The 72,089-nt window shown below is 37.4% G+C and overlaps 3 protein-coding genes across 3 annotated transcripts; all 3 read right to left on the bottom strand.

Annotated features, from left to right (window-relative positions):
• Positions 1 to 9,548: 9,548 nt before the first annotated feature.
• Positions 9,549 to 10,496, bottom strand: LOC129620543 (olfactory receptor 4F3/4F16/4F29). The gene has a single exon (XM_055536358.1). It carries the CDS (start codon positions 10,485 to 10,487, stop codon positions 9,549 to 9,551), a length of 939 nt encoding a protein of 312 aa, XP_055392333.1. The 5' UTR covers positions 10,488 to 10,496.
• A 12,761-nt stretch (positions 10,497 to 23,257) lies between these two features.
• LOC129620544 (olfactory receptor 4F3/4F16/4F29-like) lies at positions 23,258 to 24,202 on the bottom strand. Its single transcript, XM_055536359.1, has one exon. The coding sequence runs from the start codon at positions 24,191 to 24,193 to the stop codon at positions 23,258 to 23,260; it is 936 nt and encodes a 311-aa protein (XP_055392334.1). The 5' UTR covers positions 24,194 to 24,202.
• Positions 24,203 to 53,016: 28,814 nt separating this feature from the next.
• Positions 53,017 to 54,768, bottom strand: LOC129620546 (olfactory receptor 4F3/4F16/4F29-like). Its single transcript, XM_055536360.1, has one exon. It carries the CDS (start codon positions 54,509 to 54,511, stop codon positions 53,576 to 53,578), a length of 936 nt encoding a protein of 311 aa, XP_055392335.1. The 5' UTR covers positions 54,512 to 54,768; the 3' UTR covers positions 53,017 to 53,575.
• Positions 54,769 to 72,089: the final 17,321 nt, after the last annotated feature.

Raw genomic sequence — 72,089 nt, forward strand, 5'->3', positions numbered from 1 at the left:
TTCTAAAGTAATTAGCCTCTAATTAAAATAAATAAATTTAAAATTAAAAAAAAAATGACTACAACCAAACACATCTTGAAAACATAGGTTCCTGAGAAAATTATCTAAATGCCCAGGACACAAACTCCTGCCACATTACTTTCTCTCTGTACCCACACCTAAAACTTTACAGAGAGTTTTCTCTGAAGCAGCTGATAGAGAAAGAAAACATAAATGGGACTTTTTTTGTGGAGAGTTTATCATAATTAGTAAGTACTTTGGCATTAACTGCACAAAGACTTCTTGTTTCATTGAACTGTCCATTTTATACACCATCAAAATATCTAACATCTCTAGGTCTCAGTAAAAATACCAGTATTATTTGTTGGTTGTCATTCTTACAACTTCACATCTTCACAACTGAAAACAAATTTAAGAAATATTATATCCTATTACTGCTAAGTCGCTTCAGTTGTGTCCGACTCTGTGCAACCCCATAGACAGCAGCCCACCAGGCTCCCCCGTCCCTGGGATTCTCCAGGCAAGAGCACTGGAATGGGTTGCCATTTCCTTCTCCAATGCATGAAAGCAAAAAGTGAAAGTGAAGTCGCTCAGTCGTGTCCGACTCTTAGAGACCCCTTGGACTGCAGCCTACCAGGCTCCTCCATCCATGGGATTTTCCAGGCAAGCTAATAAAATAATATTAGCTCTTTCACTAACCATAATTGTTAGTGTCCCACTAACTTTTTTTTTTTTCCATCAGGCAAAGTCTAATAGAGGTTATGTACTCTCATCACAAAGCATTCTTTACATACAACTGAAAGACACTCCCACTGGCATTATCCTATAAGATTCCAGTCCTAGCCAGTACTCTTGCCTGGCAAATCCCATGGAGGGAGGAGCCTGGTAGGCTGCAGTCCATGTGGTCGCTAGGAGTTGGACATGACTGAGCGACTTCACTTTCACTTTTCACTTTCATGTATTGGAGAAGGAAATGGCAACACACTCCAATGTTCTTGCCTGGAGAATACCAGGGACGGGGGAGCCTGATGGGCTGCTGTCTGTGGGGTCGCACAGAGTCAGACACAACTGAAGCAACTTAGCAGCAGCAGCAGGGTCATCACTTCATGGGAAATAGATGGGGAAACAGTGAAAACAGTGTCAGACTTTATTTTTCTGGGCTCCAAAATCACTGCAGATGGTGACTGCAGCCACGAAATTAAAAGACGCTTACTCCTTGGAAGAAAAGTTATGACCAACCTAGATATCATATTCAAAAGCAAAGACATTACTTTGCCAACAAACGTCCGTCTAGTCAAGGCTTGGTTTTTCCAGTGGTCATGTATGGATGTGAGAGATGGACTGTGAAGAAAGCTGAGCGCAGAAGAATTGATGCTTTTGAACTGTGGTACTGGAGAAGACTCTTGAGAGTCCCTTGGACTGCAAGGAGATCCAACCAGTCCATTCTGAAAGAGATCAGCCCTGGGATTTCTTTGGAAGGAATGATGCTAAAGCTGAAGCTCCAGTACTTTAGGCACCTCATGCAAAGAGTTGATTCATTGGAAAAGACTCTGATGCTGGGAGGGATTGGGGGCAGGAGGAGAAGGGGACGACAGAGGATGAGATGGCTGGATGGCATCACCGACTGGATGGACGTGAGTCTGAGTGAACTCCAGGAGTTGGTGATGGACAGGGAGGCCTGGCGATCTGCGATTCATGGGGTCGCAAAGAGTCAGACAGGACTGAGTGACTGAACTGAACTGAGGGTCACTGGGGGATTCCCTGGTACCTCAGCTGGTAAGGAATCTGCCTGCAATGTGGGAGACCCCGGTTCATTTCCTGGGTCAGGAAGATCCACAGGAGAAGGGATAGGCAACCTACTCCAGTATTCTTGGGCTTCTCTGGTGGCTCAGCTGGTAAAGAATCTGCCCATAATGAGGGAGACCTGGGTTTGATCCGTGGTTTGGGAAGATCCCCTTGGGAAGGGAAAAAGGCTGCCCACTCCAGTATTCTGGTCTGGAGAGTTCCATGGACTGTATAGTCACAAAGAGTCGGACACAACTGAGCGATTTTCACTTAATGGTCATTGGAAGGACTGATGCTGATACTGAAGCTGAAGCTGAAGCTCCACTACCCTGGGTACCTAATGTGAAGAGGCGACTCATTAGAAAAGACCCTAATGCTGGGAAAGATGCTGGGAAAGAAGGTGGGAGGAGAAGGGGACGACAGAGAACAAGATGGTTGGATGGCATCACTGACTCAATGCACATGAGTTTGAACAAGCTCTGGAAGATGGTGAAGGACAAGGAAGCCTGGCGTGCTGCAGGCCATGGGGTTGCAAAGACTCAGACATGACTGAGAGACTGAACAACAAATGCTTATAAGCGTCCATGCTCAGTAGCTTAGTCACGGTTGCCTCTTTCTCTGGTGGCTCAGTGGTAAAGAACCCGCCTGCCAATGCAGAAGATGTGAGCTCAATGCTTTGGTCAGGATGATCCCCTGGAGAAGGAAATGGCAACTCACTCCAATATTCCTGCCTGGGAAATTCCATGAAAAGAAGAGTCTGGCAGGCTACAGTTCATGGGGTCACAAAGAGTAGGAAATGACTAAACTACTGAGCAATGGTAACAAGCAAATACATATATATATTTAAATACTCTCTCCAAATAAATATTACTTCTGGTGAAATATGGCTAAATTCTGGACCATCTTATTTTGAAACCTAACCAGAAAGTTCTTTTCACTGGCTACCTGTAGAACAAGAACAACACAAGACCCAGTTTAGGTCATGCTTGAACTGCCTCTTTGTGTCTGTTCAAACATCTAGTGATACTTCCCAAGAACACTGGAGTGGGTAGCCTATCCCTTCTCCAGTGGATCTCCCTGACCCTGGAATTGAACCGGGGTCTCCCACATTGCAGGCAGATTCCTTACCAGCTGAGGGACCAGGGAATTCCCCAATGACCCTCAGTTCAGTTCAGTTCAGTTCAGTTCATTCGCTCAGTCGTGTCCGACTCTTTGCGACCATGAACTTGAGCATTGTTTACCAACTGAGTTACTGGTTTCTATTTTTTTAATTAATAGACTTTTTTTTTTACAACATTTTTAGATCACAGCAAAAATGGGCAGAGCATACAGTTTCCACATAACTCCTAAATACACACACATACACTCACACACACACAAACTTCCCAAGCATTCACATCTTTGTGCTATGTTTTGTTGCACTCAATGAAGAACAGTGACACCATTATGAACCAAAGTGCATAGTTTATATTTAGGTTTACTCCTGGGGTTGTACATTCTATGGGCTTTAACATGTATTAATATAATGGTGTGTATAAATCTTTATAGTATCATACAGAATAGTTTCACTGCCTTAAAAACCCCCTGTACCTATACCTAACTTGTTGGGAGTTTTTATCAAGAAAGGATATTACATTATGTCAAATGTTTTTTGTTTCTAACATGAGAATATTGTTTTTATCCTTCATTCTGTTATTGTAATATATCACATTTTTTAACTGTGTTTTGAATCACCCATCCATTAACACCCAGTAACACTGCCTTCATAAAATAATTCTGGGAGTGATTACCCATCTTCAATTTTTTGGAAAAGTTTAAGAAGGGTTGATATTAATCCTTCTTTATTATTTTTAATTGTTAATGCTTCTAGCTACTAGTATTTCTAATTCTCCCACATCTTTCTTTATAATCATCTACTTATGATGCTCTTCCTTTCTTTTTTCATATTAATCCTTTATTAAATGTTTAGTATAATTGAATGGCTCAGGAAGTTTTCAATCCTGGGTGTTTCTTTATTCAAAAATTTTTAATTGTTGATTTAATCTTCTGACTCATTAATCTGTTCAGATTTTTATCTCTTCATGATTCATTCTTGATAGGTCATATGTTTCTAGGAATTTATCCATTTTTTGTAGGTTATGCAATTCGTTGGCATATATTTTATCATAGTAATAATTAAGATCCTTTGTATTTCTGTGGTATCATTTGTAATGTCTAATTTTCATTTATAATTTTATTTGTTTGAGCCCCCTCTCTTTTTCTTGGTAATTCTAGCTAAAGCCTTGTCAATTTTGCTAATCTTTTTTGAAAAAGAACTAGCTCTTAATTTGTTTGATTTTTTTCTATTATTTTTCTGTTCTCTAATTCACTTATTTCCACTCATCTTTGTTATTTCCTTCTTTGTGCTAACTTTACACTTAGTTTGTTCTTTTTTTATAATTCCTCAAGGCATAAAGTTAAATTGTGATTTGAGATCTTTCTTTTTTCAAGGTAGGCCTTTATCATATAAATTCCTTCTTAGAACTGCTTATGTTGCAATTTATAAGTTTTGGCATGTTGAATGTCTTTTTTCCTTTTTCTTTGGTCTCAGCTTATGACTTTATTTCCCTTTTGATTATTTCTTTGACCTATTGGTTGTTTAGGATGGTGTTGTTTAATTGCCATATATTTGTGGGAATTTTCCTTCTTTTATTGAAAGTTTCATACTATTTTTGTCAGAAAGCATACTTGAAGCAAATTCAATACTATTAAAATTTCTAAAAATTGTTTTGAAGGCTAATATATGATCTGTCCTGGAGAATGTCCTGTTTGCACTTAAGAAGAATGTATACTCTGCTATTGTTGAATGAAATTCTCTGTATATGTCTGTTAAGTCCATTTGTTCTATGGTATTGTGCAACTCCATTATTTCCTTATTGATTTATATCTGAATGATCCATCCATTGTTGAGAGTGGGATATTGAAGATCCATACTATTATTCTATTGCTATTTTCCCCTTCAGATCTTTCTATATATGCCATATACTTCTAGGTTTTCTGATGTAGGATACATATAGAACTATATTTATTATATCCTCTTAATGAACTGACTCCTTAATTATAATATAACAGCTTTATTTATTGTGAGTTTTTTAAAATTTTAAGTCTATTGTGTCTGATATAATATTAGCCCCCTCCTGTGATGTTTTGGTTATACTTTTAAGGACTATGTTTTTCCACTCCTCACTTTCAACCTATGTTGTGTCCTCAAAGCTCAAATGAGTCACCTATAACAGCACAGAGTTGTATCTTGTTTTATATCCATTCAGTCACTCTATATCTTTTAATTGAAGCATTTAATCCATTTACATATAAAGTAGTTGTAGCTAAGTGAGGATTTATTAGGGCTTCCCTGGTGGCTCAGTAGTAAAGAATCTGCCTGCAATGCAGGAGATACAGGAGACTCGGGTTCAATCTATGGGTCGGGAAGATCTCCTGGAGGGAAAAATGGCAGCCCACTCCAGAATTCTTGCCTGGAGAATCCCATAGACAGAGGAGACTGGTGGGCTATGGTTCATAGGGTTGCAAAGAGTCAGACATGACTGAAGTGAATAAACACGCGTGAACAAGGAGTTATTATTGCCTTTTTTTTTTTTTTTTCTGGCTGTTTTGTAGTTTCTCTGCTTCCTCTTCTCCTACTATGCTCTTTTGTGATTTGATCTCTTTTGTAGCAGTGTGCTTTGATTCTTTTCTCTTCATACTTTGTGTATCCACTACAGTTTTGTTTTTTTTTTTTAATCTCTGTTTACTATGAGGCTTTGGAGAAGGAAATGGCAACCCACTCCGATAATCTTGTCTGGAAAATCCCATGGACAGAGGAGCCTAGCAGGCTATAGTCCATGGGGTCACAAAGTGTCAGACACAACTGAACAACTTCACTTTCACATGGACATGTGGACATGACTGAGCCACTAAACCACCACTATGAGGCTTTCAAAATACATCTTACAGTTGTAACAGTCTATTTTAAGTTGATGACAACTTTGATTACATACAAAAGTTCTTCATTTTTACTTCCACCTTCCATCTGACACACTTTATGTTATCAGTTTCACGAATCTTTTTATATTAAGAGTACCCATTAAGTTACTATAGTTAGTTATATTTATTGCTTTTACCTTTTAATTTTTATGATAGAGTTGAAAATTATTTATGCATCACCATTACAGTATTAGGGCTTCCCTGGTGGTTCAGAGGTTAAAGCGTCTGCCTGCAATGCAGGAGACCTGGGTTCGATCCCTGGGTCAGGAAGATCCCCGGGAGAAGAAATGGCAACCCACTCCAGTATTCTTGCCTGGAGAATCCCCTGGACGGAGGAGCCTGGTGCGCTACAGTCCATGGGGTCACAAAGAGTCAGACACAACTGAACAACTTCACTTTCACTTTCATTACAGTATTAGCATATTCTGTACTTGACTATATATTTACTTTTACCAGTGAGTTTTACACTTTCACTTTTTTCATCTTGCTAAATAATTCCTTTGTTTCACCTTAAGGAACTCTCTTTAGCATTTCTTGTAAGGCAAATCTAGTGATGATGAACTCTCTACTTTGTTTTATCTGAGATAGTCTATCTCTTCATTTTTGAAGGACAGCTTTATCAAGTGTAGTATTTTCATTTGGCAGTTTTAATTTTTAGAGCCTGGAATATACTCATCCATTTTCTCCTGGCCTGCAAATGTTCTACTGAAAAATCCATCGACAGTCCTATGGAGGCTTCCTTGATTGAAATAAGCCATGCTCCGAATTCTGCTTTCAAAGTTCTCTTTTTGTCCTTGACATTTAACAAGATGCTTCTAATGTAAACCTTAGTGTAAATCTTTTTACTTTTAACCTATTTGTATCCCTTTGGGTCCCATGATTCTGGATGTCCATTTTCTTCCATGCATTTGGCAAGTTTTCAGCCATTATTTATTTAAATATGCTTTCTGTCCCTTCTTCTTTCTACTCCTGCTGGGTATCTCACAATGTTATATAGCTTCTTCTGATGTAGTCTCATAGTCTCATTTGGCCTTCTTCACTCTTTTTATCTTTTAATTTTTGTTTCTCTGTCAGAATAAGTTCAAATGATCTATTTTCAAATTTATTCTTTTCTCCGCTTGATCAAATCTGAGTTTGAACCTCTCTAGGAATTTTTCCATTTAGTTACTGTATTCTTTAGCACCAGTATTTCTGTTTGGTCCTTTTCTCTATTACATCTATCTCTGTTGATATTCTATTTAAGTATTGCTTTCTCAATTTCATTGGTTGTCTACCATGTTATCTTGGAGTTCACTGAGTTTATTTAGGATGATTATTTTGAATTATTTGTCAGCAATTCACAAATATCCATTTCTTTTAAATGAGTTAGAAGTTTGTTTTCTTCCTTGAATCATGATTCTTTATGTTTCCTTGTAGATTCACTTTGTTATTTAATCATTTGAAGAAGCAGCTTTCTCTCCCAGGCTTTATGGGCTTGTTTCAACTAGCCCATAGAGTCAGAAGCACTCAATATGAAGATAGAGACCAATTCCTTGGAGTGTGTGCTTTAATGTTTTTGAGGACAACGTTCCCATTATTTCCTGCCTAGTTCCCTGGAGGAAAAGCCACAGCTTTCTGTTTTTTTCCCAATTTCACAGAACAATGCCAGCTGTTGGAGGACATTCACCCCTTTTCTTTCTTATTAGCTGGTCCACAAGACTGAGCTCTTCCAATATCTTAGCACTTAGCATGAGCAAAATAGATAATTCAGTTCAGTTCAGTACACTCAGTCGTGTACAACTCTTTGTGACCCCATGGACTGCAGCATGCCAGGCCTTCCTGTCCATCACCAACTCCTGGAGTTTACTCAATGTCCATTGAGTTGGCGATGCCATCCAACCATCTCATCCTCTGTTGTTCGCTTCACCCAGAAGACACTCTGAATTTCTAAGAATTAGGCTCCCTTTGCTTCCTTTCCTCCTTCCTGGAGTAAAAAGTTCAGTTCTGTGTTTATCCCCAGTCTCACAGGGCAGCACTAGCTGTAACTGAATGTCCTCCCCTTTCTTAGGTTCTGAGCTGTCCCAGTAGACCAGGCTCTGTAGGTTGTTCAGCACTCAATATGAGGAAAGATAGGAACCTGCTGTCTTATGCACCATAAGACAAGTCTCCACAAATTTAAAAATATTCAAATCCTGCAAACTAGGTTACTGATTAAAAGGCAAATAAATTAAACTCAATAATGGAATGATATCTGGAAATTTTCCATGGAAATTATAACTAATGTGTTTCAAATTAAAAATTAGGGTTACTGGATGCTTGGGGCTGGTACACTGGGATGACCCAGAGGGATGGTATGGGGAGGGAGAAGGGAGGAGGGTTCAGGATGGGGAACACATGTATACCTGGGGTGTATTCATTTCAATATTTGGCAAAACCAATACAATATTGTAAAGTTTAAAAATAAAATTTAAAAAAATGCAAAAATAAAAATTAGAAAGTATTCTGAACTGAATGACAGGAAACAAGATATGTAAAAAAAAATTATGTGAAACAGTTAAAGCAGTGGCTTAGAGGGAAATTAAGATAATTAAAATCTTGTATTAGAAAAGAAGAAAGGTCTCATTATGAATGACTATGGTTTCCCTCTAAATTAGAAAAATAAAGGAGAATATAAACAATAAAAATAAAAATTAATAAAAGGGAAAACAAAACAATAGAGAAAAATCAATGAAAATAAAATGGGAGAACATCAAGAAAGCTGAATAACTTCTAGCCATGCTGATAAGATAAAAAAGAGGAAACACAATTTAGAAAACATTTTTTTTAAAAAAGAATAGATACAAGCTACCAATATATACAGTAAGAGAGAAAAACATTGCAAATCTTATAGATATATTAATTAGATAGTAAGGAAATATTACAAAGAACTTATTTCAAAAAAATCTGAAAACACAGATGAATGTAAAAGTTTCTTAGAAGACAAAAACTACCAAAAATCAAATTTCTAGTTGAAAACATTTTGCAAAGAAAACTCCTAGCCCAAATGACTTCATTGGGTAAATTCTATAAAATATTTTTAAGAAAAAATCATATCAACAGGGCATCTAAAAACCTACAACTGGCATCATCTTTAATTGATGAAAGACTTAATGCTTTTTTCAAAAGAGTAAGAACAAGTTATTGATGTCCAATGCAACCACTTCTATTTAACACTGTACCATTTGACTTTGCTAAGTGAATGAATAAGGCAACAAAAATGAATAAATTAAATCCACACCAGAATAAAAGATGAAAAATGTCTTTATTTGCCAATGAAATTCTCATGTATGAAGAAAATCCTGCTTAATCTGTAAAAAAGTAGTAGAAGTAATGTTTTGTAAATGTGCAGGACATAATGTTAATAAACAAAAGTCTGTTGTGTTTCTATATATTAACAACAAACAATTCTACATTAAACCCCAACAGTACAATTTATAACCATATCAAAAATATGGAAATTTTAGGATGAATCTCAAAATAAGATATGCAAGTCTTATTCACCAAAAACTGAAAACACTGCTGAAAGTAATTAAATTGGACTTACATAGATACAGAGGTACAGTGTTTAATGGCTCACAGGAATAAATATATTTATCATTTAGAAATAAGTTACAGATCTGACAGCACTCAAAGCAAAATCTGATGCTTCAAATTCCTGATCACAAATACCAAAGACAGAAGCATAAAGCTACCTTATGGTTGGTGAGAAGACTTCATCACATCATTTATGAAATCGTCCCATAAATCACTAGCTGTTTGCATACTCTCTTCATTGCTGCTTTCATCTCTTTATTCCTGAATGTGTAAATAACTGGATTCAAGAAAGGAGTGAGAACCGTATCAAAAAGAGCAAGAAACTTGTCCATTTGGGAATTGGGGTGCGGCCATGTATAGACAAACATGGTTGGACCAAAGAACAAAATAACCACAGTGATGTGAGCTGACAAAGTGGAGAGGGCCTTGGATGAACCACCTGAGGAGTGTTTCCAAACAGTTAACAGGATGAACATATAGGAGATGAGGAGTATAAAGAAAGAACTAACACAGATAAACCCACTGTTGACAGTGACCATGAACTGAAGTCTGTAAGTATCTGTACAGGCCAGTCTGAGGAGCCGAGGAAGATCACAGTAAAAGCTGTCCAATACATTCGGACCACAGAAGGGCAAATTAACAATAAATGCTAGCTGGAACAGTGAGTGGCTGACACCAAGGGCCCAGGCAGCAGCCAGAAACAAAATGCACATCCTCGGGCTCATGATGCTCAGATAGTGGAGAGGCTTACATATGGCAACATATCTGTCAAAGGCCATGGCTATGAGCAGCACCATCTCCACCCCACCAATGACATGGATGAAGAAGATCTGAGCAATGCAGCCTCCAAAAGAAATGACTTTACATTTTCTGAAAAGGTCATAGATCATCTTGGGAGAAGTGACAGAGCAGGCTCCCAAGTCAATGAAGGAGAGGCTGGCCAGTAGGAAGTACATGGGGGAATGTAAGTGAGGATCAGTAGTCACAGAAAACACAATGAGGATGTTCCCAGCCATGCTTGCCACATAGAGCACAGAGGAGAACACCAGGAGGAGCAGCTGGAACTCCCATGAATAAGTGAGTCCCAGAAACACAAACTCAGACACCACCGAGTGATTCCCTCCATCCATCAATCTAGCCAACAGGGCTGCCACTGAAATACTGATAACTATGAAAATGAGGAGGAAAGTGTGATTATGGAGAAGATAATTTCTGATTTTTCAACATCCTCATAATGAATGAAAAGTATGTAATTATCCACTTCATCAAATATACAAAAAAAAATAATAATTAACATTATATCATCACAAAGTGTGGGCTGCAACATACTTCAAACATCATCAATACTCACACTTCAATGCTCTGCTCTCAAATTAACACATTAGGCAAGAACAAAAGTGTCCATGACTTCATCAGCTATTTAAATCTCTTCTGATACTGATTATTCCACATTTCCAAAATATCCCATCATGCTTTTATGTATATCTCATAATCCACTTTTCTCACAATTTACAAAAAGTAGTGATGAGAGGAAAACATTGACTGGTCAATTGTCACCTGGAGTGAATGGGACATAAGACATGAATAGATACTGAATTAGGATAGACTGTAGATTAGAATAGACTGTAGATTAAGAAAATACTAGGATATGTAAAACTGGAGGCCCTGCAAGTACAACAGGACAGGAGAAGTATGCAGATTCTAGTAAATAAAACAAACACAGTTTTCCATCACATTTCATCATATTCATGGCTATTCTGGGTGCCTCTAGTTTCCACATAATTTTTCATGGCTACAAATAACTAAACTGGACTCAATACTCAGTAAGGCTTTCATAATGGAGCCTACAGCAGCTAAGTGTGAAAGGCTTTCTCCAGGCCTAATAAATGTGTATTTGAGGGATTTCTGCAGTTTCTGCTAAGGTATATTCCTAAAGTCACAGATGAAGTAAAGTATCTGAAAACATTTGCTTTCTGTCCATACATGTGAAGGTACTGAGGTCAGCACTCGAAATAGTTGAGATATTAATTTGTAATTCATCAGTGCCTCAGTTTGTTGTTACCTTTAAGTCCATTGAGATCCCTCTGTCCTTAAAAGTACTCAGTACTGCCTCTTCTAATGGTTGATATTATCCTGCTTACTTGGCTTGGAAATCTGTTCAGATATTTAATCTTAAAGGCAATTTGTATCTCATACTTTCGATTTACAATTATAAAATAGGAATATCAAATATACAACTCCAGACCTTCTCATTCAAAGGGCCATCTGACTGATGCTCTCATTCATCCCAGTCTGCAAACCTGACAGAAGCTCTCACTATGTTCGGACCCCAATTCTGGGTCACCACCACTGGCATGAATGTCTTTCTACTCTCATCTACATGAACTGACTATGCTATCACATCCCAGTCCAATAGTCCACAGTCTCAAGGCGCACAGTGTTACCATAAACCTGAGGCTTGGAGTAGTGGACAGGGAATAACCACTATCTCCTGTTCATCAGGGCAGAGAGAATCAGCAGGGGAGAGGACTGATGGGATGGATGTACATGGGAAACTAATGGAGGCATGGTGGGGGCAGGATGGGGGCAAGAAGCTTAGTAACTGTTGAAAAACCTTCAAAGCTTTGGTGAGGAAAAGAATATGTGCTCAGCATGGATGGAAATTTTTCATGGAATTATTTATGGGCCATTTTGTCCAAGGTGATTATCAATCACATGAAAAACATGAGACCCCCAACCAGGTTCACCCAACTAGAAGAATTGGGGACCAGAACCTAGAGCTCTTGACTCTTATTCCAAGAAAGATAGACTCTGGAGAAAATAATCAAGCAAAATAAAAATCCACAAAACACTATTTCCATACAATGTCCATTATTAACACTAAATTATATAATTAGTGTAATAATAAATAAAGTATATAAAGTGAGTGCCTAGTTAAAGATTATTTGACTAGTAAAATAGAAAATTATATTTGGGAAAGTGGTTATTCACTGCTAATATATTTCTATACTGATGTGTCTTTTTTGCTGGTTATGCAACTGGTCATTACAACTGTAAAACACTTAAGTTGTTGTCTCTAAAGAGACCTTTCTTTTGGTCTTCCTAAATTTTATTATCCTTAAAGAAGGTCAATTAAACTCACTAGCTATAATGTAAACATACTAGCTATTATTGACAATTTTGTTCATAAGAACTTTTTTTTTTTTACAAATTCCTATAAATCAAAGAGCTGGGAAAACAGTTGAAAACACATAAATTGAACACATAACAAATACTGTCTAATGTGGATATAACACATGTCAAGTGAATAGCAAGATAAATATTTGGAATGTGATTTAGACATTCAATAATAGAAGATTACTAGTGTCAGCAACAGCAGGGGGGAAGGCTGCTCCCAGGGTATAGATATTTATTTGACTCTATAAGAATTAGTGAAAGCTAAATAGAAAGAGAAAGAAATACCTTGAATTAATTAATATCAAGGTGCCTTTTAATATTACCTACCATTATTCATGTGTATATAGCTCATATTATATACCCAGATACATACAGAAGTCAACAATTAGTTCTCAACTGTGAGGTTATATTAACAACAACAGCCTTATTAAAGCCATGACTACAGGTCAATGATCTTTATTATTCTTTTTGTTTATTCTTGATTCTCTCCACCACTTTTTCAATAGTTTCAACATCCTTAAGGGAAAGTTTCTCATTTAAAAACATATAGGAGTCATGACAAGTAGTCTCCCAGTGAGAAGGCACCTAAGGCTTCACAACATATTTCTCATTGGGATTAGCTAACATGTCATCTCCATACCTACAGTCAGCACTCGACTTATTTTCAGGAAGTATATAGAATAATCTGAGATATATAGAAAAGTAAAATAGAGAGAAAGGAGAACAAATAAATTTAAAATATTTAAAATATCTTAAAGACTGGATAGAGGAGAAATTAGAAAAGATGTGCAAAATGACAAAATAGAAGCAAGAGGAGAAAAGAGAAAGAGCACATCAGAGTTCAGAGAGTACAAAATACCATAGCCTGTATTTCTGAGAACCCAGGTCAGTTAAGGAGAACATCACCCTCTCACCTTTAATTCACTGATTCAGGGCTGCTCCTGACTTTGCAACATTGGATTGCATTCAAGGAAGGCAGATGCTTCTATCACCTGCCCTGTCAGGCTCACAAAGTTTCTATGAAAATCACACTTGGTAATGAATGGACATGTTGCCTTTTATGCTGCACAATGATATACACATGTAATTCACAGTAGAAATTCAACTCTTATTATGACTTGAGGAGTCTAGCATATACTAAGCAGAAAAAGGTATATAGGACAATACACAGCAGACATATGAAATTCTCCCCATGTACATTTTCTGTATATTCTACTATCCCGGGAGGGCTCTCTGCCCTGTCAGCTTCTACTATTGCAGGTTAGAGTACAGTTATTTTCAACATGTGGTTCTTCTATATCGTAGTTTTTTCACATGGATATATGCTCATATCAAAAGTCCAGAAATAATTTCCAAATTTTCATCTCTATCTTCAGTCCTACAATTACAAAATGTCACATATTTCCTTTCATGCCTTACAGTAAAAGAGTTAATAGCTTGGGCTCTGATGTCAACCAGGAATTTTTTTTTCTTTCATTGAGGCTCAGTTGCTCACTTGCTGTGACACGTTGTGAGAATGACAAAGTTATCTGACCTCTCTGAGCTTCAGTTTTGTCATTATTAGCAAAGAGATAAGAATACCTCCCTTGCAGGGTGTTGTGGGAAATAAATGATATATGTATGTAACCATACCTGCCTCAGTACCTAGCACATAGTATGACACAATAAATAGTACTTATTATATAGTAAGGACTATTTACATCGTAGCTTTCAAAGATTGACAATATTCCCAAATATCTGAATCATTCATTATTCTAATGTATTGGACCTAGATCTTGTTTTATAAATTTTTATGTCTACACTTGTACCCAATGACTTAAGTGTATTTCCCAAATAAGTGTACTCTTCAGGAGAGATATTAACCAAAGACTGCCTGGGGGATGTAGGAAGAAGCTTAGTGCTCTGCTTAGGCTGTGACCCTTTCAACTACTGCAATCCCTATAATCCAAAGTCATAAATTTGAATTCCTCACATTTAAAAAGTTAAGTTTTTCTTGACCACTTCAGACAATACTGGATATTTCTTTAATGTTTAAGGATAAAAGTGAGTCAAGAAGGAAGAAAGGAGAAGTGCAGGTGTTTTGAGGGGTTTCTAAAGGCTGTGTCCATCCAGGAGCAGATATGTATTGAGCTGAGGCAAGGAAGCCAAACTATACAGTACCAGTTGTTCAGGAAAATACAATATTCTCCAAACTGCTTTTTTCAATTCAGTTCAGTTCAGTCGCTCAGCCGTGTCTGACTCTTTGCGACCCCATGAATTGCAGCACACCACGCCTCCCTATCCATCACCGACTCTCGGAGTTAGACATATTGAATTCTTTAGTTTTGACCTCCAATTTAACTACGCAATTTGAGAAAACAGAGGTCATTTAGGTGCGTTATAAAGTCAGATGTTTACTTAAGACCAAAGTCGTCTTATCATTCTTAATTTCTCATTTATTTGCTAATTTAAAATAGATTTGCTTTCTATGTGCCAGGTCTCAAGAAAGGCCAATGTTGTACAAGTTCGATCCTTATCTAACATGTATATAAATATACATCATTGTGTGATGAGGTCACAGACATGGAACAGATTCTCTAATATATGAGAAGAGTAGGGAAAGTAACTACAGTGACGAGAAAAGGCAGCACAGCAAATGTGACATTTGTGTATAGCTTTAGAGATGGTAAATATCATAATACACAAACATAGAAACTAAAATTTCATTTAAAGAAGATGGTCCCTTGGAATGCAAGATCAAACCAGTCAGTCCTAAAGGAAATCAACCCTGAATGTTCACTGGAAGGACTGATGCTGAAGTTGAAGCTCCAATACTTTGATCACCTGATTCGAAGAGGTGACTCACTGAAAAAGACTTTAATGCTGAAAGATTCAAATCAGAAGGAGAAGAGGGTGGCAGACAATGAGATGGTTAGATAGCATCACCAACTCAATGGACATGGATTTGAGCAAACTCCAGGAGATAGTAAAGGACAGGGAAGCTTGGTGTGCTGCAGTACGTAGGGTGGCAAGAGTCAAACACAACTTAGCAACTGAACAACAACAACAAAACATTAAAAGTAGTTAAGTTTGGTATTCATTGAGTTAACAGTGAAGCATGCAGTTTGTCTACAGCACAAATGTTGCTTTGGAGAAGAGGAGAAAACTGGTAAAGATTAGTTTCTGCCTGACACTGAGAACTAATCTATTTAAGAATTATTAAATAAAAAAAAGAATTATTAAATAAGTGTAGAGGGACAATGAAGGATTGGGAGCAAGGAACTGATGATTAGGTCAGTCATTAGGGAAAATACTCCAACCATAACTGGAACAGGTCAATCAAAGGTTAAAAAAAAAATGGAGGTAAGGAATCCCTTAAGAAAATGATGAAATAAACAGATCAGGGAGGCCATGGAGAAGCATCAGGACTACACAGTTTTATCTATAAGAATATAAATATAGGACACAGAAATACTGGGAAGTAAAAACCCAAAGGAATTGGTGACTGATTAAAGTTGATGTGAACATGAAAGAGAGAGAATTCAAAGATGACACCAAGATGTATGCATGAATAGAATAGTCATGGATTCATTTTTAAAAAGAAGATAGCTGGACATGGAATTTGTGATGATGGAGAAAAGAGATTATCACATTTACATTAAGCAAGTGACAGTTTCACATTGCACTCTGAGAGTGTGAAAGGAAGCAAAGGAGCCAATGAGTTAGGCAGAACAGTCATGGAGGTAGGAGGTTAATTGGCTCTAAGCCAGAGAAGCCAAAACACAACAGTGAATCAAGAATGAAGGATGAGGAACACGTGTATGCCTGTGGCGGATTCATTTTGATGTTTGGCAAACTAATACGGTTATGTGGAGTTTGAAAATAGAATAAAATTAAAAAAAAAAAAGAAACATAAAAGTGTTTAATTTTGGTGATGTCCAGTTTATGGTTTTCTTCTTTTTGTTTGTGCTTTTGGTGGCATATCTAAGAAATCAGTGCCTAATCTAGGGCCAAAAAGATTTATGTCTATATTTTCTTCTAGGAGTTTTAAAGCTTAAGCTATTATATTCAGGTCTTTGACCCATTTTGAATTATTTTTCATATAGAGTGTGAGGTAGATGTCTGACTGGGGTGAGATAGGTGGGTCTCCAGCTGTCCTCACCATATGTTGAAGAAATTATTCTTCCCCTTCCCCGTTAACTCAATATTTTGGCATCCTTGCCAAAAATTGATTGATGATAAATGTGAGGATTTATTTCTGAATTTTTAAAGATATTTTATTGATCTATATAATCTCTCTTCATACCAGTACCACACTGTGTTGATTACTGCAGCTTTGCAGTCAGTGTTGAAATTAAGAAGTATGTGTCCTCTTCTTTTTTTAAAGAAGAACATTCATTTCTATACTAATTTTCAGATTTTGTTAATTTTTACAAAGAAATTAGCTGGGATTTTGATAGGGGTTATGTTGAATCTATAGATCAATTTGGAGAGTATTGGCATCTTAACAATATTAAGTTTTCCAATCCATGAACGTGGGAAGTGTTTTCATTTATTGAGATTTTCTTTTTTTTTTTTGATTTTGTTTTGTTTTTAAACTTTACAATACTGTATTGGTTCTGCCATATATTGAAGTGAATCCGCCACAGGCATACATGTTTTCTTTAATTTCTTTCAACAACTTTTTCAGTTTCAGAGGATGAACTTTGTACTTCTTTTGTTAAATTTATTTCTAAGTACCTTACCCATTTTGATGCTATTATGAATGGAACCAATTTCATTTTGATATGTTTACTGTGATGGTATAGAAATAGAATAAATTTTTGTCTATTAAAAAAAAAAAGAATGAAGGATGAAAACAGAACAAAAGCAGCGAGTTGAGAAATGCTATCAGTGAGATGTCCAGGTTGAAATATCAGACAGGATACATGGAAAGAAGCATAGATTCAAGACATAACTGTATAGTAATCCATGTAAGTGTAATAAATGAATGTATAAGAGTGAGTAAGTTTTCTGAGGGAAAGAGTATAGAGGAAAAAAATAAAAAGGAAATAAAGCAAAGATCCCACCATGTAGAACATCACACTGACAGTGTGAAGGAAGCAAAGGAGCCAATGAGCTAGGCAGAACAGTCATGGAGACAGGACAATTGGCTGTGAGCCAGAGAAGCCAAAACACAACAGTGAATCAAGAACAAAGGATGAAAACAGAACAAAAGGAGGCAGTAGAGAAATTCTATGACAGTGAAGAAAGGGGGATGATAAAAAGAGAAGTAATGTAAGAAAACTGAGATATCATCTGACATGTTTCTACTTTGCAACTGGGTGATTTCAGCCTAGTATTTCATAGGTACACATTATAAACATCAAACAGGTTCATTAAGGTATGAATAATATAATAGATGTGATAGAGTTGTTTAAGATAGAGTTAATGAAAGGTCCCCATTAGGGGCTGGATAACAAAGATTGCAGAGAACTTACAAACTACTCTGTTGTAACACACACCAGCAATGCTCAGCAGCTTGAAATCAACCAAAAAAAAACCACTTTAACTATTAGGGCGAAAAGGGCTGAGAAGTGAAATGGCAAGTGAAGAAGGAGGTTACAAAGGTGTAAAAGGTTTCTGGTCATTGGACAGTACAACCAGACAGTCAAGACTGACCATAAACCACAGGCCAGGAAGAAAAGCACATGAGACCAAAAAAATAAATATTTTAAAATAAGGACCATCACTTGGGAAACTTGTAGTCATACAATACATTGAGTCTTCCGTGGTATTCTTCTACAACTTTATTATTCTTCTTTGAAGTATGCATACACGTGAGTCTTCTTCATGAGCCTAATTCCTTATCCATTCTCCTTCTCTCGTGCCAGCCAAAAACTGCCACAGAGAAGGTTAACATCACCACAAGCTGAGGAAAACTCAGTTTTTGCATTCCTGGAACAAGAACCTTGGCTCAGTAATTTTCTCACTATGGATTTTATTTCTGTCCTTCCCACCTACCTGTTTTGTCAAGGGAACTAAGAGAACAGCATCATTAAGAATTCACATAGATATAGTTCTCCCAAAATCAACCAGATCCTATGCAGTATCATTACAGACACATAAAAATAGTTATATAAACAGTCAGAGCAACAGCTAATTACAACCCCAGGGGTTAGTGACCAAGTGGTGCTGCAGAGATCTGGGAATTATCACCCATGGTCGTTTTGGTTTCCCACTGTAGCCAAGCAGAGAAGCTTTAATGACAACAAATGAGACATTCAGCTTTCTTAGACAAACAACTACTGACCACCTTTTAAAGCTCCTTTAAATATTTACTTTATAATGATTAAAGTTGAATTCCAGAGTAACATTTTAAATTGTCCTTTAAAATGTTGATTATCACAATAATATTCAACTTAAACACAGAATATATTAAGAAGTATGAAGAATATTACACAGCAATAAAGCCACACAATATTCCATGAAAAAGAAAGAGAAGAGAATATATAAGGAAACGAGATTTAAATTGACTTCAAAAATAATACTTTAATATATATTCTACTGAAGCCCCAGAACCATTTTGTGAAGTAGATATAATTGTTACCACATAATCTCAGAAAAATTATTGATATTATACAGATATTATAAGATTGAGCTATATATGAATTTAGGACTTTCTCAATTTTTTCTTCTCTTTCTTTCTTAAATTATAGAAAAGTCAATTTTACCCAACACATTCATGAAGCACAGGATCGTGAATTCAAATTTCAGGCATGCCTAACAGATAAAACTGTAAGTCAACCTCAATTATGTAAATAAACTCAGAGTTTCAGTCTAAGATTCCAGTCTTGAGATGCTTCTCCCTCTCTTTCTTTAAATAATGAGATGAAATATAAATGTGAACTCCATTCTTACAAAAACCAGGAAATCTACCTACAATTCCAAGGCATGACATGCAAAGTAAAACTATTTGCCATAAAAATTGAAATAGGATAAGAAAGAACACCAAAAGAAAATGCATGCCTCTAAAGATCTTGAATCAGTCAGGAAGTTCAGTACTCTCAAAAAGAGGTAGCTATGTTGAGAATAAAATCAGTGATCCTCACTTTGAACAGCAATATCAGAATGTGTGAACCCTCACATTAGAAAGTGATGGGGTAATGGAACTTAAAGAGAAAGATACAGATACAGCACCTCTGAAATAGTTAGGCCATGGTATAGCATGGCGAGAAGTGGGGGAAAGCATCCAGACAGCTGACAATTGCCATTATATAATGAGAAGAAACAGACAAATAATAAGATATATGATAAATATTAACAAATATGACTCCACTCTGAGTCAGTACTTAGACCAGCAGCCCAGGCTTGAGTCATACTAACAAAAGAGAGGTATTTTGAAAACCACATTCCAAAACTCAACTGTCTTCTATCATATATCACAATCACCCCCACCTCCTCCTCGTTCATGATATCCTTTCAAATATCTAGTGTATTAACAGATTAATGATAAAATTATATTTCATAGCATAATGATTCTATTATAAAATAATGATGACCTGTATGAATATACTTCAATAAGAAAGAAAAGGGAAAATGACATAAGATAAACAGCAAACACATAATAGAAGGTTATGCTTTGAAGTAGTGAAAATTATAAGCAAATTTTCAGTGAAAATGTAAAGATATCTTCTTTCTGAAATGACATTTAGAAAATATGAGTCAAATTAAATAAATGACAGAAAATATGAAGTGACGAAAAATAAACTGGAAATTTCAAGAAGTAAATAACAAAATGAAAGTGTGACAGAAATGAGGATCACTAACAGAAGAAAAAAGTGGAAGCTTAAATATTCTAAAAAGAAGAATGGAGTTTAAAAGAATTAAAGAAAGATATAGATTAAAATAATATCCAACAAATTAAAAATTAGTTTTTCTTAAAGAGAGTTCATAATGTTTAGTATAGAAATTATTCAAAATAAAGCAAAAGGAAACTTCTCCAAAACAAAATGGACTGGTTGGATCTCCTTGCAGTCCAAGGGACTCTCAGGAGTCTTCTCCAACACCACAGTTCAAAAGCATCAATTCTTTGGCGCTCAGTCTTCTTCACAGTCCAACTCTCACATCCATACATGACCACAGGAAAAACCATAGCCTTGACTAGACGGACCTTTGTTGGCAAAGTAATGTCTCTGCTTTTGAATATGCTATCTAGGTTGGTCATAACTTTCCCTCCAAGCAGTAAGCGTCTTTTAATTTCATGGCTGCAGTCACCATCTGCAGTGATTTTGGAGCCCAGAAAAATAAAGTCTGACACTGTTTCCACTGTTTCCCCATCTATTTCCCATGAAGTGATGGGACCGGATGCCATGATCTTCGTTTTCTGAATGTTGAGCTTTAAGCCAACTTTTTCACTCTCCACTTTCCCTTTCATCAAGAGGCTTTTGAGTTCCTCTTCACTTTCTGCCATAAGGGTGGTATACTAACACATATATATGGAATTTAAAAAGATGGTAATTATAACCCTGTATGTGAGACAGCAAAAGAGACACAGATGTATAGAACAGTCTTTTGGACTCTGTGGGAGAGGGAGAGGGAGAGGGTGGGTTGATTTGGGAGAATGGCATTGAAACATGTATATTATCATATGTGAAACGAATCGCCAGTCCAGGTTGGATTAATGATACAGGATGCTTGGGGCTGGTGCACTAGGATGACCCAGAGGGATGGTACGGGGAGGGAGGTGGGAGGGGGGTTCAGGATGGGGAACACGTGTATACCCGTGGCAGATTCATGTTGATGTATGCCGAAACCAATACAATATTGTAAAGTAATTAACCTCCAATTAAAATAAATAAATTTTTTAAAAAAACTAAGTATAAACCTTCAAAGTTATTAAAAGAAAACACACACACAAAGAAATAAAACATCATATAGAGAGAGAAATTTTAATACATAAAAGTATTCAAAAGGATGCATAAAATTAATTCATTAACTTATCCTAATATTTATTGACTACCCCATTGCCAGGAGTGTGCCCAGTGCAATTGATTGATAGTTCTCCCATCTTGAGGTTTTATATACTAGAGGCAGAGGCAGATAATAAACAATCACAGAAACAAATGCAAAATTGCAAACATGAAAGTTACACTGTCATATTGTAATAGAGGATTTGATGTAAGCAACAAAGTCAGTAAAGACTTCCTGAAGAAGCAACTGGACCTAAAATCTAAATGATAAATAGATGTTGACTAAGAATGGAAGACAAAAGATTCCCTGAAGGGGAAACAATCTGTGCTTCCCCTTGAGGCCAGAGCAGGCACTGGGAGTGAAACCTGAAAATACACTGAGAGAAAATGAGGGGAGATTTATACAGGATGAGGCTGAAATAAGTAGTGGGATACTCTTTCCAGGAGAATGAGAAGACAAGGAAAACTTAAAATCTTCCTCCAAGGAGGGTAATATGAACAGACTAGATATTTATGACTATCACTTGGATCCCTGTGTACAGAGTAGGTTTGAAGGAATCTGGACTGGATGTTGGGGCTTCCCATGTGGTTCTAGTGGTAAAGAAAGTGTCTGCCAATGCAGGAGACTTAAGAAACGTGCGTTTGATCCCTGGGTCAGGAAGATCCCCTGGAGGAGGGCATGGCAATCCATTCCAGTATTCTTGCCTGAAAAATCCCATGGACAGAGGAGCCTGGCAGTCTATACAATCCATGGGGTCACAAAGAGTTGGGCACAACTGAGTGACTTAGCACACAGCACACAAATGGAAAAAATAGGCTATACTGGACTTATGACACTTTGGCAAGCACTGGAAATTAATGTTGGATTTTTACAGTGCACTACAAAAAGTTCTATAAATTTGCATTGAAAATATTTGATTCATATCTCTATCTCCTCCAGGCCATACATCTTGAGGTGCTTCAATGTATTCTTAGAAACAATCCCAGATACAGAATAAATACAATGCCATATATAAAGAGAAATGAATAGTTTTAGGAGACAGATAAAAGAATGAATAATTGGTTCATGAATATACCTATATGTGAACAGTAGCAAACCAGTAGTGTCATTTGTTTAGGCTTTCGAAAATCTTCCCAACAGGGTTTATGTCACCAGTAAAAAAATATTGGTAATTAAGAGAAAGAGTAGTGAGAAAAGAGGCAGAAAGGCAGAAGACAATGAGGCCAGAGAGACTGGTATTTCCTTAGTCTGGAATCAGATACTTTGTAACTTGTTGAGGGAGAATCTTAACAGAAAATTTTCCTGCTGAAGAAGATATCTATATCCTGAAAATCACAAAGAGATAATTGATATAATAAACCTGAAGGACTTGGATGACATGTGAGGATTATCCAACTCACCAAAGGAATGAGAAAAAGACCCATTCTTGGTAAATGTGGAGATTATCAATGGAATAATTAGCATCTTGGTTACTTCAAGATGTAGATTATAAGTAAATATATGGACAAATTGAAACAATTATCAGTTTAAAATCTTGAAAGAAAAGAGAAGTAAACAAACTAGTTAGAAAGAAATGATTATAATTAGAACATATGTGTGTAATCCCATATAAATAAACATAAATTTTGAATTAAGGTTTTATTTGTCTAAATGTTTACTCTCTTTAGGGAAGAGAAGCAGTCTTATAGAGTGTGGTAACACTCTACTTAGAGCTAATGAACTAGAAAGAGCTAATTTCATAATACTAGATACAGGCAACATAATGATCAGGATAAAATCCTTTTAATATCATTTATGAAATCTTCTTAAAAATCACGAATGGCCTGAAAGCTCTCTTCATTGCTACATTCATCTCTTTGTTCCTGAATGTGTAGATGACTGGATTTAAAAAAGGAGTGAGAACAGCATCAGAAAGAGCAAGAAACTTGTCCATTTGGGAACTGGGGTGTGGCCAAGTATAGATAAACATGGTTGGACCAAAGAACAAAATAACCACAGTGATGTGAGCTGACAAAGTGGAGAGGGCCTTGGATGAACCACCTGAGGACCATTTCCAAACAGTTAACAGGATGAACATATAGGAGATGAGGAGTATAAAGAAGGAACTAACACAGATAAACCCACTGTTGACAGTGACCATGAACTGAAGTCTGTAAGTATCTGTACAGGCCAGTCTGAGGAGCCGAGGAAGATCACAGTAAAAGCTGTCCAATACATTCGGACCACAGAAAGGCAAATTAACAATAAATGCTAGCTGGAACAGTGAGTGGCTAACACCAAGGGCCCAGGCAGCAGCCAGAAACAAAATGCACATCCTCGGGCTCATGATGCTCAGATAGTGGAGAGGCTTACATATGGCAACATATCTGTCAAAGGCCATGGCTATGAGCAGCACCATCTCCACCCCACCAATGACATGGATGAAGAAGATCTGAGCAATGCAGCCTCCAAAAGAAATGACTTTATGCTTTCTGAAAAGGTCATAGATCATCTTGGGAGAAGTGACAGAGCAGGCTCCCAAGTCAATGAAGGAGAGGCTGGCCAGTAGGAAGTACATGGGGGAATGTAAGTGAGGATCAGTAGTAACAGAAAACACAATGAGGATGTTTCCAGTCATGCTTGCCACATAGAGCACAGAGGAGAACACCAGGAGGAGCAGCTGGATCCCCCATGAATGAGTGAGTCCCAGAAACACAAACTCAGACACCGAGTGATTCCCTCCATCCATCGATCCAGCTAACAGGGCTGCCACTGAAATACTGATAAATATGAAAATGAAGAGGAAAGTGTGATTATAGAGATGATAATTTCTGATTTCAGTATTCTCATAATGAATGAAAAGTATATAATTATCCAATTCCTCAAATACACAAACAAAAAGACAACACTCAACATAGTATCATCACAATGTTTGAGCTGCAATGTACTTCAAACCTATCATCACAAATACTCTCACTTCAACATTCTGTTCTTAAATTAACAGAGTAGGCAAACACAAAAGATTCCAACGTGTCCATGGAATTCATCAGCTGTTTATATCACTTCTGGGGACTTCCCTAGTGGTCCTCTGGTCAGATGTACACCTTGCCATGCAGGGAACAGGGGTTTGATCCCTGCTTGGGGAACTAAGATCCCACATACCTCGGAGCAACTGAGCCAGTGCTCTGCAGTCGCAGCTATAGATTCTATGCATCTCAACAAAAGATCCCACATAATGCATCAAAGATCCCACGTGCTAGAACTAAGATCTGACATAGCCAATAAGTAAAGAATTTAAATTTCACCTTTGATATTGACTATTCCTCATTTCCAAAATATTCCATCATGTTTTTATATATATTCTCATAATCCACTTTTCTCACAATTCACTGACAAAAAGTAGTGATGAGAGGAAAACATGATTCTCTGGTCGATTGTCACCTGGATTGAAAGTTACATGAGACATGAGTTGATAGTCTCCTGTCTTTTATCCCTATCTCAGGATAAGCTGTAGATTGAGACAAAATAAAGAGAATGTGGTATGTAAAACTGGAGGTCCCACAAGTATAGTAAAACAGGGGAAGTATGTGGACTTCAATAAGAAATAAAACAACCACTGTTTCCATCACATTTTATCATGGCCATGGCTATTCTGGGTGCCTCTAGTTTCCACATAATTTTTCATGACTACAAAATCCCTAAACTGGACTCAAAACTCAGTAAGACTTTCATAATGGAGCCTACAGCAGCTAGGTGTGAAAGGCTTTCTCTAGACCTAATAAATGTATATTTGGGGAATTTCTTCAGTTTCTGCTAAGGTATATATCTAAAGCATCCACAGATGATGTAAAATATCTTCAAAAGCATTTTTCTGTTCATACATGTGAAGGTATTGAAGTCAGCACTTGGAATAGTTGAGATATTAAGTAGTAATTCATCAGTGTCTCAGCTTTCCCTTAATGTCATCTCTTATGTTCACTGATACCCCCTTACGCTTTAAAGTATTATCACCTGCATGATAACCTATTCCGATAGTTGATATTATCCTGCTTAATTTCACTTTGAAATCTAGTTAGGTATTTTATCTTCAAGGCAATTTGTATTTTATATTTTTTATTTATAATTATAAAATATGAGGAATATCAAACACTAATAAGTCCCATTATAGGAGGGCAGATGAGATTCCTTCTTGATCTTAAATCATAATATACAAAGTTAGTTAGTTCTTTAATACATATAGTATTTATATGTGAGGTAGAGGGTAAGCAGACAATGGTGTTGTGTTTCTCTATGTGCAGACACCCATCTCAATCACTCCTTCTAGAATAGAGCAGTCCCTGAAAACATCTGCTAGAGGTTAATTTATCTAGGACTTAATGAAATGCAGTAGAACAGGTATACTGATATCTTTCATTTTTGAAGTACAACTCCAGACCTTCTCACTCAAAGGGCCATCTGACTGGTGCCCTCATTCATCACAGACTACACAACTGACTGAGTCTGTCACTATATTCTGACTCCAATTCTGGGTCAGCATCATTGGGATGAATGTCTTTCTATTCTCATCTACATATATTGACTACACTATCATCTCTGAATCCAATGGTCCATAGTCTCAACGTGCACACTTTCTGTTACCAGAAACCTGAGGCTTGGAGTAGGGTGCAGGGAACAACCAATTTCTGCTGCTTATCAAGTTGGAGAGAGTCACCAGGGAATAAGATTGATGGGATAGACATGAAGAGGATTGTAGTGGAGGCACAGGATGGGGGGAAGACAAGAAACTCAGTAATTACTGAAAAAGGACCAAGGTTTTGGTGACTAAAAGCACATGTTCTCAGTATTATGAGATGAAAAGCTGTCGTGGAATTATATATGGGCCATTTTGTCCAAGATGGTTATCATTCACATGAAAAACACGAGGCCACATCCAGGTTCACATAACTGGAAGAACTGGAAACCAAAAGCTAGGTCTGTTGATTCTTATTCTAGAAAGACAGACTCTAGATAAAATGATCAAGTTAACCAAAAAAATAAATAAATAAATAAATAATAATTTTTCTTGGTGAAAATCAAAACTAACCAGAGGTATTCATACACTACCCATTATTAACATTAAATTATGTATCTACCTAATAATAAATAAATATTACATAAAAACAATCAAAGATTATTTGACTAGTACAATGGTAAATTATATTTGGGAAAGTGATTATTCATTCCTGTTATGTTTGTGGTCTGGTTCTTCATATTTTTCTGGTTATGTAGCTGGTCATTATAACTTTAAAACAATTAAGATGATGTTACCAAGGAGGCTATTCTTTTGGTCTTCCTAAATTTTATTATCCTCAAAGAATAATTAAAGTGAAGTCTCTCAGTCATGTCCAACTCTTTGTGACCCCATGAACTGTAGCCTACCAGGCTTCTCTGTCCATGGGATTTTCCAGGCAAGAGTATCAGAGTGGGTTATGATATCCTTCTCCAGGGGATCTTCCAGGTTCAATCCCTGGGTCTCCTGCATTGTACGCAGATGCTTTCCCCTCTGAACCACCAGGGAAGTCCATTAAAATCCCAATGAATTATTACAGCTTTTATTGACTTTTACCCTCATAGTCGCGGCGGCTGCGACAGCGCACAGGCGTGGCCGAGAGGAGCTACCCAGCGTCCTAGGTAAGAAGCAGCAGCTGCGCTTTGCTGGAGCAGCCGTGAAGAGATACCCACATCCAAGGTAAAAGAAACCCAAGTAAAAAGGTAGGCACTTAGAGAGGACATCAGAGGGCAGACAGACTGAAAACACAATCACAGACAACAGGCCAATCTGACGACAGGGACCACAGCCTTGTCTAACTCAATGAAACTAAGCCATGCCATGTGGGGCCACCCAAGATTGATGGGTCATGGTGGAGAGGTCTGAAAGAATGTGGTCCATTGGAGAAGGGAATGGCAAACCACTTCAGAAATCTTGCCTTGAGAACCCCATGAACAGTATAAAAAGGCAAAAAGATAGGACACTGAAAGATGAACTCCCAAGTTTGGTAGGTGCCCAATATGCTATTGGATATCAGTGGAGAAATAACTTCAGAAAGAATAAAGGGATGGAGCCAAAGCAAAAACAACACCCAGTTGTGGATGGGACTGGTGATAGAAGCAAGGTCCGATGCTATAAAGAGCAATATTGCATAGGAACCTGGAATGTTAGGTCCATGAAATCAAGGCAAATTAGAAGTGGTCAAACAGGAGATGACAAGAGTGAACATCGACATTCTAGGAATCAACGAACTAAGATGGACTGGAATGGGTGAATTTAACTCAGATGACCATTATATCTAGTACTGTGGGCAGGAATCCCTTAGAAGAAATGGAGTAGCCCTCATAGTCAACAAAAGAGTCCAAAATGCAGTACTTGGATGCAATCTCAAAAACGATAGAATGATCTCTGTTCGTTTTCAAGGCAAACCATTCAATATCACAGTAATCCAAGTCTATACCCCTACCAGTAACACTGAAGAAGCTGAAATTGAACAGTTCTATGAAGACCTACAAGACCTTCTAGAACTAACACACAAAAAAGATGTCCTTTTCATTATAGGGGACTGGAATGCAAAAGTAGGAAGTCAAGAAACACCTGGAGTAACAGGCAAATTTTGCCTTGGAGTACAGAATGAAGCAGGGCAAAGGATAATAGAGTTCTGCCAAGAGAACACACTGGTCATAGCAAACACCCTTTTCCAACAACACAAAAGAAGACTCTACACATAGACATCACCAGATGGTTGACACCAAAATCAGACTGATTATATTCTTTGCAGCCAAAGATGGAGAATCTCTATACAGTTAGCAAAAATAAGACCGGGAGCTGACTGTGGATCAGAATATGAACTTCTTATTGCCAAATTCAGACTGAAATTGAAGAAAGTGGAGAAAACCACTAGACCATTCAGGTATGACCTAAATCAAATCCCTTAAGATTTTACAGTGGAAGTGAGAAATAGACATAAGGGACTAGATCGGATAGATAGAGTGCCTGATTAACTATGGATGGAGGTTCATGACATTGTACAGGAGACAGGGATCAAGACCATTCCCATGGAAAAGAAATGCAAAAAAGCAAAATGGCTGTCTGAAGAAGCCTTAAAAATAGCTGTGAAAAGAAGGGAAGTGAAAAGCAAAAGAGAAAAGGAAAGATATACCCATTTAAATGCAGAGTTCCAAAGAATAGCAGGGAAAGATAAGAAAGCCTTCCTCAGCGAGCAATGCAAATAGAGGAAAACAACAGAATGGGAAAGACTAGAGATTTCTTCCAGAAAGTTAGAGATACCAAGGGAACATTTCATGTAGAGATGGGCTAAATTAAGTACAGATATGGTAGGGACCTAACAGAAGCAGAAGATATTAAGAAGAGGTAGCAAGAATACACAGAAGAACAGTACAAAAAAGATCTTCACAACACACATAATCACGATGGTGTGATCACTCACCGAGAGCCAGACATCCTGGAATGTGAAGTCAAGTGGGGCTTAAGAAGCATCACTACGAACAAAGCTAGTGGAGGTGATGGAATCCCAGTAGAGCTATTTCAAATCCTGAAAGATGATGCTGTGCAAGTGCTGCACTCAATATGCCAGAAAATTTTGAAAACTCAGCAGTGGCCACAGGACTGGAAAAGGTCAGTTTTCATTCCAATCCCAAAGAAAGGCAATGCCAAAGAATGCTCAAACGACTACACAATTGCACTCATCTCACACGCTAGTAAAGTGATGTTTAAAATGCTCCAAGTCCAGCTTCAGCAATACGTGAACCATGAACTTCCAGATGTTCAAGCTGGATTTAGAAAAGACAGAGGAACCAGAGATCAAATTGTCAACATCCGCTGGATCATCAAAAAAGCAAGAGAGTTCCAGAAAAACATCTATTTCTGCTTTATTGACTATGCCAAAGCCTTTGACTGTGTGGATTACAATAAACTGTGGAATATTCTGAAAGAAATGGGAATACCAGACCACCTGACCTGCCTCTTGAGAAACCTGTATGCAGGTCAGGAAGCAACAGTTAGAACTGAAGTGGAACAACAGACTGGTTCCAAATAGGAAAAGGAGTTCGTCAAGGCTGTATATTTTCACCCTGTTTATTTAACTTATATGCAGAGTACATCATGAGAAATGCTGGGCTGGAAGGAGCACAAGCTGGAATCAAGATTGCAGGGAGAATTATCAATAACCTCAGATATGCAGATGACACCACCCTCATGGCAGAAAGTGAAGAACTAAAGAGCCTCTTGATGAAAGTGAAAGTGGAGAGTGAAAAAGTTGGCTTAAAGCCCAACATTCAGAAAACTAAGATCATGGCATCTGGTCCCATCACTTCATGGCAAATAGATGGGGAAACAGTGGAAACAGTGGCTGACTTTGTTTTTCTGGGCTCCAAAATCACTACAGATGGTGACTGCAGCCATGAAATTAAAAGATGCTTACTCCTTGGAAGGAAAGTTATGACCAACCTAGACAGCATATTAAAAAGCAGAGTCATTACTTTGTCAACAAAGGTCCATCTAGTCAAGGCTATAGTTTTTCCAGTTGTCATGTATGGATGTGAGAGTTGGACTATAAAGAAAGCTGAGCGCCAAAGAATTGATGCTTTTGAACTGTAGTGTTGGAGAAGACTCTTGGACTGCAAGGAGATCCAACCAGTCCATCCTAAAGGAGATCAGTCCTGAGTGTTCATTGGAAGTTCTGATGTTGCAGCTGGAACTCCAATACTTTGGCCACCTCATGCAAAGAGTTGACTCATTGGAAAAGACCCTGATGCTGGGAAAGATTGAAGGCAGGAGAAGAAGGGGACAACAGAGCATAAGATGGCTGGATGGCATCACCAACTCGATGGACCTGAGTTTGAGTGAACTCCAGGAGTTGGTGATGGACAGGGAGGCCCGGCGTGCTGCCAGCTTGAACATCTGGAAGTTCATGGGGTCACAAAGAGTCGGACACGACTGAGCGACTGAACTGAACTGAATGCAGAATACAATATGTCAATTGAATAGTGAGATTTTGATGATTTGGGGTGGGGGAGGGGGAGCAGGGGAAGTGTGTTCTAGAGATTCAAGTATAGAAGATAACTACTGTCAGCAATACCAGGTGGATAAGCTGCTCCAAGGGCAGAGATACTTATCTGGCTCTAGAAGAATTGCTGAAAACAAGAAGGAAGATGTATACAAATTTTGGTAAATATCTTGAATTACATAATATGAAAATGCTCTTTAATATTAACTACCATTATTCACAGGCTACCCAGGTTGCTCAGTGGGTAGAGTCTGCCTGCAATGTATGAGAAACAAGACACAAGTTCAATTCCTGGCTCAAGAATATCCCCTGGAAGAGGGCATGGCAACCCACTCCAGTATTTTTCTCTGGAGAATCCCATGGACAGAGGTGCATGGCATGCTACAGTCCACAGGGTTGCAAAGAGTTGGACAAGACTGAAGTGATTCAGCACACAAACAAGCACCATTATTCACATGTATATAGTTCATGGTACATACCCAGACACATAGAAAGTCAAAAGATAGTTCTCAATTGAGAGGTTATGGGTGGTTCAGTAGTAAAGTATCTGCCTGCCAATGCAGGAGATGCAGGAAACCCGGGTTCTATCCTTGGGTTGGGAAGAGCCCCTGGAAGAGGAAATGGCAACCCACTTTAGTATTCTTGCCCAGGAAATCCCATGAACAGAGAAGTCTTGCAGGCAAAAGTGCATAGGGTCATAAAGAGTCAGACACGACTGAGCAACTGAGCACACAGGCATTAATAACCCAAGGTTGTATTAAAGTCGTTCCATCTTTATTATTCTTGATCCTTCCCATCATCTTTTTCAATAGTTTAAATACACTTAAGGGAAAGTTTCTTACTTAAAAACTTAGAGTAGACAAGACCATTAGACTTCCAGTGAGAAGACACCTAAAGCTTTACAACACATTTCTCATTGGGGATTAGCTAGCATTCATCTCCAAACCAACAGCCAGCACTCAACCTGTTTTCCAAAAGTTTATGGGTGCATAGAAAAATAAAATACAGAGAAAGAATGAATTTAAAATAAATTCTTAAAGATTTGATAGAGGAGAATTTAAAATAAAATTTTAAACTAAAATAAAATAAATTTTATTATTAAAATAAATAAAATAAATTTAAAATAAAATCTTAAAGATTGGATAGAGGAGAAATTAGAAAAGATATGCACAATGACAAAAAAAAAAAAAAAGAAGCAAGAGGAGAACAGAGAGAACACATCAGGGTTCAGAGAGTGTGAAATACCATAGCCTCTATTTCTGAGAACCCAAGTCAGTTAAGGAGAACATCACCCTCTCACCTTTAATTCATTGACTCAGGGCTGCTCCTGACTTTGCAACATAGGGTTGCATTTAAGGAAGGCAGATGGTTCTATTACCTGCCCAGTCAGGCTCACAGAGTTTCTGTGAAAACCACACTTGATAATGAATGGCAGGTTGCCTTCATGCTGCACAATGATATATACATTTAATTCACAGTAAAAAAAATTCAACTCTTATTATGACTTGAGGAGTCTATCATATACTAAGCAGAAAAAGGTTACAGGACAATAGACAACAAGCATATAAAATTCTCTCCCATGTATGTTTTGTTTATATTCTACCATCCCAGGAGGGCTCTCTGTCTGGGCAGCATCTGCTATTAGGGTCACAGTATTGTTATTTTCAAAGGTGTGGTTCTTCTATGTGGTGGATTTATCGCATGGCTATATGTTCATATTAAAAAGTCCAGAAATCATTTTCAAACATTCATCTCTTGATTTCCTCAGTCCAAAAATGCAAAAATTCACAGATTTCCTTTCATGCATTATAGTGGAATTGTTAATAGCTTGGACTTTGGCATTAGTCTTTTATATTTTAGTTGAAGCTCAGCTGCAAATTTGCTGTGTGAGCATGGCAAAGTTACTTTATCTGAGATTCAGTTTTCTCACTATTTCTCATTGAGATAATAATACCTCCCTTGTAGGTTGTTGTGAGAAATATATGATATGTATGTAAACATACCTACCTCATAACCTAGCACATATGCGTGTGTGATCAGTTGCTTCCGTCAGTTCTGACTCTGAAATCCTATGGACTGTAGCACTCCAGACTCCTCTGTTCATGGGATTCTCCAGGTAAGAATACTGGAATGGGTTGCCATGCCCTCCTCCAAGGGATCTTCCCCACCCAGGGATTGAACCCAAGTCTCTTATGTCTCCTGCATTGACAGGTGGGTTCTTTACCACTAGTGCCAACTGGGAAGCCCTAAGTGGCTATTAAGTATAAATAATTATTCCTGATATTCTGAATCCTTCATTATTCTAAATTATTAATATTTAAACTAGACCTTATTTATGCCTACACTTGCACCCAAGCAATTAAGAACATTTCCCAAATACTTTTACTTCTCAAGGAATGTATTAACCAGAGAGCCTAAGGTTGCAGGAAGAAGCTTAGTGCTCTCATCAGGTTGTGACCTTTTCACTACTGCCATCCCAATAATCCAAAGCCATAAATTTCAATTTCTCACATTAAAAAAGTTAAGTTTTCCCTAACAGTGGATGTTTCTCTTGTCTTTATGGTTAAAAGTGGAGCAAGTAGGAAGAAAGGGCAAGAGCAGGTGCTTCAAGGGATTTCTGAAGGCTGGGTCCATCCAGGAGCAAATATGTATTGATCTGCTGAGACAAGGAAGCCAAACTATGCAATATCAGCTGCTAAGGAAAATATAATTTTCTCCAAAGTGTCTTTTTCATTTGGCATATTAAATTCTTTAGTTATGGGAGGAGGAGCCAAGATGGCGGAGGAGTAGGACTGGGAGAACACTTTCTCCCCCACAAATTCATCAAAAGAGCATTTAAACATCGAGTAAATTCCACAAAACAACTTCCGAATGCCGGCAGAGGACATCAGGCACCCAGAAAAGTAGCCCAACTCTTCGAAAGGAGGTAGGAAAAAATATAAAAGACAAAAAAAGAGACAAAAGAGGGAGGGACGGAGTTCCGTCCCGGGAAGGGAGTCTTAAAAAGAGAGAAGTTTCCAAACACCAGGAAACCCTCTCACTGCCGAATCTGTGCCGAGCTTTGGAAGCACAGAGGGCAACATAAAAGGGAGGGGAAAAAAAATAAATAAACAATTAAAAATCGCGGACTGTGAGCCCTACGGGAACTCCCCCAGCGGAGAAGCAGCGCAGACGCCTGCACACGGCATTAGCAAGCGGGGGCTGGGCAGGGAAGTGCGGCGCGGGCTGTGTCCCTTAGAGTAAGAATCGGGCCGAATGTCCTGAGCGCTATCTGAGCGAAATAATTTGGGCTAGCAAACCAGACTGTGGGATATCTACCACGCGAAAAGCCAGCCCTAACCTAAGACACCGCCAGGCCCGCGCACAGAACAAAGGACTGAACAGAGATAGCCGGCTGCAGACCTCCCCCTCCGGTGACAGGCAACCAGAGACGGAAGGGGGCAATCGCAGCCCCAGAGAGACACTATCTATAAAACTGTAAGCAGGCTTCTTTGCTAACTAAAACTTCTTGGGGGTCTGGACGGTCAACATCTGCCTGAGAAGGTGCGCCGGTTTTACACCCAGATAACCGAGTGGCGGGGAGGCGATAAGTCGCAGCATTGGCGCCCGCCAAGCACCTAATCGCCTGAGCTGCTCGACCTGGGAAGAACACAAAACGCAGGCCCAACCGAGTCTGCGCCTCTGAGGACTACCCGAGTGCCTGAACCTGAGCGGCTTGGACCTGGGAGCTCAGTCCAGGGCCGGCCTCTGATTGTTCCCGGCGGAACAACCTAGAGCCCAAGCAGTGTGGGCAGGGAGGTTACACGCGCCGTGAGCGGGGGCAGACCCAGTGTGGCCGAGGCACTTCGAGCGCACACCAGTGTTATCTGTTTGCAGCATCCCTCCCTCCCTCCCCACAGCGCGGCTGAACAAGTGAGCCTAAATTAAAAAAAAAAAAAAAAAAAATAGGGTCCTCCACCGTCCCCTTTGTGTCAGGGCGGGAACCAGACACTGAAGAGACCAGCAAACAGAAGAAGCTCTAACAGAGGGAAACGCCTTGGAAGCTACAGGCCATAGATTAAAACCCTGTGGTTACTACGGATTACATAGGAAGGGGCCTATAGATCTTGAGAAATATAAGTCGGACTAAGGAACTGCCAAAAATGAACTGAACCCACAATACTCACAACAAAACCAGAGAAAGACCTAGATATATTTTTACTATTTTTACGATCAATCTTTCTTTCTTTCTTTTTTTTTTTTAATTAAAAAAAAAAATTTTTTAAGTCCTCTATTGTCCTTTAATTTTCACTTTTATAACTATTACTTTGCAAAAAAAAAAAAAAAGACCCTATTTTTTTTTTTTTTCTTCTTCAGCAAACTTCATATATATATTTTATAATTTTTTGACCGTGGTTTTTTTTTTTTTTTTTTTTTTCTTTTTCTTTTTTCTTTTTCTTCTTTTCTTTAACATTGCATTTTTGAAATTCCAAACTCTACTCTAGATTTTTAATTTTAGCCTTTTGATATATGTTATCAATTTTGTACCTATAGTTTTTTTCATAATTGCTATGACTTTTTTTTTTTTCCTCTGTTTCTTTCTCTTCTTCTTTTATATAACATCGTATATCTGCAATTCCAAACTCTACTCAAGATTTTTAATTTATGCTTTTTGGTATTTGATATCAATTTTGTACCTGTATTTTCTTTATAATTTTTGCGACATTGTTTTTGTTGGTTTGTTTGTTTTCTCTCTTTATTTTTCTTCTTCTTCTTTTTTTTTTTTTTTTTTAACGTTGTATTTTTGAAATTCCAAACTCTACTCTGGATTTTTAATTTTTGCTGTTTGGTATTAGTTATCAATTTTGTACCTGTAGTTTCTTTATTACTTTCACGACCTTGTTTGTTTTTCTTTGTTCGTTTTTTCTCTCTTTCTTTTCCTTCTCCTTTTCATTAACATCGCATTTTTGAAATTCCAAACTCTACTCTAATTTCTAATTTTTGTTTTTATGTATTTGTTACCAATTTTGTACCTTTAAGAACCCAATCTTCAGGACCCATTTTTCACTAGTGTACGAGATTACTGGCTTGACTGCTCTCTCTCCCTTTGGACTCTCCATTTTCTCCACCAGGTCACCTGTATCTCCTCCCTAACCCCTCTCTACTCTACCCAACTCTGTGAATTTCTGTGTGTTCCAGACGGTGGAGAACACTTAAGGAACTGATTACTGGCTGGATCTGTCTCCCGCCTTTTCATTTCCCCCTTTTATCCTTCTGGCCACCTCTGTCTCCTGCCTCCTTCTTCTCTTCCCTGTATAACTCCGTGAACATCTCTGAGTGGTCCAGTTGTGGAGTGCACATAAGGAAGTGACTACTGGCTAGCCCACTCTCTCCACTATTGATTCCACCTCATCTCATTTGGGTCACCTCTAACTCCCTCCTCCCTCTTCTCTTCTCCATGTAACGCTGTGAACCTCTCTGAGTGACCCTCACAGTAGAGAAACTTTTCATCTTTAACGTAGATGTTTTATCAGTGGTGCTGTATAGAAGGAGAAGTTTTGAAACTACTGTAAAATTAAGACCGATAACTGGAAGTAGGAGGCTTAAGTCCAATCCCTGACTCCAGGGAACTCCTGACTCCAGGGAACATTAATTGACAGGAGCTCATCAAACGCCTCCATACCGACACTGAAACCAAGCACCACACAAGGGCCAACAAGTTCCAGGGAAAGACATAACAAGCAAATTCTCCAGCAACAAAGGAACACAGCCCTGAGCTTCAAGATACAGGCTGCCCAAAGTCACCCCAAAACCATAGACATCTCATAACTCATTACTGGACATTTCATTACACTCCAGAGAGAAGAAATACAGCTCCATCCACCAGAACATCGACACAAGCTTCCCTAACCAGGAAACCTTGACAAGCCACCTGTACAAACCCACACACAGCGAGGAAACGCCACAATAAAGAGAACTCCACAAACTGCCAGAATACAGAAAGGACACCCCAAACTCAGCAATTTAAACAAGATGAAGAGACAGAGGAATAGCCAGCAGATAAAGGAACAGGATAAATGCCCACCAAACCAAACCAAAGAGGAAGAGATAGGGAATCTACCTGATAAAGAATTCCGAATAATGATAGTGAAATTGATCCAAAATCTTGAAATTAAAATGGAATCACAGATAAATAGCCTGGAGGCAAGGATTGAGAAGATGCAAGAAAGGTTTAACAAGGACTTAGAAGAAATAAAAAAGAGTCAATATATAATGAATAATGCAATAAGTGAAATTAAAAACACTCTGGAGGCAACAAATAGTAGAATAACAGAGGCAGAAGATAGGATTAGTGAATTAGAAGATAGAATGGTAGAAATAAATGAATCAGAGAGGATAAAAGAAAAACGAATTAAAAGAAATGAGGACAATCTCAGAGACCTCCAGGACAATATTAAACGCTACAACATTCGAATCATAGGGGTCCCAGAAGAAGAAGACAAAAAGAAAGACCATGAGAAAATACTTGAGGAGATAATAGTTGAAAACTTCCCTAAAATGGGGAAGGAAATAATCACCCAAGTCCAAGAAACCCAGAGAGTCCCAAATAAGATAAACCCAAGGCGAAACACCCCAAGACACATAGTAATCAAATTAACAAAGATCAAACACAAAGAACAAATATTAAAAGCAGCAAGGGAAAAACAACAAATAACACACAAGGGAATTCCCATAAGGATAACAGCTGATCTTTCAATAGAAACTCTTCAAGCCAGGAGGGAATGGCAAGACATACTTAAAATGATGAAAGAAAATAATCTACAGCCCAGATTATTGTACCCAGCAAGGATCTCATTCAAGTATGAAGGAGAAATCAAAAGCTTTTCAGACAAGCAAAAGCTGAGAGAATTCTGCACCACCAAACCAGCTCTCCAACAAATACTAAAGGATATTCTCTAGACAGGAAACACAAAAATTGTGTATAAATTAGAACCCAAAACAATAAAGTAAATGGCAACGGGGTCATACTTATCAGTAATTACCTTAAACGTAAATGGGTTGAATGCCCCAACCAAAAGACAAAGACTGGCTGAATGGATACAAAAACAAGACCCCTGCATATGTTGTCTACAAGAGACCCACCTCAAAACAGGGGACACATACAGACTGAAAGTGAAGGGCTGGAAAAAGATTTTCCATGCGAATAGGGACCAAAAGAAAGCAGGAGTAGCAATACTCATATCAGATAAAATAGACTTTAAAACAAAGACTGTGAAAAGAGACAAAGATGGTCACTACATAATGATCAAAGGATCAATCCAAGAAGAAGATATAACAATTATAAATATATATGCACCCAACACGGGAGCACCGCAGTATGTAAGACAAATGCTAACAAGTATAAAAGAAGAAATTAACAATAACACAATAATAGTGGGAGACTTTAATACCCCACTCACACCTATGGATAGATCAACTAAACAGAAAATTAACAAGGAAACACAAACTTTAAACGATACAATAGACCAGTTAGACCTAATTGATATCTATAGGACATTTCATCCCAAAACAATGAATTTCACCTTCTTCTCAAGCGCACATGGAACCTTCTCCAGGATAGATCACAACCTGGGCCATAAAGCTAGCCTTGGTAAATTCAAAAAAATAGAAATCATTCCAAGCATCTTTTCTGACCACAATGCAGTAAGATTAGATCTCAATTACAGGAGAAAAACTATTAAAAAATCCAACATATGGAGGCTGAACAACACGCTGCTGAATAACCAACAAATCACAGAAGAAATCAAAAAAGAAATCAAAATTTGCATAGAAACGAATGAAAATGAAAACACAACAACCCAAAACCTGTGGGACACGGTAAAAGCAGTCCTAAGGGGAAAGTTCATAGCAATACAGGCACACCTCAAGAAACAAGAAAAAAGTCAAATAAATAACCTAACTCTACACCTAAAGCAACTAGAAAAGGAAGAAATGAAGAACCCCAGGGCTAGTAGAAGGAAAGAAATCTTAAAAATTAGAGCAGAAATAAATGCAAAAGAAACAAAAGAGACCATAGCAAAAATCAACAAAACCAAAAGCTGGTTCTTTGAAAGGATAAATAAAATTGACAAACCATTAGCCAGACTCATCAAGAAACAAAGGGAGAAAAATCAAATCAATAAAATTAGAAATGAAAATGGAGAGATCACAACAGACAACACAGAAATACAAAGGATCATAAGAGAGTACTATCAACAATTATATGCCAATAAAATGGACAACGTGGAAGAAATGGACAAATTCTTAGAAAAGTACAACTTTCCAAAACTCGATCAGGAAGAAATAGAAAATCTTAACAGACCCATCACAAGCACGGAAATTGAAACTGTAATCAAAAATCTTTCAGCAAACAAAAGCCCAGGTCCAGACGGCTTCACAGCTGAATTCTACCAAAAATTTAGAGAAGAGCTAACACCTATCCTGCTCAAACTCTTCCAGAAAATTGCAGAGGATGGTAAACTTCCAAACTCATTCTATGAGGCCACCATCACCCTAATACCAAAACCTGACAAAGATCCCACAAAAAAAGAAAACTACAGGCCAATATCACTGATGAACATAGATGCAAAAATCCTTAACAAAATTCTAGCAATCAGAATCCAACAACACATTAAAAAGATCATACACCATGACCAAGTGGGCTTTATCCCAGGGATGCAAGGATTCTTCAATATCCGCAAATCAATCAATGTAATACACCACATTAACAAATTGAAAAATAAAAACCATATGATTATCTCAATAGATGCAGAGAAAGCCTTTGACAAAATTCAACATCCATTTATGATCAAAACTCTCCAGAAAGCAGGAATAGAAGGAACATACCTCAACATAATCAAAGCTATATATGACAAACCCACAGCAAACATTATCCTCAATGGTGAAAAATTGAAAGCATTTCCTCTAAAGTCAGGAACAAGACAAGGGTGCCCACTTTCACCATTACTATTCAACATAGTTTTGGAAGTTTTGGCCACAGCAATCAGAGCAGAAAAAGAAATAAAAGGAATCCAAATTGGAAAAGAAGAAGTAAAGCTCTCACTGTTTGCAGATGACATGATCCTCTACATAGAAAACCCTAAAGACTCCACCAGAAAATTACTAGAACTAATCAATGACTATAGTAAAGTTGCAGGATATAAAATCAACACACAGAAATCCCTTGCATTCCTATACACTAATAATGAGAAAACAGAAAGAGAAATTAAGGAAACAATTCCATTCACCATTGCAACGGAAAGAATAAAATACTTAGGAATATATCTACCTAAAGAATCTAAAGACCTATATATAGAAAACTATAAAACACTGGTGAAAGAAATCAAAGAGGACACTAACAGATGGAGAAATATACCATGTTCATGGATTGGAAGAATCAATGTAGTGAAAATGAGTATACTACCCAAAGCAATCTATAGATTCAATGCAATCCCTATCAAGCTACCAACAGCATTCTTCACAGAGCTAGAACAAATAATTTCACAATTTGTATGGAAAAACAAAAAACCTCGAATAGCCAAAGCGATCTTGAGAAAGAAGAATGGAACTGGAGGAATCAACCTACCTGACTTCAGGCTCTACTACAAAGCCACAGTTATCAAGACAGTATGGTACTGGCACAAAGACAGAAATATAGATCAATGGAACAAAATAGAAAGCCCAGAGATAAATCCACGCACATATGGACACCTTATCTTCGACAAAGGAGGCAAGAATATACAATGGATTAAAGACAATCTCTTTAACAAGTGGTGCTGGGAACTCTGGTCAACCACTTGTAAAAGAATGAAACTAGAACACTTTCTAACACCATACACAAAAATAAACTCAAAATGGATTAAAGATCTAAACGTAAGACCAGAAACTATAAAACTCCTAGAGGAGAACATAGGCAAAACACTCTCTGACATACATCACAGCAGGATCCTCTATGACCCACCTCCCAGAATATTGGAAATAAAAGCAAAAATAAACAAATGGGACCTAATTAACCTTAAAAGCTTCTGCACATCAAAGGAAACTATTAGCAAGGTGAAAAGACAGCCTTCAGAATGGGAGAAGATAATAGCAAATGAAGCAACTGACAAACAACTAATCTCGAGAATATACAAGCAACTCCTACAGCTCAACTCCAGAAAAATAAATGACCCAATCAAAAAATGGGCCAAAGAACTAAATAGACATTTCTCCAAAGAAGACATAAAGATGGCTAACAAACACATGAAAAGATGCTCAACATCACTCATTATCAGAGAAATGCAAATCAAAACCACTATGAGGTACCATTTCACACCAGTCAGAATGGCTGCAATCCAAAAGTCTACAAGTAATAAATGCTGGAGAGGGTGTGGAGAAAAGGGAACCCTCTTCCACTGTTGGTGGGAATGCAAACTAGTGCAGCCACTATGGAGAACAGTGTGGAGATTCCTTAAAAAACTGGAAATAGACATGCCTTATGATCCAGCAATCCCACTGCTGGGCATACACACTGAGAAAACCAGAAGGGAAAGAGACACGAGTACCCCAATGTTCATCGCAGCACTGTTTATAATAGCCAGGACATGGAAGCAACCTAGATGTCCATCAGCAGATGAATGGATAAGAAAGCAGTGGTACATATACACAATGGAGTATTATTCAGCCATTAAAAAGAATACATTTGAATCAGTTCTAATGAGGTGGATGAAACTGGAGCCTATTATACAGAGTGAAGTAAGCCAGAAAGAAAAACACCAATACAGTATACTAACGCATATATATGGAATTTAGAAAGATGGTAACAATAACCCTGTGTACGAGACAGCAAAAGAGACACTGATGTATAGAACAGTCTTATGGACTCTGTGGGAGAGGGAGAGGGTGGGAAGATTTGGGAGAATGGCATTGAAACATGTAAATATCATGTATGAAATGAGTTGCCAGTCCAGGTTCGATGCACGATACTGGATGCTTGGGGCTGGTGCACTGGGACGACCCAGAGGGATGGAATGGGGAGGGAGGAGGGAGGAGGGTTCAGGATGGGGAACACATGTATACCTGTGGCGGATTCATTTTGATATCTGGCAAATCTAATACAGTTATGTAAAGTTTAAAAATAAAATAAAATTAAAAAAAAAAAATAAATAAATTCTTTAGTTATGACTTTCACTTTGACTGTACAAGTGAAAAAAAGAGGCAGTTTAGGCATATAATAAAGTCAAATGGTTATTCAAGACTGAAGTCTTAATAATGTTCTTTTCCCATTCTTATCTTCCCACTTATTCATTTTGTTAATTTAAAATGAATTTGCTTTCTATATACTAGGTCTCATGAAAGACCAATGTTGTACAAAGTCAATCTTTATCAAACACAAATATAAATATACATCAGGCATTGTGTGATGTAGGTCACAGAAGTGGAATAGACCTCTAAAATATGAGAAGAGTGGGAAAAGGTAATTCCAATGATTAAAAAAGACAGCATAGCAAATATAACACTGTATATACTTTTAAGACACGGTAAATATTACAACATATGAACATGGGATCTAAAATGTCATTTCAATCAAATGGTAAAATATTAAAAATACATAACTTTGGTATTCACTAGGTTAATGGTGAAGCATGCAGATTGTCTATTTCATAGACATTGTTTCGGAAAAGAGAAGAAAGACTGGTACAGATTAGTTTCTGCCTGACATTGAGAACTAATCTCAGTTATTCAAGACATTAAATAATTACAGGAAGTCAATGACAGACAGTGTGCAAGGAATTGATGATGAGGCTAGTTATTAAGGAAGATACTCTATCCATTACTGTGATAGGGCAACTGGAGGAAAGAAGCAATGGAAGCAGGGAATCCTCTTAAGAGAATGATGAAATAAAGCAGTTCTGGGAGGCCATGCTGCTGACAAGGACTACATAGTTTATCTGCAACAGTATTGATACAGAAGAGAGAAATATTGAGAAGTAAAAACCCAAATAAACTGGTGATGGATTAGAGTTGATGTGAACATGAAAGACAGAAGTTAAAAGTGACACCAAGATGTGTGCATGAATAGGACAACTGTGGATTCATTTTTTAAGAGGGTAGTTGGACATGGAATTTACAAAGGTGGAGAAAATAGATTATCATGTTTATATTAAGCAATTAGAGTTTAAGATATTAGTGAGATACCTTGTGGAAATATGGGACAGGATATATGGAAAGAAGTATAGATTCAAGACATAATTGTATCATAACTCATGTAAGAGTGATAAATTAATATATAAGAGTGAATTAGTTCTCTGAGAGCAAGAGTACAGAGGGAATAGACAAGATAAAGGAAATAAAGCAAAGATCCCACCATGTAGAACGTTACACTGATAGTGTGAAAGGAAGCAAAGGAGCCAAAGACTTGGGCAGAACAATCCGGGAGACAGGAGGACAACCGGCTGTGAGCCGTAGAAGCCAAAAAGTGAATCAAGAAGAGTGAATCAAGAACCAAGCATGAAAACTGAGAACTAAGGGAGGGAATAGAGAAATGATGGGACAGTGAAGAGAGTGGGATGATAGAGTAAAGGGAAGAAATAAAAGAAATTGAGATACCAGTTGACATATGTTTTCTACTTTGGAAACAGGTGGTTTAGGGCCAGTGTATTATAGGCACACATTATAAATATCAAATGGGTTCATTAAGGAATTAATCATATAATAAATGTGATGAGTTGTCAAAGAATGAATGAATGAATAAAAGGACGCCATTAGGGGCTAGAATGGAGAAGGCAATGGCACCCCACTCCAGTACTCTTGCCTGGAAAATCCCATGGACGGAAGAGCCTGGTAGGCTGCAGTCCATGGTGTCGCTCAGAGTCGGACACGACTGAGCGACTTCACTTTCACTTTTCACTTTCATGTATTGGAGAAGGAAATGGCAACCCACTCCTGTGTTCTTGCCTGGAGAATCCCAGGGACGGGGGAGACTGGTGGGCTGCCCTCTATGGGATCGCACAGAGTCGGACATGACTAAAGTGACTTAGCAGCAGCAGCAGCAGAGGCTAGAAGACAAAGTTTTCAGAGACTCTACATGCCACTCTATTGTAACACATACCAGCAATGCTCAGCAGCTTGAAATCAACCAAAAAGAACTTTAACTATTAGGATGAAAAGACAGAAATAAAATGGCAGGCGAAACAGGAGGTTACAAAGGGCTGAAACATTTCTAGTCACTGTATAGTACAACCATATAGTCAGACTGACAATAAATCACAGGCCAGAAAGAAAAACACATGATACCAAAAAAATTAAAATTTTAACATAAGGACCAACACTTGAGATACTTAGAAAAGAAGATGAGCGTTCCCTGATATTCTTCTACAGATTTATGCTCATTCTTTGAAGGCTTGTTATGCACTTCCCCTAACTCATACCCTCAACTGTCCATATACATGACTCCTCTGCATGGGCCTGATCCCTACTCTATCCTCCTTCTCTAGTGCGGGCAGAAAACTTCCACAGAAGGTTAACATCACAGCGAGCTACAGAAAAACTCAGTTTTTACATTCCTGGAATACATAAAACTTGGCTAGTAGTAATTTATTCACTACTGATTTTATTTTTGCCCCACCTACCCGTTTTGTCAAGGGAACTAAGAAAACACCATCATTAAAGATTCAGACAGATATAGTTCTCCCAAAATCAACCAGGTCCTATGCAGGATCATTACAGACACACACGAATAGTTGTATAAAACAGTCAAAGCAGCAGCTAATTACAACCCCAGGGGGTAGTGACCAAGTGATGCTGTGGAGATCTGGGACTGCTAAAGTGAAGTCAATTGGCCTGGGGGATTATCACCTGTGGTCGTTTTGGTTTTCCTACTGTAGCCAGGCAAAGAAGCTGTAAATGAGGAAAAATGAGACATTCAGGTTTCTTATGACAAAGGTACCACTGAACATGTTTTAGAGCTATTTTAATCTTTATGATGATTAAAGGTAAATGCCACAGCAGCATTTTTTAAATTTTATTTTATTTTTTAACTTTACAATATTGTATTGGTTTTGCCATATATCAAAATGAATCTGCCACAGGTATATATGTGTTCCCCATCCTGAACCCTCCTCCCTCCTCCCTCCCCATACCATCCTTCTGGGTTGTCCCAGTGCACTAGCCCCAAGCATCCAGTATCGTGCATCGAACCTGGACTGGCGACTCGTTTCATATATGATATTATACATATTTCAATGCCATTCTCCCAAATCATACCACCCTCTCCCTCTCCCACAGAGTCCAAAAGACTGTTCTATACATCAATGTCTCTTTTGCTGTCTCGTATACAGGGTTATTGTTACCATCTTTCTAAATTCCATATATATGTGTTAGTATAATCATCTCATCATTTCTATGCTGATATTACAATAATATTCAACTTAAACACAAAATATATAATAAGAATAATAGTGAAAGTGTTAGTCACTCAGTCCTGTCTGACTCTTTGTGACCCCATGGACTGTGCCTACGAGGCTCCTCTGTCAATGGAATTTTCCAGGCAAGAATACTGGAGTGGGTTGCCATTCCCTTCTCCAGGGGATCTTCTCAACCCAGGGATTGAACCTGGTTCTCCTGCACTGCAGGCAGATTCTTTACCATCTGAGCCACCAGAGAAGCCCAATACATGGAGATAAAACCATACAATATTCCATGAAAAAAGGTAGAGAGAATATATAAGAAATTGAGGTTAAATTGACTTCAAAAATAACATCTTCATGCACAGTCTATTAAATCTCCACAACCACACTGTGAAGTAGATGTAGTTACATATTCTTAGACAGATTATCTAAACTACATAGATATCAAAGGGTTGGCCTATATATGAATTTAGAACTTTATCCAATTTTTATTCTCTTTCTTCCTTGAGTTACAGATTTTCTTTGGTAAAGTATCTGTTCAAGCCTTTTGTTAATTTAAATTGCATCTTTTTTTTATTACTGAGAGTTCCCTATAGATTCAAAATACAAGTCATTTTTCAGATATGTGATATGCAAATATACTCATCCCACTTATATGGGTTGTCATTTCATTAACAGAGCAGACATTTTCAATTTTGCTGAAAAACAATTTACTAACTTTTTGTATTTTATGTTTTTGGTTTCATATCTTAGAAATCTTTACTAGCTTCAGGTGACTAAATTTTCTCTAATACTTTCTTCTAGAGGTTTTATTGTTTTAGATTTTACATTTAGGTCTATGACCATTTTTGAGTTAATAAGGTGTCAGATATAGGTTAAGCTTTAATTTTCATTATGAATGTTTGTTTGTGTGTGCTCAATGTCTGATTCTTTCTAACTACATAGCCAGCCAGGCTTCTCTATCCATGGAATTTTCCAGGCAGGAATACTGGAGCAGGTTGCCATTTCCTACTCCAGGGGATCTTCCCAACCCTGGGATCCAACCCACATCTCTTGCATCTCCTGCACTGGCAGGCAGATTCTTCACCACTGTGCCAACTGGGTAGCCCTTATAAATGTTTATTTCAGCATTATTTGTTGAAACAACTCCCTGTTCTCCATTGAATTGTGTTTTAACATATTTGTAGGTTTATTTCTTGATCCTTCTTTCTGTTATTTGATCTATGTATACATTTCAAAATTCAATTTTACTTTTTAAAAATTTATTTTGGCTATTATAGTGCCTTTGCATTTCCATAAAGATTTTAAAATCTGTTTGTTGATATCTTTAAAAATCTGATTTTTTTTTATGTTACTATATTGTATTGGTTTTGCCATACATCAACATGCATCCGCCATGGGTGTACATGCGTTCCCCATCCTGAACCCCCCTCCCACCTCCCTCCCCATACCATCCCTCTGGGTCATCCCAGTACACCAGCCCCACGCTTCCTGTATCCTGCATTGAACCTGGACTGGCGATTCATTTCTTATATGATATTATACATTTTTTTAATGCCATTCTCCCAAATCATCCCCCCCTCCCTCTCCCATAGAGTCCAAAAGACTGTTCTATACTTCTGTGTCTCTTTTGCTGTCTCGCATACAGGGGTTATCATTACCATCTTTCTAAATTCCATATATATGCATTAGTATACTGTATTGGTGTTTTTCTTCCTGGCTTACTTCACTCTGCATAATTGCTCCATTTTCATCCACTTCATTAGAACTAATTCAAATGTATTCTTTTTAATGGCTGAGTAATACTCCATTGTGTATATGTACCACTGCTTTCTTATCCATTCATCTGCTGATGGACATCTAGGATGCTTCCATGTCCTGGCTATTATAAAAAGTGCTATGATGAACATTGGGGTACACGTGTCTCTTTCCCTTCTGGTTTCCTCAGTGTGTATGCCCAGCAGTGGGATTGCCAGATCATAAGGCAGTTCTATTTCCAGTTTTTTAAGGAATCTCCACACTGTTCTCCATAGTGGCTGTACTAGTTTGCATTCCCACCAACAGTGTAAGAGGGTTCCCTTTTCTCCACACCCTCTCCAGCATTTATTGCTTATAGACTTTTGGATTGCAGCCATTCTGACTGGTGTAAAATGGTACCTCATAGTGGTTTTGATTTGCATTTCTCTGATAATGAGTGATGTTGAGCATCTTTTCATGTGTTTGTTAGCCATCTGTATGTCTTCTTTGGAGAAATGTCTATTTAGTTCTTTGGCCCATTTTTTGATTGGGTCACTTATTTTTCTGGAATTGAGCTGCAGGAGTTGCTTATATATTTTTGAGATTAGTTGTTTGTCAGTTGCTTCATTTGCTATTATCTTCTCCCATTCTGAAGGCTGTCTTTTCACCTTGCTTAGAGTTTCTTTTGTTGTGCAGAAGCTTTTAATTTTAATTAGATCCCATTTGTTTATTTTTGCTTTTATTTACAATATTCTGGGAGGTGGGTCATAGAGGATCCTGCTGTGATTTATGTCGGAGAGTGTTTTGCCTATGTTCTCCTCTACGAGTTTTATAGTTTCTGGTCTTACATTTAGATCTTTAATCCATTTTGAGTTTATTTTTGTGTATGGTGTTAGAAAGTGTTCTAGTTTCATTCTTTTACAAGTGGTTGACCAGATGTCCCAGCACTACTCATTAAAGAGATTGTCTTTTCTCCATTGGATATTCTTGCCTCCTTTGTCAAAGATAAGGTATCCATAGGTGCATGGGTTTATCTCTGGGCTTTCTATTTTGTTCCATTGATCTATATTTCTGTCTTTGTGCCAGTACCATACTGTCTTGATGACTGTGGTTTTGTAGTATAGCCTGAAGTCAGGCAGGTTGATTCCTCCACTTCCATTCTTCTTTCTCAAGATTGCTTTGGCTATTCAAGGATTTTTGTATTTCCATACAAATTGTGAAATTATTTGTTCCAGCTCTGTGAAAAATACCATTGGTAGCTTGATAGGGATTGCATTGAATCTATACATTGCTTTGGGTAGTATACTCATTTTCACTATATTGATTCTTCTGATCCATGAACACGGTATATTTCTCCATCTGTTAGCGTCCTCTTTGATTTCTTTCACCAGTGTTTTATAGTTTTCTATATATAGGTCTTTAGTTTCTTTAGGTAGATATATTCCTAAGTATTTTTTTTACATAGTATTTTATTTATTTATTTTATTTTATTTTTAAACTTTACATAACTGTATTAGTTTTGCCAAATATCAAAATGAATCCACCACAGGTATACATGTATTCCTAAGTATTTTATTCTTTTCATTGCAATGGTGAATGGAATTGTTTCCTTAATTTCTCTTTCTGTTTTCTCATTATTAGTGTATAGGAATGCAAGGGATTTCTGTGTGTTGATTTTATCCTGCAATTTTACTGTATTCATTGATTAATTCTAGTAATTTTCTGGTGGAGTCTTTAGGGTTTTCTAGGTAGAGGATCATGTCATCTGCAAACAGTGAGAGCTTTACTTCTTCTTTTCCAATTTGGATTCCTTTTATTTCTTTTTCTGCTCTGATTGCTGTGGCCAAAACTTCCAAAACTATGTTGAATAGTAGTGGTGAGAGTGGGCACCCTTGTCTTGTTCCTGACTTTAGGGGACATGCTTTCAATTTTTCACCATTGAGGATAATGTTTGCTGTGGGTTTGTCATATATAGCTTTTATTATGTTGAGGTATGTTCCTTCTATTCCTGCTTTCTGGAGAGTTTTTATCATAAATGGATGTTGAATTTTATCAAAGGCTTTTTCTGCAACTATTGAGATAATCATACGGCTTTTATTTTTCAATTTGTTAATGTGGTTAATGTTGGGGATATTGAAGAATCCTTGCATCCCTGGGATAAAGCCCACTTGGTCATCGTGTATGATCTTTTAATGTGTTGTTGGATTCTGATTGCTAGAATTATGTTAAGGATTTTTGCAAATATGTTCATCAGTGATATTGGCCTGTATAAATGGTGTATAAACTTGAACCCAAAACAATAAAGTAAATAGCAGCGGGATCATACTTATCAATAATTACCTTAAATGTAAATGGGTTGAATGCCCCAACCAAAAGACAAAGACTGGCTGAATGGATACAAAAACAAGACCCCTATATATGTTGTCTACAAGAAACCCACCTCAAAACAGGGGACACATACAGACTGAAAGTGAAGGGCTGGAAAAAGATTTTCCATGCAAATAGAGACCAAAAGAAAGCAGGAGTAGCAATACTCATATCAGATAAAATAGACTTTAAAACATAGGCTGTAAAAAGAGACAAAGAAGGACACTACATAATGATCAAAGGATCAATCCAAGAAGAAGATATAACAATTATAAATATATATGCACCCAACATAGGAGCACTGCAATATGTAAGACAAATGCTAACAAGTATGAAAGGGGAAATTAACAATAACACAATAATAGTGGGAGGCTTTAACACCCCCACTCACACCTATGGATAGGTCAACTAAACCGAAAATTAACAAAGAAACACAATCTTTAAATGATACAATAGACCAGTTAGACCTAATTGATATCTATAGGACATTTCACCCCAAAACAATGAATTTCACCTTTTTCTCAAGCGCACACGGAACCTTCTCTAGGACAGATCACATCCTGGGCCATAAATCTAGCCTTGGTAAATTCAAAAAAATTGAAATCATTCCAAGCATCTTTTCTGACCACAGTGCAGTAAGATTAGATGTCAATTACAGGAGAAAAACTATTAAAAATTCCAACATATGGAGGCTGAACAACACGCTGCTGAATAACCAACAAATCACAGAAGAAATCAAAATATGCATAGAAATGAATGAAAATGAAAACAAAACAACCCCAAACCTATAGGACACTGTAAAAGCAGTGCTAAGGGGAAAGTTCATAGCAATACAGTCATACCTAAAGAAACAAGAAAAAAGTCAAATAAATAACCTAACTCTACACCTAAAGCAACTAGAAAAGGAAGAAATGAAGAACCCCAGGGTTAGTAGAAGGAAAGAAATCTTAAAAATTAGGGCAGAAATAAATGCAAAAGAAACAAAGGAGACCATAGCAAAAGTCAACAAAGCCAAAAGCTGGTTCTTTGAAAGGATAAATAAAATTGTCAAACCATTAGCCAGACTCATCAAGAAACAAAGGGAGAAAAATCAAATCAATAAAATTAGAAATGAAAATGGAGAGATCACAACAGACAACATAGATACAAAGGATCATAAGAGACTACTATCAGCAATTATATGCCAATAAACTGGACAACGTGGAAGAAATGGACAAATTCTTAGAAAAGTACAACTTCCCAAAACTGAACCAGGAAGAAATAGAAAATCTTAACAGACCCATCACAAGCACGGAAATTGAAACTGTAATCAGAAATCTTCCAGCAAACAAAAGCCCAGGACCAGACGGCTTCACAGCTGAATTCTACCAAAAATTTAGAGAAGAGCTGACACCTATCCTACTCAAACTCTTCCAGAAAATTTCAGAGGAAGGTAAACTCCCAAACTCATTCTATGAGGCCACCATCACCTTAATACCAAAACCTGACAATGATGGTGTTTTGACTGGGACTTTGTTGAATCTATGGGTGACTTTGGCAAGAATTGACATATGACTAATGTCACAGTGTTCCAATTTATGATTTCTGATGTGCTTAGTCACTCTGTTGTGTCCAACTCTTTGCGACCCCATGGACTATAGCCCAGAAGGCTCCTCTGTCCATGGAGATTCTCCAGGCAACAATACTGGAGTGGGTTGCCACACCCTCCTCCAGAGAATCTTCCCAACCCAGGTCTCCTGCACTGAAGGCAGAGTCTTTACTATCTGAGCCACCTTATATCTTTTTTGATTTATTGCCTCAGTGTTTTGTAATTATCAGCATACACTTGTTATATCTACAGTTAGGTATTCCATGTTTACAAGTGCTATCATAAATGGCATCTTTAAAATAAATATTTTGGTTTCCAACTGTTCATCTCCAGTATGTAGAAATACAATTGAATTTTATATATTACAGAACTCACTTTAGTTTTTGAAGCTTGTTTTACACATTCATTAGAATTTACTATATAGAAAATCTTATTTTTAGTGCATGGAGACAATTTTATTTCTTCCTTTCTAAACTGCATGTCTCTTCTTCTCTTGCCTTATTCCACTGGCTGGGATATCTAGTGTGATTATAAGTAGGAGTGGTAAGGATGCAGATCTTTGCCTTGTTCCCAGTCTTAGAATGAAAATATTCAATCTTTCACCAATGAGTATAATGTTAGCTGTAAGATTTTGTTGATAGTCTTAATCAGATTAAGGAAATTCCTTTTTTCCCTTTATTGAGAATTTTTATCATGAATAGTGGTTTAGTTGGTAAGTAGTGTCTGACTCTTGAGACCCCATGGACAGTAGCCCATCAGGTCCCTCTGTCCATGGGATTTCCCAGGCAAGAATACTGGTGTGGATTGCCATTTCCTCCTCCAAGGGATCTTCCTGACCCAGGGAGTGAACTCAGGTCTCCTGCATTGCAGGTGGATTCTTTACTGACTGAGACCCCAAGGAAGCCCCTAGGTATTTAATTTTGTCATTTTTTTTTACATCTATTAAGACAATCATGTAGTTTTAAATCTTTTTTTCTGTCAATTGATACTGAACTGTTCAGCCTGCCTTTCATTCCTTGACTAAACCCCACTTAGTTATGATGTATTTATCACATCTATATATATCCTATCCTGACTGTCAAATACTTTGTTGAGCATTTGGTGTCTCTGTTTATGGTGGATATTAATCTGTATTTTTTTGTTTTTCTTTGTTTCTTATAGTGTCTTTTTTTTTATATCACAGCAATGTTGATCTCAGAAACTAAGTCGGGAAGTTCCCTCCCTATGATTTTCTGGGAAATTTGTGTAAAATTGATATATCTCTTCCATAAATGTCTGGCAGAATTTGCCAGTAAAATTTATCTGGACTTTTAGAGATTTTGGTTGAAGGGTTTTAAACTAGGAATTCAATTTCCTTAGCTAATATAAAACTATTCAAGTTGTTTGTTTATTCTTAAGTCAACTTGTACATTTCATATTTTTCAAGAATTAAAATATTTCATTAGAATTAAAAGTATGGGCATGTTACTTATAATATCTTATGATTATTCTCTTGATGTGTCTAGAGTATAGTGAGATAACATTTTCCCCTTCTAATAATGACATTTTAACCTTCTCAGCAATCTCTTTCAATTGTATTGATATTTCTCAAAAATTTCCTTTTGGCTTCAATGTTATTTCTTTATAGATTTTTCTATTTTCAAGAAGTTTTTTTTTCTATTATCATTATTGTTTTCTTCATTCTCTTTTTCCGTATTTAACTTTCTCTTCTCATCCTAAAGTGAAATATTAACCGGTTTAATAATTTCTTTATTTTTTAATATTAGCTTTAAATTGTATAAACTTTTTAAACACTGCTCCAGCCAAATTCCACCAATTTTGATATTGTATTTTCATTTCCATTCAATTCACATACTTTGTAATTTCCCTTATCACTTTCTTTATGACCTATGTATTAGGTGAAGTATACTGTTTAATTTCCAATTATTAGGAGAATTTTCAGATATCCTTCCATTTATTTTTAGTTTAATTCTATTACTTTCAGAGAATTTTTTGTGTAATTTTAATTCTTTTGACTTGGTAAGTCTGCTTTATTGTCCAGAACATGTTCTGTCTTCAAGAATATTTCATGTGCACTTGAGAAAAGAGTATACATTTTGCTGTTGTCAGGTAGGTTTTTCTACAAATGATTACTGGATAAAATTGGTTGATAGCCTTACATAGGTTTCCTGTTTCCTAACTGATATAACTGCTCCCATTTTCTTTTGATTAGCATTTACATGGTATACTTTCCATTCTTCTACATATAACATATATATATATATACATATATATAATATTTAAAGTGAGTTTCTTGTACACAGCATATATTTAGGGTTTTTCCCCTAATTTGATAAGACTTGTCTTCAATTAGTATGCAGACCTTTATATTTAATGAGATTAGTAAAATGGTCATTTAGCTTTACCATTTTATCATTTATTTTCTGTTTCCCCCAGTTTTTGTTCTTTTCTTTACCCCTTGTTGTCTCCTTTTTGGATTATTTATGTATTTTTTATGATTTGACCTAAATGTCTCTATCGACTTTTTCATTATATCTCTTTGTTATTGCTGCTGTTGCTGTTCAGTGAGTCTCAGGAGACTGTAACATGCATATCTATCTTTTCACAGTCTACTTAGATTTAATGGTAATTGAATAATTAGCATATAAGTTACCTTAAGAGGCAGATTATGAGTAAATACATGGATATATTGAAATAATATTAAATTTATAATTACAAGAGAAAAGAGAGGCAAAGAAACTACCTAGAAAGAAATGATTATAATTATAATTAGTACACATATGTGCAATCCCATATGCATCAACATAAGTTTTGAATTAAAGTTTTATTTGTTTAAATCTTAATCATCTTTAAGGAAGAGGAGCATTCTTAAAGAGTGTGGTAACACTCAAATTAATCTCTAATGAACAAAAAAAGCTAATTCTAAAATTTCAGATACAGGTGACATGATGATCAGGATAAAATCCTTCTAACACTATTTATGAAATCTTTCTAAAAATCACGAATGGTCTGAAAACTCTCTTCATTGCTACCTTCATCTCTTTATTCCTGAATGTGTAGATGACTGGATTTAAAAAAGGAGTGAGAACAGCATCAGAAAGAGCAAGAAACTTGTCCATTTGGGAATTGGGGTGTGGCCATGTATAGACAAACATGGTTGGACCAAAGAACAAAATAACCACAGTGATGTGAGCTGACAAAGTGGAGAGGGCCTTGGATGAACCACCTGAGGAGTGTTTCCAAACAGTTAACAGGATGAACATATAGGAGATGAGGAGTATAAAGAAGGAACTAACACAGATAAACCCACTGTTGACAGTGACCATGAACTGAAGTCTGTAAGTATCTGTACAGGCCAGTCTGAGGAGCCGAGGAAGATCACAGTAAAAGCTGTCCAATACATTCGGACCACAGAAGGGCAAATTAACAATAAATGCTAGCTGGAACAGTGAGTGGCTGACACCAAGGGCCCAGGCAGCAGCCAGAAACAAAATGCACATCCTCGGGCTCATGATGCTCAGATAGTGGAGAGGCTTACATATGGCAACATATCTGTCAAAAGCCATGGCTATGAGCAGCACCATCTCCACCCCACCAATGACATGGATGAAGAAGATCTGAGCAATGCAGCCTCCAAAAGAAATGACTTTATGCTTTCTGAAAAGGTCATAGATCATCTTGGGAGAAGTGACAGAGCAGGCTCCCAAGTCAATGAAGGAGAGGCTGGCCAGTAGGAAGTACATGGGGGAATGTAAGTGAGGATCAGTAGTCACAGAAAACACAATGAGGATGTTTCCAGCCATGCTTGCCACATAGAGCACAGAGGAGAACACCAGGAGGAGCAGCTGGAACTCCCATGAATAAGTGAGTCCCAGAAATACAAACTCAGACACCGAGAGATTCCCTCCATCCATTGATCCAGCCAACAGGGCTGCTGCTGAAATAATGAGAACTAAGAAAATATGAAAGAAGTTATTATTATTAGGAATAAGAGTGGCATTAATTACAAGTATACCTCAGAGATAAGATGGGTTCAGTTGCAGACCACTGCAATAAAATAAATATTACAGAAAATCAAGTCATATGAATCTTTAGTTTCCCAGTGCATATGAAAGCTTTGTTAAAATATATTGTAGTCTATAAAATATGTAATAGCACTTTGTATAAAACAATATATATACCTTAAGTTAAAAATACATTTTTTGCTAAAAAAAAAATGCTAGTGTCATCTGAGCCTTTAATGAGTCATAGTAGTAACATCACTGATTATAGATCAACCCTGATTATAAATCACCACAACAAATATAATAATAATGAAAAATTTTGAAATATTATGAAAATTACCAAAATGTGACACAGAGACACTAAGTGAGAAAATACTGTTGGGAAAATGGCACCAACAGACTTGCCCTATGCATTATTGCCACAATCCTTCACTTTGTGAGAAACACAGTATCTGTGAAGAACAATAAAATGTGGTATGCTTGTACTTATGTGGCACTGTTCACATTATAAATGACAAATATTTGATAATATATTCTTCACACTTGCTAAATAATCATGATAATGATGATGTTGATGGTGATGATGGTGATGAAGACATACATACAACTCAAGAGGCCATGTCATCTAACATCCTTTTATGATAAAAACCTCTCAACAAAGTTTGTATAGAGGAAATATACCTGAAGATAATAAAGGTTATATACAACAAACACACCACTAACATAAATACTCAATGATGAAAAACTGAAAGCTTTTGCTCTAAGATTAGGAAGAAGATGATGAGTGCCCACCAATGCCACATTAATTCAACATATTATTGGAAATCTATGCCATAGAAATCAGACAAGAAAAAAAATTATAATAAAATAATAACAAAAGAATAAATAAAACTGCCACTGTTTGCAGGTGGCATGATACTATATACAGAAAACCCTATAGATTTCACACACAAAAAAAATAGAACTAATAAATAAATTCAGTAAGTTTTCAGGATATAGAAATCAATATACATAAATCTGTTGTATTTATATATAGGAAAAAAATCAGGGAGAGAAATTGAGAAAACAATCCCAATTATAATTACATCAAAAAGAACAAAATACCTAGAAATACACATAACCAATGAAGTGAAAAACCTTTTTTATTGAAAACTATATGACATTGATAAAAAATAATTGAAGAAGACACAAATAAATGAAAACATATACTATGCTGATGGACATATTATTAAAATATGCATATTTTTAAATATTGTTAAAATTGTGCATACTACCCAGCAATCTACAGATTCAATACAATCTTTACCAAAATACAAATAATATTTTTCACAGACCTAGATCAAACAATTCTAAAATTTATATGGAAACACAAATGACCCCAAATAGCCAAAACATTCTTGTGCAAGAAGAATAAAGCAGGCCGTGTGATGCTCACTGATTTCAAAATACTCAGTTCAGTTCAGCCGCTCAGTCGTGTCCAGCTCTTTGCAACCCCATGAACTGCAGCATGCCAGGCCTTCCTGTCCATCACCAACTCCTGGAGTTTACCCAAACTGATGTCCATTGAGTTGGTGATGCCATCCAACCATCTCACCCTCTGTTGTCCCCTTCTCCTCCTGCCTTCAATTTTTCCCAACATCAGGGTCTTTACAAATGAGTCAGTTTTTCACATCAGGTGGCCAAAGTACTGGAGTTTCAGCTTTAACATCACTCCTTGCAAAAAATACCCAGGACTGATTTCCCTTAGGATGGACTGGTTGAATCTCCTTGCAGTCCAAGGAATTCTCAACAGTCTTCTCCAACATCACAGTTCAAAAGCATCAGTTTTTCTGCACTCAGCCCTCTTTATAGTCCAACTCTCACATCCATACATGACCACAGGAAAAATCATAGCCTTGACTAGATGGACCTTTGTTGGCAAAGTAATGTCTCTGCTTTTTAATATGCTGTCTAGGTTGGTCATAACTTTCCTTCCAAGGAGTAAGCGTCTTTTAATTTCATGGCTGCAATCACCATCTGCAGTGATTTTAGAGCCCCCCAAAATAAAGTCAGCCACTGTTTCCACTGTTTCCCCATATATTTGCCATGAAGTGATGGGACCAGATACTATACTGCTACTGCTGCTGCTGCTGCTGCTTAGTCTCTCCAGTAGTGTCCAACTCTGTGCGACCCCATAGACAGCAGCCCACCAGGCTCTCCCATCCCTGGGATTCTCCAGGCAAGAACACTGGAGTGGGTTGCCATTTCCTTCTCCAATGCATGAAAGTGAAAAGTGAAAATCAAGTCACTCAGTCATGTCTGACTCTTCGCGACCCCATGGACTGCAGCCTACCAGGCTCCTCCACCCATGGGATTTTCCAGGCAAGAGTACTGGAGTGGGGTGCCATTGCCTTCTCCGATACTATACTACAAAGCTATAAAAATAAAAAAGTCTATGGTACTGGCACAAAAAACAGACACATGAATCTTTGAAACAGAATAGAGAGCCACCCCCCCAAAATAAAACTTACATGGTCAACTATTTACAATAAAGGAGACAAGACTATGTAGTGGGGAAAAGACACTCTCTTCAATAAATGGTCCTGGAAAACTGGACAACTATATGCAAAAGAATAAAACTGGGCCACTTTCTAACACTATATACAAAAATAACCTCAAATGGATAAAAGGCTTAATTTAATATCTGAAACCATAAAAACTCCCAGAAGAAAATAGGCAGCACATTCTAAGAATTGGTCTTAGCAATATTTTGGGGTTAGGGAGGTAGATCTGTCTCCTTAAGCAAAGAAAACAAAAGCAAAATAAAAAATTGGAAAAACATCAAACTAGAAAGGTTTTGCACATTGAAGGAAACTATCAGCAAAACAAAAAGGCTGACTACTGAATGGGAGAAGATATTTTCAGATGATATACTCAATAAGGAGTCTATATCAAAAATATACAAGGAATTCATTCAAGATCAAAGAAGGAAACTGATTTTAAAATGGACAGAAGACATGAATAAATATTTTTCTAAAGAATGCATACAGATGGCCTACAGACATATGAAAAGGCATCACTAATCATCAGAGAAATATAAATCAAACCACATTACACCACCTCACACCTGCAGAATGCTGATTATCAACAAGACAACATATAACAAGTGTCATATAACAAGTGTTCACGAGAATGTGGAGAAAAAGAACCCTCATTGTTGGTGGGAATGTAAATTGGTTCAGCCATTATGGAAAAGAGTATGGAAGTTCCTTAAAAAATTAAAAATAAACCTACATTGCCCCTCTCTCTTTTATGATCATTTTCAATTTATTCTTTCCATATAATTTATCCTCATAGAGCAATGTTGGAGGGAAACTGCTTAATTGATGGATCATCACCTAGGAGTGAGAATTTTCTGAAACCGGAAATGGAAATGAATTAAGAAGAAACAAACTATAGAACAGTGGGTTGACTGAGATTAACATAAATAAAGCTGAGGAATATGAAACATCAGATATAGGCAAGAATAGTAAAAGAAAGAGTAAATGTGTCTTATTGAAGATATAACTTCATTCTTTTTATACTGTCAGTCAGATTCACTGCTCTTCTGAATCTTGCCACTTTTTTATTGTGGTTAAAAAACATACATAACATAAATTTACCACATTAATCCTTTTTTTTTCTTTTTTAAAATTAATTTCTTTATTTCAATTGGAGGCTAATTTCTTTACAATATTGTAATGGTTTTTGCCTTACATTGACATGCATCAGCCATAAGTGTACATGTGTCCCCATTCTGAAACCCCCTCCTTACCTCCGTCCCCATCCCATCCCTCAGGGTCATCCCAGTGCACAAGCCCTGAGCGCCCTGTCTCATGCATTGAACCTGGACTGGTGATCTATTTCACATATGGTAATATACATATTTCAATGCAAGTCTCTCAAATCATCCCACCCTCGCCTTCTCCCATAGAGTCCAAAAGTCTGCTCTTTAAATCTGTGTCTCTTTTGCTGTCTCGCAGATAGGGTCATCATTACCATCTTTCTAAATTCCATATATATGTGTTAATGTATTGTATTGGTGTTTTTCTTTCTGACTTATTTCACTCTGTATAATAGGCTCCAGTTTCATCCACCTCATTAGAACGGATTCAAATTCCTATACACTAACAATGAGAAAACAGAAAGAGAAACTAAGGAAACAATTCCATTCACCATTGCAACGAAAAGAATAAAATACTTAGGCATAAATCTACCTAAAGAAACAAAAGACCTATATATAGAAAATGATAAAACACTGATGAAAGAAATCAAAGATGACACAAATATATGGAGAAATATACCATGTTCATGAATTGGAAGAATCAATATAGTGAAAATGAGTATACTACCCAAAGTAATCTATAGATTCAATGCAATCCCTATCAAGCTACCAACAGTATTTTTTAGAGAACTAGAACAAATAATTTCACAATTTGTATGAAAATACAAAAATCTCGAATAGCCAAAGCAATCTTGAGAAAGAAGACTGGAACTGGAAGAATCAACCTGCCTGACTTCAGACTATACTACAAAGCTACAGTCATCAACACAGTATGGTACTGGCACAAAGACAGAAATATAGATCAATGGAACAAAATAGAAAGCCCAGAGATAAATCCATGCACCTATGGACACCTTATCTTTGACAAAGGAGGCAAGAATATACAATGGAGAAAATCTCTTTAACAAGCGGTGCCGGGAAAACTGGTCACCCACTTGTAAACGAATGAAACTAGAACACTTTCTAACACCATACACAAAAATAAACTCAAAATAGATTAAAGATCTAAATGTAAGACCAGAAACTATAAAACTCCTAGAGGAAAACATATGCAAAACACTCTGTGACATAAATCACAGCAGGATCCTCTATGACCCACCTCCCAGAGTAATGGAAATAAAAGCAAAAATAAAAAAAATGGACCTAATTAAACTTAAAAGCTTTTGCACAACAAAGGAAACTATAAGCAAGGTGAAAAGACAGCCTTCAGAATGTGAGAAAATAATAGCAAACAAAGCAACTGAAAAACAACTAATCTCAAAAATATGCAACCAGCTCCTGCAGCTCAATTCCAGAAAAATAAACGACCCAATCAAAAAGTGGGCCAAAGAACTAAACAGATATTTCTCCAAAGAAGACATACAGATGGCTAACAAACACATGAAAAGATGCTCAACATCACTCATTATCAGAGAAAGGCAAATCAAAACCACAATAAGGTACCATCTCACGCTGGTCATAATGGCTGCTATCAAAAAGTCTACAAACAATAAATGCTGGAGAAGGTGTGGAGAAAAGGGAACCCTCTTACACTGTTGGTGGGAATGCAAACTATTACAGCCACTTTGGAGAACAGTGTGGAGATGCCTTTAAAAGCTGGAAATAGAAATGCCTTATGACCCAGCATTCCCACTGCTGGGCATACACACTGAGGAAACTAGAATTGAAAGAGACTCTTGTACCCCAATGTTCATCGCAGCACTGTTTACAATAGCTAGGACATGGGAGCACCCTAGACGTCCATCAGCAGACGAATGGATATGAAAGCTGTGGTACATGTACACAATGGAATATTACTTAGCTATTAAAAAGAATGCATATTAATCCTTTTTAAGACAATAGCTCAGTAGTATTAAGCATACTCAGACTGTTGTGTAACAGGTCTTCAGAACTTTTTCATCTTGCAAATCTGAAACTCTAAACCCATTAAACAATAACTCCTTTTTCCCCTTCCTCCAGCCCCTCTGGTAACCACATTCTATCCAAGATCATTTATACTTTTATGTCTTTAGTTTATCTCTGAAATGAGAAGAATGCCAAAACCTTAGTAACATTATAGGAGGGCACCAGAGTCATCTCTTTGGCTTGAGCACATACACCCAAGTGTAATACTAAAGAGTTAGTTCTTTTTAAGCTTTAAGTATGTTTGTGTGTTTTGGGGGAGAGGACATGGAGTGGGGAGAGAAGAGTCCATTGCTCTGTGTCCAAATACCCACCATAATGAATTTCTGGTAGAAGGTGAGCCCTGAAAACAGTTCATGAACTTTTGTTCCTTTAGAAGATGCTGGGATGCAGAAGAAAAGATTTAATAACATTCTTCTTTTGTAGACACAGCTCCAGAAATTTAAAGAATATTCTCAAAAAAAATTGTGCATGTCAAGTTGATGTTCTCATTGATCTTAAAATATCCCTCTCCGCCAAAACTTGCAGAAGCTCTCACTGTGATCTGACCCCAATTCCGACTCACCACTACAGAACTCAGTCTCTCTATAGTCAATTAAACCAAATGACTTTGCCATAACTTCCTGATACTACAGTCTATAATCTCAAGATACCCACTTTCTATAGTATCAATCTTTTCAGGCATCAGAAATCTCTGAGTCTGGGCCAGGGAACTGACAACAACATAGTCTGTTCATTATGGGAAAGAAATGGAATGAAAAGGGCCAGTGAGGTAAAAATTTGTGAAAGAATGACTGAAATACTGGGGAAAGAGCCAGAAATATTCAGCAACTGATGAAAAACCATGAAGACTTCTGTGTGGTAAGGCTTAAGAAAACCAGTGGATTCTTACCAATATTTTGATCTAAGAGATGGTCCAATCCAGATTTACCATTATTCAGATGAAAAACCTAAGACTCAAAAATAAAAACCATGTATATGTTTGGCAGAAACCAGCAAAATACTGTAAAGCAACTATCCTTAAATAAAAATAAAGTTTTAAAAATGAAAAATGAATTGTTCAGTTCACAGAACTGCAGACAAGAACCCAGGCATCTGGATTCCTGATCCAGAAATTATTGATCCTTAGAAGACAGCCTAAGAAAAAAGGCAAAAAAATAAAAATTAAAAATGTAATTTCTTGACTTAAAACTGACAACACCAGTATTTACACAAACACCCTATGATAGGCAATAAATTATTTTGCATAACTATAATAACTAAATACCAAAAAGGTGACCCATTGAATGTTAGAAATAAACTGTATACAGAAATAGGATTATTCATTACTACCAGACTGTGTGCTCACTCTTCTAATATTGTTGCTTATTTGATTGACACAACAATAAGAAAATATTTAAAAGAATATATATTATCACAATATCATATCTGCATCTCTATGTTTACTCTCCTCAAAAGTTAATAAAAATTTTAATTATTTCATAAAGTTTTTATTGGCAGTTCCAGGCCATAAATAGTCTGGGTGATTTTTCCTAGCTTCTGTAAGTCACAAACTCTATAAATCCATTGGAAAGACATAAATTGCACACATAATAGCTACAATATAAGTAAATATACAATATGTGCCATACAAACAGTAGAGAAAAATGTTTTTCAAATGTGTGAGGGGAAAAGAACAATAGAAAATCAAAGGAAGGACTAGTATCATCTAGACAGGTAAAGGATTTCAGGAAGAGGATGTAATATAGTGTCTTTTTAAATATGAATGCTAACACCTTGGTCTGTAACCTGTGGATCTATTGCTATTAACCATAATTCCTTAAAATTTTCAATTGCATATCACCCAAAGTCTATAACTAGGTGTGAAAGTGAGTGTATTTTTTCAGAATGAGAGGTTGGTTAGTAACCCCTACACACTCCAGAAGCCATCACTCTGCTGTTCTCCTCTCTCCATCATCTTTTCAAATAAATTCCAAATGCAGAGAATGTTTCTCATCTCAAAATAGAGAGCAACCACAACTAACAGTCTCCATCTAGAGGCACCCACACTCTATAACATATCTTGCTTTGGAATAGGAGGAAACTTTTCTCTGAATTTACAACACTCAATTTCATGAAGTTTGGCAATAATCTGAGAGATGGAGAGAATAGAGAACAAAGAAAATAGGAAAAAAAAATAAAAGAGAGAAAGACACAGAAAGGGAGAAATTAGGAGAGATATGCAATATGATGATAAAAAGAAGAGTTAAAAAACAGGAGAGTATAAAAGGAGAGAGTGAGTGAGTGAAAGTCACTCAGTCATGTCCAACTCTTTGACCCCATGGACTGTAGCCCATCAGGCTCTTCTGTCCATGGAATTCTTCAGGCAAGAATACTGGAGTGGATTGCCATTTCTTCTCCAGGGGATCTTCCCAACCCAGAAATCGAACCTGCATCTCTCATGTCTACTGCATTGGCAAGCAGGTTCTTCACCACGAGTACGAGTAGAAATGAAAGTAAATATCTGGCTCCCACCACTAAGCAAGTGATTCAGTTTGAAAAGGCAAACTCCTTCAGTGCTTGCCTAGCCAGGCTCACACAATTTCTGTGAATATCACATGTAATAATGAATAGAAGGATCATGTTTTACAATGCAACACAAATGTGAATCACAACTGCTATCTGATTTGAGATGACTACAGTACAGCTATGAGTAGCTTGGGTTTCTATCAGGACTGTTTTTAAATCCAGATTACACTACTCACTTGCTATGTGAGCATGGAAAAGTTACTTAACCTCTCCGACTCTGTTTCCTCACAATATCTACCTTGTAGGGCATGGTGGGAACTAGTTGGTATGATATGCATAAAATATATGTAATGCAGTACCTACCATAATAAGTGGCAGCACAGTAAGTGGTAGTAAAACATGGTTCTGTGAAAGTGCTGCACTCAATATGCCAGCAAATCTGGAAACTCAGCAGTGGCCACAGGACTGGAAAAGGTCAGTTTCCAGTCTAATCCCAAAGAAAGGCAATGTCAAAGAATGTTCAAACTACCACATAATTGCACTCATTTCACACGCTAGTGAAGTAATGCTCAAAGTTCTCCAAGACAGGCTTCAACAGTAGGTGAACCATGAACCTCCAGATGTTGAAGATGGATTTAGAAAAGGCAGAGGAACCAGGGATCAAATTGCCAACATCCACTGGACCATCAAAAAAGCAAGAGAGTTCCAGAAAAACATCTATTTCTGCTTTATTAACTATGCCAAAGCCTTTGACTGTGTTGATCACCCTGAACTGTAGAAAATTCTTAAAGAGATGGGAATACCAGACCACATGACCGCCTCCTGAGAAATCTGTATGCAGGTCAGGAAGCAACAGTTAGAACTGAACATGGAACAACAGACTGGTTCCAAATAGGAAAAGGAGTATGTCAAGGTTATCTATTGTCACCCTGCTTATTTAACTTATATGCCAAGTACATCATGAGAAATGCTGGGCTGGCAGAAGCACAAGCTGGAATCAAGATTGCTGGGAGAAATATCAATACCTTAGATATGCAGATGACACCACCCTTATGGCAGAAAGTGAAGAAGAACTAAAGAGTCTCTTGATTAAAGTGAAAGAGGAGAGTGAAAAAGTTGGCTTAAAGCTCAACATTCAGAAAACGAAGATCATGGCATCTGGTCCCATCACTTCATGGGAAATAGATGGGGAAACAGTGGAAACAGTGGCTGACTTTATTTTTCTGGGCTCCAAAAGCACTGCAGATGGGACTGAAGCCAAGAAATTAAAAGACACTTGCTCCTTGAAAGAAAAGTTATGACCAACCTAGACAACATACTAAAAAGCAGAGACATTACTTTGCCAACAAAGGTCCATCTAGTCAAAGCTATGGTTTTTCCAGTAGTCATGTATGGATGTGAGAGTTCGACTTAAAGAAAGCTGAGTGCCGAAGAATTGATGATTTGAACTGTGGTGTTGGAGAAGACTCTTGAGAGTCCCTTGGACTGCAAGGAGATCCAATCAGTCCATCCTAAAGGAAATCAGTCCTGGGTGTTCATTGGAAGGACGGATGCTGAAGCTGAAACTCCAGTACTTTGGCCACCTGATGTGAAGAACTGACTCATTTGAAAAGGCCCTGATGCTGGGAAAGATTGAAGGTGGAAGGAAAAAGGGACGACAGAGGATGAGATGGTAGGATGGCATCACCGACTCAATGGACATGAGTATGAGTAAACTCTGGGAGTTGGTGATGGACAGGGAGGCCTGGCACACTTCAGTCCACGGGGTCGCAAAGAGTTGGACACAACTGAGCGACTGAACTGAACTGAACTGAATACAATATAAGGACCATCTAGCTATATGTCCCAGTTCTAAGTTCCAAGTATTCAAGTGAAAGTCACTCAGTCATGTCTGACTCTTTGGACCCCAGGAACTATACAATCCATGGAATTCTCCAGGCCAGAATACTGGAGTAGGTAGCCATTCCCTTCTCCAGGGGAATCTTCCCAACCCAGGGATTGAATCCAGGTCTCCTGAATTGCAGGCAGATTCTTTACCAGCTAACTTTTCCAAATATTAAAAAAAAAAAAAACTTTACTTCTGAGTTTGTTAGTGTAAGATGATTAAGTGGAGCCAGTGTCAAGTCAGGTTTTCATGTCTATACTGGTCTCCTGTAGCTTTAAAGGTTCTATGAGGAATATTTCCCAAGAACTCCTAAGTGAAAACAAAGGGCTTGTTTTGTAAGAAGTTTATGCTCTGAGACATAATGTCAGACTGTACCATTTCCCCAACACTCCTCTCCCTACAGCCAAAACTATGAATAAATTCTCATAAAAACTATTTTGAAGCCTTTTCTGACCACCTCAGATAACACTGGTTCATTTGCATCTATATTGGGGAGGGGACGCTTCTTGGAATTTTTCAAAGGTTGTGCTCGATCATATAAGAATTCACATAAATTTGCTTAGAAGGAAGAAGCAAACCCACAGATATGTGCCCCTCAGGAAATAAGAATTTTGCTGCTAAACTGCCATCTTTTCCAAGATTCACTTGACATCATTTAGCCATAGCTGTTGGCAACCCTGTACAAGTGGAAAATACAAAGACAGTTTATATGCATATCAAGCAATGTTATGGATGCAGATGGCAACTCAAACGAATGTAATCCTAGATCTCTTAATTCCTGTTCTACCATCCCTTCTTATTTATATGTTTACTGACCATCCTGTGTTATTTGTTTAGAAAGACAATGCCTAGCTAACATTTTACATAAATCTATTAGGCCCAGTAAGATGACTGTTACAGACTTAGAAATACCTGAATAAAGTGGAAGGAGAAAACCACAGTAATGGTGATCAGAGAAGACAAAGTGGGAAATAGAGCACTGAAGAATTTTTATGACTAGTAAATATTATGATACATGAAGATAGAGTTTGAACAATCATTTCAAGCAGATGCTACACTACGAGAAATGACAAGTTCAAGGTGCTCTGGGATAGCTGTGAAGAATGCAAGTTGTCTGCTGAATGGACATTAAGAGAACAGTGGAAAATAAGAAAGTTGAGACTAGTTTTACCTGACTTGAAGTTTGAACTTAAGATGGTGGAGTATAGTTAATGGAGATGAGCAAAGACTTAGAAGCAAGGAATTAATGATGAGACCAGAGCTCAAAAAAAAAAAAATTGATTGATTTGTCAAATGACAGATAAACTGGAATGAAGGGACAAAAAAAGAGAAGAAGCCCAATGAAGAGGCTGCTGTAATAAAGCAGATCTGACTTGAGAACATTTTAATCACATCACCAAAATCATCTCTAAATTTAGAACATAGGAAACTTTGCTCTCTGATTTTCATACTACTTAAATAACCCTCACCTACCTGTTTTGCCAAAGGAACCAAGAGATCTGCAAAAGATTCAGATATCTCCATCCAAAAATCAACCAGATCCTACTCAGGATCATTATAGACACAAACACTTCTGTGTATAAAATGATGTCACAGTAAGAGTGGAAGCTAATTACAGCCCCAGAGGACAGTGACCAAGTGATGCTACTGAGACTGAAATCACTTGGCCTGGGGAGTTATCACCTATGATGTTTTTCCTAGTATAGTTCAAGCAAAGAAGCTGTTAATGAGAGGAAATAAGAGGTTTATCATTTTCTTATGACAAAGAGAATTTCTGCCATACTCTAGAACTATTTTGAATCTTTATTTTATGGTGTCTGAATATGCATTGCACAGCAAAATTTAAAGTGACCTTTCCCATTTTTAATTATTTTATGATAATTTCAGTAGTACATACTTATCTTAAGAATGTGAAAAACACAGAAAAATATTTTTAAAGACTTGAGGACAAAATTTTTGAGCATTCTCTTAAAAAGTAACATTTTAAAATATGAAAATAAAGTGACTTTGGAAACAAGTCCTTTCGCATATCATTTTTTTTGATAAGCACTGATAATTTATGTCACATAAAACACATTTCCAATTATTAAGAAATGTTAGTAGAATGAAGCATCTTTTTAACATATCAAGGGATCACATTCCACACAGGATGGAAATGAACTCTGACTGTCAGGGCAGGATCAGAGGCTGGGGAAGTTAACCAATTTCAATTCCAGGAGTTGAGAAGGAAGAATGATTTGTGTCCATTGACAGCTCATCAGTCTTCTTGTTGTTTTGGATTATTGTGTTTTTATATTAAAAAAAAAATCTTAATCTGTAAAAAGTTTGTTGAACCCATTGTTCAGTGTCAAAGTTTTCTTTTTTTTTTTTTTAAACTTTACAGCATATCATTTTATTGAGTCCTCAGAACAGCACTGCAGAGCAAGGTTTTCATAGCATAATTTCAATCTATGTATTAAGCCAAATTATACAGTCAATAAAGCTTAGCTTCATCTTTAAAACCGTAACCAAAAATATTCTTTCTTGTTCTTCTCTACAGCATACCTCCTCCACCAGAATAAAGGTACAATGATGCACATTGTTTTATAAAGCAAAATCAAATTATCAGGCAAAAGCAACAACTATAACAAAGATAATTAGCTGCCACACCACTTCTGAAAATAGATACAGGATTCTAGCTTAGGATGGCAAATAATAAGTTTCTTGTCTTCTTTCTAAGCCAAAGGAATTAGGATCTAACCAAACTCTGCTTCACTCAATACAACCCTTCTCTCTTGCGCATATAGGAACTACTCCAGCTTTTCCATCTCTGTTCACCATCAGCCATGTTTCCCTCTTTACTGTATCCCCATGGCTTTCACCATGTGCTACAGCTGCTGTCTTACTAAAATTTTTGATATGACTTTCCTTTCTGCTACTTCCATTTCTCTAAAAACCTTTACAGTAAAATTCCTCAAAAGAGTTGTCTCTGCTCTCTTTGTCTAATTCTTCTTTTGCATTCTCTCAAATAATCCATTTCAATGAAAAATTTCCCATAACACTTGTTTTTCCACTATCTCATTATCTCCACATTTAAATCTAATGATTTACTCTTAGTCCCATTTTTAAACCCAGGTATATATGCCAGCAAATTTGGAAAACTCAGCAGTGGCCACAGGACTGGAAAAGGTCAGTTTTCATTCCAATCCCAAAGAAAGGCAATGCCAAAGAGTGCTCAAACTACCGCACAATTGCACTCATCTCACATGCTAGTAAAGTAATGCTCAAAATTCTCCAAGCCAGGCTTCAGCAATATGTGAACCGTGAATTTCCAGATGTTCAAGCTGGTTTTAGAAAAGGCAGAGGAACCAGAGATCAAATTGCCAACATCTGCTGGATCATGGGGAAAAAAAGAAAGTTCCAGAAAAACATCTATTTCTGCTTTATTGACTGTGCCAAAGCCTTTGACTGTGTGGATCACAATAAACTGTGGGAAATTCTGAAAGAGATGGAAATACCAGACCACCTGACCTGCCTCTTGAGAAATTTGTATGCAGGTCAGGAAGCAACAGTTAGAACTGGACATGGAACAGACTGGTTCCAAATAGGAAAAGGAATACATCAAGGCTGTATATTGTCACCCTGCTTATTTAACTTATATGCAGAGTACATCATGAGAAACGCTGGACTGGAAGAAACACAAGCTGGAATCAAGATTGCCGGGAGAAATATCAATCACCTCAGATATGCAGATGACACCACCCTTATGGCAGAAAGTGAAGAGGAACTAAAAAGCCTCTTGATGAAAGTGAAAGTGGAGAGTGAAAAAGTTGGCTTAAAGCTCAACATTCAGAAAACGAAGATCATGGCATCTGGTCCCATCACTTCATGGGAAATAGATGGCGAAACAGTGGAAACAGTGTCAGACTTTATTTTTCTGGGCTCCAAAATCACTGCAGATGGTGACTGCAGCCATGAAATTAAAAGACACTTACTCCTTGGAAGGAAAGTTATGACCAACCTAGATAGCATATTCAAAAGCAGAGACATTACTTTGGCAACAAGGTCCGTCTAGTCAAGGCTATGGTTTTTCCTGTGGTCATGTATGGATGTGAGAGTTGGGTGTGAAGGAGGCTGAGTGCCGAAGAATTGATGCTTTTGAACTGTTGTGTTGGAGAAGACTCTTGAGAGTCCCTTGGACTGCAAGGAGATCCAACCAGTCCATTCTGAAGGAGATCAGCCCTGGGTGTTCTTTGGAAGGAATGGTGCTAAAGCTGAAACTCCAGTACTTTGGCCACCTCATGCGAAGAGTTGACTCATTGGAAAAGACTCTGATGCCGGGAGGGATTGGGGGCAAGAGGAGAAGGGGACGAGAGAGGATGAGATGGCTGGATGGCATAACTGACTCAACGGACGTGAGTCTGAGTGAACTCTGGGAGTTGGTGTTGGACAGGGAGGCCTGGTGTGCTGCGATTCATGGGGTCGCAAAGAGTCGGACACGACTGAGTGACTGATCTGATCTGATCTGATTTATTCCAATCTTCATATTTTCTTTATTTGGTTTCCCAGGCACTACACAATCTTCTTCTATGTACCCTATAATAGCTCCTTCTTGGTCTTATTATTATTATTCATATTCTCTCTGAACTCTTAATGTTAGAGGATATCAGGGCTCATGTCTTTAACTTCGTGTCTTTTCTATCTATATTCATGCTTTAGGTTGTCTCACGTAGTATCACATCTTTAAATAACATTTGTGTGTCAGTCTCTTAGATTTCTACCAGGTAAATGAGACTTGTTTATTCAGATGCCTACTTTACATTTTCACTTGCACATACTATAAACATATTAGATGAAAAGAGTACTAAATTGAGCTTTTTTTCTTACCTACCCCTTCGTCTTGAATGATGAGAAATTCATCCTTGCAGTTGCTTAAGTCAAAAAACTTGGAATCATTTCTCTTACATCCACTATCCCTTCAACTAAAAATCCTATTTGTTAACCCTTCAAAGGGACTTCCCTGGTGGCTCAGTAGCAAAGAATCCACCTGCCAATGCAGGAGATCCTGGGGTTCAATCCTGGGGTGGGAAAGATCTTCTGGAGAAGGAAATGACAACCTTCTCCACTCTTCTTGCCTAAGAAATCCTTGGACAGAGGACCATGGTGGGCTACAGCCCATGGGGTCACAAATGAGTTGCACATGACTTAGTGACTAAACATCAACCCTTCAAAATCTCACCACTAGCATCTTAGCATCTGTACTGCTACCCAAGCCACCATCTGTCTCTTCCCTTAAATTCTGCAATAGACTCCTAACTTATCACTGCTGACACCACTGCACCACACTTTCCTAAGCTATTCTTGGCAGGATAACCAGACATAAAAATAATTGTAAATGTAAGTGATATCATATCACCTCTCTTCTCAGAACCCTCCAGAGGCCCCCATCTTCCTTACAGTAAAAGCCAAATTCTTTACAGTGGTCTACAGAACCCCCCCTAAATTTGCTTCCCTTTGCCTCCTTGAATAGTTTACTATTCTCCCACTTTTTTATACTAACAAAGACACAGTAGACATCTTGATCTTTCCTGAGAACACCAGCCTTTTACTGGCTATATCTCTGATGGGGTGGGTGCCTTTCCCTATGATATCTGCACTACTAACTCACTCATCTGTATCGAGTCTTTGCTCAATGACACCTCCCAATGATCCCTACTTAATCCACCCTTCTAAGGAAATGCAACTCCCTCCCCTCAGTCTGATGTCTCAGATTCATCTTAACCTGCTGCTGCTGCTGCTAAGTCGCTTCAGTTGTGTCCGACTCTGTGCGACCCCAGAGATGGCAGCCCACCAGGTTCCCCTATCCCCAGCATTCTCCAGGCAAGAACCCTGGAGTAGGTTGCCATTTCCTTCTCCAATGAATGAAAGTGAAAAGTGAAAGTGAAGTCGCTAGGTCGTGTCCGACTCCCAGCGAACCCATGGACTGCAGCCCACCAGGCTCCTCCATCCATGGGATTTGCCAGGTAAGAGTACTGGAGTGGGGTGCCATTGCCTTCTACCCTATTATATTACTACTGTACTTATTTCTTCTCAACTTACAACAAAATTTGTTTGTTTTGCTTATTACTTATTGTCTGGATAGCTCCACTAGAATATAAGCTTCACAACAAAACAAATTGTTCCATTATTTACTGATTCATCCCAAAAGCCTACAATAACACCTAGCACTTAGTAGGCACAAGATGTTTGCTCCATGAGTAACAAATTGAGAGAAAAAGAGAGAAAGAATGGAAGAGGGAGAGGAAGAAGGTGAGAGTGAAAGAATCACTCCTGGGTTTCTTATTTTTAAGACTGAATAGATGATAGTGGAGGGCATGGTCTTCAGTGATGATAATGAATACTGTTTTGAATCTGTTCAGCCAAAAGACATATGAAGCATCCAAGAGAAAATGTCCAAAGACATGCTACATGCGGGTCTGAGAGACAAAGACTATATTTTATATAATAATGTAGTATAAATTGCTACAAACCAGAAAGGAAATGATTATTCCACTGAATGGTGCTTAAAAAATTAATAAGCAAATCTGAAAAATTTAGATCCTCTCCTATTATATTTCAGGTGGATAAATATTTCAGAAATACATGTTCATGAATATTCATTAGGTATTGGAATGGAAAAGGACTTCCTGAGAATAAAACTATGAAGTCACAATTTAAAAGCTCAATGGAGTTAGAATCATGAAAAGTACAACTTTAATGCTGCAGAATATAATAAGCAAAATTTAAAAGTAAATAACAAATTAGGGGAAGCATTTTGAACACAAATATGATATAGGAGTTAATGTCTTTAACATGTGTGAGGGACTGGTAAATCAATATTTTAGAACTAGTAATTTACCTGTGAGGATGGGGAGGAAGAACACGACAGCAGTGGTTATTAACTTCTATTTCAAATAAGAAAAGTCATATGTGAAAACTTTTTGGCTGCCCTAAATCACTTCTCTCCTTCCACTGATGGCTTTACCCCACATTCCACATTTGGGAAATTTTCCTCCTCAAATTCATACAGTTCTCTGAAGGTTGTGAACCACATAACCTTGGCCCCTGCAGCTAGGGTGGGCATGTGTCTAGACCTAGCCCATGAGTGCCCTGGCATGGAGCCAAAACAATGACAATTAAGATTCTCTCACTGTGTTTCATTATAGATGCTAGGAAAGAATAATTTTCCCTTTTCTACAGGGTCACCCTGCTAGAATGACTTAAACTTTGAGTTATTTGCAGCCTCTTCTTTCTCTCCACATCATGCACAAAAAAGTCCATGTGCCGCACAGGAAAATAAGATCAATGTAAAGAGATAAATGGGTTTCCCAGATGACGCTAATGGTAAAGAACCCACCTATCAATATAGGAGA

The sequence above is a fragment of the Bubalus kerabau genome, chromosome 10, assembly GCF_029407905.1.
Source record: "Bubalus kerabau isolate K-KA32 ecotype Philippines breed swamp buffalo chromosome 10, PCC_UOA_SB_1v2, whole genome shotgun sequence".
NCBI lineage: Eukaryota > Metazoa > Chordata > Mammalia > Artiodactyla > Bovidae > Bubalus > Bubalus kerabau.

What these genes read in the sequence shown, in the direction of transcription:
- LOC129620543 (XM_055536358.1), bottom strand. Translation starts at nt 10,487, where the DNA reads ATGGATGGAGGGAATCACTCGGTGGTGTCTGAGTTTGTGTTTCTGGGA.
- LOC129620544 (XM_055536359.1), bottom strand. Translation starts at nt 24,193, where the DNA reads ATGGATGGAGGGAATCACTCGGTGTCTGAGTTTGTGTTTCTGGGACTC.
- LOC129620546 (XM_055536360.1), bottom strand. Translation starts at nt 54,511, where the DNA reads ATGGATGGAGGGAATCTCTCGGTGTCTGAGTTTGTATTTCTGGGACTC.